The 69,708-nt window shown below is 40.1% G+C and overlaps 6 protein-coding genes, 1 long non-coding RNA gene and 2 pseudogenes across 18 annotated transcripts; 3 read left to right on the forward strand and 6 right to left on the reverse strand.

The window, feature by feature from the left end:
- Positions 1-1,004: 1,004 nt before the first annotated feature.
- On the reverse strand, positions 1,005-4,920 carry LOC109190815 (annotated as a pseudogene). Its single transcript, XR_002055798.1, has 5 exons — positions 4,564-4,920; positions 4,206-4,333; positions 3,863-4,107; positions 1,876-2,128; positions 1,005-1,409 (listed from the first exon to the last, which is right to left on the reverse strand). The product of XR_002055798.1 is annotated as a GDSL esterase/lipase At5g33370-like (transcript).
- A 15,155-nt stretch (positions 4,921-20,075) lies between these two features.
- On the forward strand, positions 20,076-28,104 carry LOC109190517 (dynamin-related protein 3A). Of its 2 annotated transcripts, none has more exons than XM_019341011.1 (20): positions 20,076-20,655; positions 20,867-21,149; positions 21,237-21,265; positions 21,371-21,472; positions 21,717-21,785; positions 21,879-21,938; positions 22,299-22,412; positions 22,595-22,643; positions 23,399-23,508; positions 24,146-24,238; positions 24,382-24,474; positions 24,563-24,700; positions 25,244-25,357; positions 25,432-25,551; positions 25,930-25,969; positions 26,162-26,310; positions 26,428-26,574; positions 26,789-26,841; positions 27,137-27,236; positions 27,472-28,104. In XM_019341011.1, exons 1-20 carry the CDS (start codon positions 20,284-20,286, stop codon positions 27,748-27,750), a joined length of 2,514 nt encoding a protein of 837 aa, XP_019196556.1. In that variant the 5' UTR covers positions 20,076-20,283; the 3' UTR covers positions 27,751-28,104. The 2 variants fall into 2 exon arrangements, with proteins under 2 accessions (XP_019196556.1, XP_019196557.1); XM_019341012.1 differs by having other exon boundaries at positions 25,456-25,551.
- LOC109190523 lies at positions 22,418-39,618 on the reverse strand. The gene is made up of 3 exons (XR_002055732.1): positions 39,592-39,618; positions 23,332-23,337; positions 22,418-22,571 (listed from the first exon to the last, which is right to left on the reverse strand). It is a non-coding gene; the product is annotated as an uncharacterized LOC109190523 (long non-coding RNA).
- Positions 28,270-31,089, reverse strand: LOC109190519 (GATA transcription factor 24-like). The gene is made up of 7 exons (XM_019341014.1): positions 30,636-31,089; positions 30,126-30,209; positions 29,895-30,028; positions 29,121-29,231; positions 28,910-29,015; positions 28,665-28,736; positions 28,270-28,560 (listed from the first exon to the last, which is right to left on the reverse strand). The coding sequence occupies exons 1-7, from the start codon at positions 31,005-31,007 to the stop codon at positions 28,468-28,470; spliced, it is 972 nt and encodes a 323-aa protein (XP_019196559.1). The 5' UTR covers positions 31,008-31,089; the 3' UTR covers positions 28,270-28,467.
- Positions 31,970-37,615, reverse strand: LOC109190518 (protein EXECUTER 1, chloroplastic-like). Of its 7 annotated transcripts, XR_002055727.1 has the most exons (13): positions 37,010-37,615; positions 36,642-36,758; positions 36,363-36,428; positions 35,824-35,930; positions 35,648-35,729; positions 34,450-35,205; positions 34,228-34,351; positions 33,878-34,047; positions 33,652-33,726; positions 33,408-33,500; positions 33,135-33,277; positions 32,356-32,551; positions 31,970-32,245 (listed from the first exon to the last, which is right to left on the reverse strand). XR_002055727.1 is itself a non-coding variant. In XM_019341013.1 (11 exons), exons 1-11 carry the CDS (start codon positions 37,466-37,468, stop codon positions 33,185-33,187), a joined length of 2,142 nt encoding a protein of 713 aa, XP_019196558.1. In that variant the 5' UTR covers positions 37,469-37,615; the 3' UTR covers positions 32,849-33,184. The 7 variants fall into 7 exon arrangements, 1 of the variants encoding a protein (XP_019196558.1); XR_002055731.1 differs by lacking the exon at positions 32,356-32,551 and having other exon boundaries at positions 31,973-32,245; XR_002055728.1 differs by lacking the exon at positions 31,970-32,245 and having other exon boundaries at positions 32,251-32,523.
- LOC109190522 (magnesium-dependent phosphatase 1) lies at positions 39,234-42,196 on the forward strand. The gene is made up of 5 exons (XM_019341015.1): positions 39,234-39,394; positions 40,019-40,176; positions 41,173-41,344; positions 41,565-41,681; positions 41,813-42,196. Exons 2-5 carry the CDS (start codon positions 40,067-40,069, stop codon positions 41,984-41,986), a joined length of 573 nt encoding a protein of 190 aa, XP_019196560.1. The 5' UTR covers positions 39,234-39,394; positions 40,019-40,066; the 3' UTR covers positions 41,987-42,196.
- A 145-nt stretch (positions 42,197-42,341) lies between these two features.
- On the reverse strand, positions 42,342-46,234 carry LOC109190516 (annotated as a pseudogene).
- A 1,149-nt stretch (positions 46,235-47,383) lies between these two features.
- LOC109190793 (probable ubiquitin-like-specific protease 2A) lies at positions 47,384-55,041 on the reverse strand. Of its 4 annotated transcripts, none has more exons than XM_019341400.1 (16): positions 54,680-55,041; positions 54,037-54,329; positions 53,854-53,938; positions 53,717-53,766; positions 53,360-53,536; positions 53,200-53,254; positions 51,996-52,101; positions 51,550-51,621; positions 50,823-50,954; positions 50,481-50,681; positions 50,340-50,395; positions 50,165-50,258; positions 49,755-49,845; positions 49,131-49,250; positions 48,381-48,797; positions 47,384-48,208 (listed from the first exon to the last, which is right to left on the reverse strand). In XM_019341400.1, exons 1-16 carry the CDS (start codon positions 54,858-54,860, stop codon positions 47,567-47,569), a joined length of 2,772 nt encoding a protein of 923 aa, XP_019196945.1. In that variant the 5' UTR covers positions 54,861-55,041; the 3' UTR covers positions 47,384-47,566. The 4 variants fall into 4 exon arrangements, with proteins under 4 accessions (XP_019196945.1, XP_019196948.1, XP_019196944.1 ...); XM_019341403.1 differs by having other exon boundaries at positions 53,360-53,545; positions 54,037-54,251; positions 54,680-55,040; XM_019341399.1 differs by having other exon boundaries at positions 53,360-53,545; positions 54,680-55,040.
- An 11,267-nt stretch (positions 55,042-66,308) lies between these two features.
- LOC109190627 lies at positions 66,309-68,593 on the forward strand. Its single transcript, XM_019341159.1, has one exon. The coding sequence runs from the start codon at positions 66,435-66,437 to the stop codon at positions 68,352-68,354; it is 1,920 nt and encodes a 639-aa protein (XP_019196704.1). The 5' UTR covers positions 66,309-66,434; the 3' UTR covers positions 68,355-68,593.
- Positions 68,594-69,708: the final 1,115 nt, after the last annotated feature.

The raw sequence follows: 69,708 nt of genomic DNA on the forward strand, positions 1-69,708 counted from the left end.
AAGCCTAAATTGATAGTTGATTGCATATTTATATTTATATATATTATATCCTCAACAAAATCAACTTCAATTCCAGAGTTGAATATGATTTAGGTCTGGATGCTATATACTTGTGTTTACTGTATTCGTGTCTTTTCTATAAACTACATATACACTTTTCATGGTGCATGGCTCCTACATCAGTTGTGGTGTTTCGGTAGAGACTTTGCCCGATCCGGTTCGTATATATATGAATATGTTGATAGATTTTGATGCCGGAGACATTTAAGAAAAAAATTCTATTCCTTCCTTTTTTTTCTTACTACTATACATACTCTATATATCGCATTTTACATGTATTTTGTTCACAAGTTAAAATTAACTCTCGTTTGTGCTTGTTTTCTTTAGTATTATTTTTAAATTGAATTTTTTGTATTTAATATACTTTTATGATAATTTTTAAAAATATAAATTTTAAGGAGTAATATATAAATACTAAACTTAATATTATAAAAAGTCTCTACAAGTCCTCCCGAAACAGGGCATTGATGAAGACTTAAAGGACCCTAATGCAAAAGAAGGAAAAGGAGAAGTGTTTTTTTTTTTTTTTTTTTTTTTTTTTTTTTTTTTTAACTATGGTTTAGTGACTTTTGACTCCTCCTTCGTAGATTTTGACATATGAAGAGGAGTCCGCCTCCTCCGTTGATCTGGACAGAAGAGATATCTTTGCATCCTCTGTCCAGATTAATGAAGGAGCTAGAAGGCAACTTTAATTAATTTGTTGTTTACTGGAAATTTATTGTTTACCTATAAATAATATTAATTGTATAAAATATTATTATTAAATAGTCTAATTGCAAATTTTTTTGTTTGATATATATGATGGTCTTGCATAACCTGTAAAACTTGGATGACCTTTTTTTTTTTTTTTTTTTTGAAAGTTACTGGCTCTATTACATTGTAGTAAAACTTGGATGACCTATTTGACACTTTTTATAATAAATATTTATTTATTGCAATCCCAATTAAACGTCAAATAATCGATTAACTTCACGATTTTAAGGAATACAAATTAACCAAAAAGCACCATATGCGGGCATGCCCTCTAGCTATAATGACAATTCCAAGGATACAATAATTGGCAGATAAAAAAAATAACAGTAACGTAACGTTACAATATATTTATTAACCAATTAATTAGGTCCTAGAATCCAATTCCATGATGGTGCTGAGGTTCATTGGGTGCATGTAGTCCGTGGAGCCACTGAAGATCCCCTGCACAATTATCCTGTTTGCCTTCTCCGATGGATGGAATGGATCCCAAAACGCATAGATATCCCTGTTTGGGCATAGGTTTGATGCCTGCGTGCATAGTCCTATTCCATTGTATGGTCCTTGCCCACAACATGCTACTTTTGAAGTCACAAATCCTGTAACATCGCAAATACGTACTTAAAACAAGAAAATTAAAACTTAAAGGCCTTGTTTCGTTAATATCTGTTAGCGGATAGCTGTTAACTGTTAGCTGATTGTGTTAATTAGATGGTATAACTAGTTGATAACATTAACTGTTGTATAAAAGTGTTTGGTAAATTAACTGTTAGCTGATAGTTGTTTGGTATAATTTCTTTTCTGAAAAATCTAATTGAAAAAGTTACTTGGAGTAGCTTTTTGAATTTTAGCATTTTGGAATTGCAAAAAACTAATTAACCAAACACTTATATTGATATTTTAACAAAATCAAATCATTAATAGTTGTTAAATAAGCCAAAATTGGCCTATAGGGCCAAAATATATATCTCAAAATTTTATGAGGAATGGCAATTTTCATCCTTGATGCATGGTAAGTTATAATGTATTAGGAGAAATAGATTAAGATGAATTGAGTGGAAGTACCAAATGCTTGAGGGTTGAAGATGAAGTCCATGTGCATATTGTAAGTGTTAGCGGCTACAAAAACATCGGCCTTGAGCTCACTGTTGAGCTCGGCTAACATTTGGGTGAGCTGGGGGTTGAACAAGGCAGCGGCGCGCTGCAAATCAACAGCACACTCCCCGGCTCGGCTCCTCTGAGCCAGCTCCGCAGGTACACACCCAATTGGTCCGGTTCCTGTAACAATAACCCTTCTAGCTCCCAAATCATATAGTCTCTGCAAAATAAAATAAAATAATAATAATAATGGTGAGTCTATAGTAAATGTTCTTTCAACCAAATTATGAAATATAATCTATTTCCTAAATTGTTAGTGTTAGAGTATGATTGTGTATATATTATTATCTTAGAGTAGTGAACCCATGATTGGACTAGTTCTTGCATTCTGGGTGATTAATAAAATCTGTAGTCACTACTCGATAGTGTAATATGGTAAATTTTACTATTGAAAAAATTGTATGTATTTACAATTTAAAAGTGTGTACGAGATAAATCTTATTTTTATATAATATTCGCGAATCACATAAGAAACGTAAATTGCATTATGAAAATCTTATGCGACTGGTTAGATTAAGTAAACACTACTCCTTTGTAATAGTCTGCAAATCACATAAGAGGGGTAAATTACATTAAGATGTGATTAGTTGGATTAGGTTATAATAGTCCATAAACAATCGGATTAGGAAGATCCTGTATGTGTAACTAATTGGATTAGAGTGTGTTAAAAAGAACCAAACTTATGATCATTCATGTATCAGAATCATGTTCCTCTCACTTGATTACTCATTTTGATTTTCAAGACATACACAATCTAACTAGTTAAAGATAAGAACATTGTAGTTAATAATTAAAGGAACAAAATCAGAGGGTCCTGGACAATTGTATCTAATACTTTTATGTCTCATGATGTTTGTCACGCAAATATTTATTATTAAATTGACAAAATTCAAAATTTAGAATATAAATGTCACAAAACATTAAAAAAAAAATCTTATATATTTGTGTTGGTGTCGTACATATATAGCTGGTGGGACATTAAATTGTGTCTCAGGAACCATTTAAATGCATAGTTAGGGAGCAGTGAGCTTTAATGGTGAAGTGAAATAGGAACCATTTAATTCTCTGCCTACCACACCAACCGACAACGTATACAACCATGCATTTCCTTAATAGTTTCATCATTTTTGTCATGTCTACAATTCATTACATAATAAATAAATAAATAATGCATTCAAATTCTCTAAATCAACTAAAATATTCAATTGAGTTTTAAATTCAAATATTTAGTAACTTAGTGCTTTTTAAGCTGACATGTTAGAGTTTCACCATTTTGTGAGGTAACTCATTATGAGTACGAGACACTAATCCTCTCATCTACTTAATATGTCAATAAGTTAATTACCATCTACATTCTTGTCGAGCCATGATGTGGGGCAGCCTTTGGACCGAGAGATTTTCTCTTTTATGAGCAACAATAATAAAAATAAGGAATAAGGTTCAAATTGGCCACTGAACGTAACATGAAAATGCAATTAGGTCACTAAACGAAAAAAAAAAAAAAAAAAAAAAAAAAAAAAAGGTGCAATTAGCTAGGCCACTGAACACTCCAAATGTATGCAATTTCACCGGATAGCAAGTTACCATCAATTTTAGCAGATTACCTGCTTACGTGGCAGCTGAGTTGGCATTTTTAATAAATTTTTAATTATTATTAAAAAAAAAACGCCGAGGTGGCCAACTCAGCTGCCACGTAAACAAGTAACTTGCTAAAATTGATGGTAACTTGCTATCAGGTAAAATTGCATACATTTAAAGTGTTGCCTAATTGCATTTTTTTTTTTTTTCATTCAGTGGTCTAATTGCATTTTCAGGTTCACTAGTGAATTTGAACCTTATTCCTAAAAATAATAAATAAATGATGTATGTTATAATGTATGGGATGAGAGTTGACCTGAAGAATTTTGCGATACTCGGAAATGAGAAAGGGAACGTAATCGGGAATAGTGAACTGGCGAGGAATCTGGCGGAGAAGGGCACCAAGTAGTAGTTGTTGACGAAATCGTTGCCGCCGAGAGTGATGAGCACCAGGGCCTTGTTAACCAGCTGCTTAGCTTCACCCGCGCCGATCAGATCACTCACGCGCCTCTGATATTCCTCAAAATACTCCAGTTGATTCCCAATTCTGATTATATTCATCTGCAAATTAAATAAAACCACACATATATATATGATGAGATGAGAAATTGCAGATTTATGAGAAATATAATCAACTTGAGCTGGCCGGATGAACATACAAACTGAACGCCGGTGTCATTGAGGATTCCGACGCCGGCGGAAGCGAAATTGGCTCCGACAAGAAGCTTCTCCCCCTTTAGATCTGGGCTCAGACATGGCAACGTTGGCTCCATCCCCAATTTCTCACCTTTTTTGTTTAAAAAAAAAATAAGAAACCGATATGATATATAGATGTTGCATGCATGCAGAGTTAGGATTAAAATATATATGTAATATGTAATAATAATTGAAGCAAATTGAAGGCATGTGTTCCATTTCAACTAAAAGTCTAAGCTGACAGTTGGATTGCACATTAATGGTTATATGCTCAACCATAATGAGAGAACTCAATCAAGCTGATATGATGCAGTAACGTACTAATGATATCTGGTATGTTGAGGCCATTAGAAAAGCGGCCGGTGGCTCGGTGGGTGGGGTAGTCGATGCCGTAAGGCGGGCCGTCGGCGCGGGCGGTGGTGGCCAGGTAGTTATTGTTGCCATTATCGACCAGGGAGTCTCCGAAAACGAAGAACGCCCGACACTCTGCCCGACCAAAAAACACTATTGTCAAAGCCAGCAGGCCGAGGAGGATACCATGATTATTGGGCAACCAAGAACCATAACAACAACGGGATGATGAGGAACTCATCATATATCCTAGCTACTATACAAGTATACAACTAACAAAAATTGTGAAGAACTGAGGATCGATCGGAGCTGGTCTTCTCTTTAATATATAAGCTAAGCACCATAATGATGACGGGGAAGTGACATATATGGCCGGACCACTTTGATCAGACAGACAGATCTGAGCATTCAAAGTTGCAGTAAATCCTGGTTTTCTAAAACTGGATGGGTGGCTGTTATTTTAAGATCCACACAATAGCCGATCAAAGAGACAGAGAAAAAGAAATGGGGCCTGGCAACTCATTCAAGTTGGTCGAATTGTTGATTTAGTAACTACACAGTTTCAAGTTCGTCTTTCAGTAACTACAAAGTCGTCTAGCCTGTTGAATTTCATGATTTGAGCAAATCAGATATGGACAAACTAGACTTGTTTAACTTTATTTGGTTAAGATCACAAGACAGAGGTATACCTAATGCACATTCTCGGATAATGACTTAGTGAATTTTTTTCCTAAACAGAGAAGAAGGGATGAATTGAAGTGCGTGGCAGGCTGGCAGGTTAGTTGCTTCAAGTAAATATTGTATAGTCATATGATCCAGTGGAGTACGTGGACCGGTGGATGCAGCAATAGCTTGTGAGTTTTTAGTGCATGGTAGTTAAATGTCCCATTACACTCCCACAGTCCGATGTTATGAGCTTTAAAAGAAGAGTAAATCACATAAATGTTCTCTCTACTATAGTAAATATTAATACTTCAGTTTAAATTTTAAATTTCGCTCAAATCATTGACTATTAGAATTTATATATTGTTTTGCAAAAAATAAAAATAAAAATAAAAATAAAAATAAAAATAAATAGAAGAAAGAATTGTATAAATTATTAGTTTTCCTAATGATTGAAATAAGTCAGGTAAAAGCTAAGTTTGATGAATAAAATGGTATATTCAGAAAACTAAGTTAATTACTTTATATGTCTGGTCTCATTTTACTTGTTGCATTTTTATTCATTCATCAAAACAATTCTTATTATTTTTAAATTTATTTTTTTTTTTGTTTTTAATAATATAATACTTTTAATTTATAGAGTAGTTTATAAAAATGCGAAATTTATATATTAATATTAAACTTAATATTATGAAAAATTAAATTATAATAAAGTACATCAAGTAGTTAAATCCTCTCATTAATTGAACTAGATACATAAAATAGATGTAGGGAGTATAAATTTGGTAGTTAAGGATATTATTGTATGAAATTAGAAGTCAATGACCAAAAGCGGTGAAATCACAATAATTGATGAACCATTTTGATAATTTTACTCTTTTTAGATCAGAGGCCAGGGTTGCGTTCCATCTGTGATGTATATTGTATAACTAATAACGAAAAATTATACTTGTATAATAATATGCGCCACATTTTAACACCATATATAATGCATACTAGACATTGCTCTTCAAGTTTCTACACAAGTGCCCAACACACATTTTGATTCTTGAATATAATTCAAACAATGTGCAGATTAAATTTCAATTTATTAAATTAATTAAAATTTTCCATTTCTTTTCGATACTAAAGAAAAGAAACCAATACAAACTACACATCACGAGGTCATCACATACCACACCCATATTGTCCACAAGATTAAGACTTCCATGTGTTTTGCTCTATCGATGAATTCCCTTACCATTATATTATCGATCATATAAATTAAAGAGTACATATGACTAGTGTAATTAATTTTTGATGTTGATAACAAAGATACTTTGTCAATTAAATTGTGAAAATGCTATATAGACTATAAATGATTAAATGAAGGTCACATCAAAGAAGTGAATATGCAAGTGGCCTGGCAATTGTACATATATCCCCCTTACTAGCTACCATCCCAAATTGATGATGAATAACACTTTATATGACACCCTAGCCTTTATTATGATATAAAGCATTTTCGCACAATCTCCTTATCTAAAACACACACACACACACACACACACACACACACACACACACACATATATATATATATATATATATATATATATATATATATATATATATATATATATATATATATATTTGAAATTGGTTTATATATACGTACCTAAAAGAAATGACCGAGTAGGTGAAGTATAATTCTCATACTAAAATATTAAGAGGTCGATTATTGTCGAAACTCTCTCGATCTAACCCTTCAGTTATTACACATACAAGAATTTTACCAAGAATTGAATATCCTCTTGATTGAACTCGTCGAACTATTACACATGAGCAGAGTTTATCCAGGGCAATTAGTCTTTAACTGCTTTTATATAGATGCTCGTCCCTAATAAGGAAGGGATTGAACAAAGGCATGTGTAAATCAATGGTGTGGGGCTGCATTTCAGCTACCCCAGATCAGAGACTTATGCTGCTTTCAAGTTAATATAATTCTTCAACCAGTCTCAGTATCATGAACTTTTGCAAATGGGATTTAAAATTTTTCATTTTTGTTTTAAAATTTTGGGGAGATATATAGTCCTCTTAATTTAGAGACTACGATTACTTTAATTGGAATTGTTCTTAAATTTAATATGGATTGTTTTTAATTTAAGGGTTGTTACAAGATTTTTGATACGGACATTATTAGGTCAAATTAAGGAATGACACATAAGTCCTTTTTTTTATTAGTATTGTCGATTATGTATTATCTGTTCAATATACTTGACTTTCATTCCATAAATAAGAGTTACAGAGATTGTCAATTGAACACAATATATTTGGTAACACATAACTATTTTTAATTTAAAAATTGTTATAGAGCTTCTTATGATGACAACAATATTAGATAAAACAAAGTAACAATATACGGAGTACTTAGTTATATACAGTACAATTGTCAATATAATTTTGTTATTTAGGGTTGGTTTGAAAATATGAAAAATGATTTTTAAAAAGTGATTATTTTTAAAAAAATATTTTAATTTTTTTGTGTTTGGTTAAATGTAAAAATAAAATATCATTTTTCCTGTTTAACTGACAAATTAAGAAATTACTTTTTTCTTTGTTTGTTTCTTTTTTCCTTGAAAATAAACATACTATTTGATGCATGGATGATTTGTCAACGTGCCCAGGACAAAATCTGTAGTGCCACCCTGCAAACAGCCTGTAACATTTAATTATATTATGTAGTGGGTCCCTTCAAGTTTTTTATTTTTTTTATTTTTGAAAAGGGTCCTTTTAAGTTAACCCTACACCAGTTACTTTCTTAACTTGTTAAAGTACAAAAAGTTAATATTATCCCTATAGACGGAGCCAGAGGGGAGGCTGGGGGGTCAGCTGCCCTCCCCCCTCACCCCACCCCACCTCTACCCTATATTATATATAATATGTGATACTGCTAATTCTACGTAAGCAATATAAATAACACAAGACCAAGTAAAGCAAGTAATTCTTTATTGATCAAGGTAGAGTTCCTAAGTACAATCTACTTGGTTGCCCTGAGTACCGACTGACTGCGGTCGGGAGTCTCTAGTTACAACCTATCGATCGTCCAAAAGTCCCCTACACTGCAGCTACTGTGGGTACTTATAGCCGCGACGCCGGAGACAAGCTTCCGGCCGTTCGGCATGCTCTCCACGTAGCCTCCACGCGTCCCCCTCCCGGGTGCCCTGCCTGTCGTCGTAGAAAGCCGCCACGTGTCTTTAGCCAGCTCTCTCGCCTAAGGACCACCGCTCGGGGTTCATAGCATCGCTCGGGCAACTCCCGGTCGGACCCCGACCGGGTTCTCCTCAAGGAGCCCGACCTGTTACCTGCAAAGACATAGACAAAAGGACAAAGGCATCTCGGTCGTGGTGAAGCTGTGTCGGTCGGGATATTCCCTACCAAGAGCCCCCCAGCCCGGGCCTTTTTGATCAGTCGGGAAAAAACGGGACGGGATGAAGAAGCCCAACCGTCAGCCACCAAGCCGACCCGCCAGCTGTCATTCCATTCTACGCCACGTGTCGGCCTCTGCCGGCCTTGGCGATCCCATCCGTCGTCTCGGATTCAGCGCGGGTCGTGTCAGGCAAGTTGGCCCATTTCCCGCCTAAATGTCCTCCTATAAATAGGCCCTTGAGGCCCTCATTTGAACTTTCCTCACTCTTTCGCATCGGTCGGTACCCTCAGAGAGTCCCGAGCAGAGCAGCTTAGCAAGGCAGTCGAGCAAGCAAACTTCAACTTTCAAGCTTCAAACTTCAATCTTCCTTCAATCGGTAAGCTCTCACCCTCCTCTTTACTTTAGGCACTCATTCATAGGTAGAACTGCTAGGTCAACTAACTGTCCCGGACGTTTGAAGTCCTTACTAACTCCGACCGACCTTTAGGTAGATCGATATGACAGACTCGGACAGTCAAAACGCCTCGATTGCTGATTACGACGAGGAGGTCGAGCGCATCAGCGACGAGGAGGTGGACATAATGTCCTACACCCCGGACGCTAGTCCCCGAGCGACGCCAGCCCCCGAGCAAGCCGCCGAGCGAGACAATGCATCGAGCTCCTCAGGATCGTCAAGCTCGAGTTCGAGCGGATCGGGGAGCTCCAGCGAGGAAGAAGAAGAGAGAGCCACGTCAAGCGGGCGGGGTTCTCCAACCGAGGGCGTTAGGGAAACGCCTACCCGGGTGGTTGGGGACCACCCGGAAGCTGCTCCTCGAGGGGTGATCGAGAAAATACCCCCGAGCAGACCGAAGAAGACCCGGCCGGGCCGGCCGGACCAACCGTCGAGCTCGAGTTCCTGAACAGCGAGAGCGTCGAGCAAGAAATGAGCCTGCTGTCCAAAGGCGAGGCGGCTCGGATTGCCGAAATACTCAGGGGTCGGGCAGAATTCGACACGAGCCGGCAGCTGGGAAATGTAATTGACAGGCATCGGGGCAAGTGGATCGGGATGCACTATGACTCCCTGACAGCCCCGATCGCCATTCCCTTCACCCCCCTCCTAAATGCCTTCTTGGCCTATTACCGAGTCGTCCCGGCCCAGATCTGCCCGAACGCACATCGGATCTTGGCCTGCTTCCCACAGATATGCGCTCGGCACGGGGCCGAGTGCACGATGGAGTTATTTAACTTCATCTACCAGATCAAGGTTCTCCCGGGCCGCTACGGGGGTGGGTTCCTGATGCTGCAGTCCCGAACGGATATGTGCTCGATCAGAGGCTTGCCCGGGAACAACAAGGGGTGGAAAAACAGGATTTTCTCCCTCAAGTACGAGCCCTGGATCTTCCCGGTCGATCGCGTCTGGAGCACACATTTCCGGAAACAAGTGGTGCCGGCCGAGACGCAGGCGCTGAGGGACGCGGTCAACCGGATCTCGAGCGAGGTGCACGAATACACAATCTACCGGACGGCTGAAAGTCTCGCAGCTGCCATGCTCCCGCCCCCCACGTACGAGCTGCCGGAGAAGTATCTGCCCGTTCCGATGGGCGTGACGGTCGCCAAGCCGTCCAAACGAAAGAAGAAAGGTTTGGCACGAGCTACTTTTCCCGACCGGACCTATTACCTCGATCTAACTAACTTTCTTGTTTTGCAGCTATGGCCGAGTTCGGCGATGAAGACACCGCCCTTCCCCCACCCGTCAAGATCTCGCTCGGCGGGAAGAAGAAGGCCAAGACCAAGGCGGCCGGGGAGAAGGAGATCCCATCTGCCCGACCTCTGAGCGCCTCGACCGTGACGACGGGCGAGGGCTTCATCGTGGAGCAGCCGGACGTCCTGGTCACTCGGGTGGAGGTCGCCCGGGGCAAGGAGAAGGTCGCCGACCAGGGCGCGACCGAGGTGGGCGGCCTAAAGCGCCGCCGTGAGCAGCACAGCCCGACCCCTTCGGCCGGGCGGGAGAGGGAGCCGGCATCCGTGCTGGCACGGATCGGTAATGCCGCGCCAGCCCGAGCGGATTTGGGGAAGATGACCCCGACCCAGGTGGCTGAACGGATTGGCCACGATCTGGCCGAGGTGAGTCCCAGCTTTTAATCTTTCTTTGCCCAAATATCGTTGATCGGGCTAACTTTGATTATCCTCTTTGTGTTGCAGATCTCCCGGGCGACCCAACTTCTTCAGGGTCAAGCTTTGCTGGCCGAGGAGGCCGATCACCACAAGAAGACGGCTGCTCGTCGTCTAAAGGAGATCAAGGAACTCCAGGCTGAGCTGGAGAAAACGCAGAAGGCCCTGAAGAAGGGTGACGAGGAACGGGTGCTGGCCGAGAAGGTCGCCAGCCGGGCGGTTGGGGAGGCCCGGGAGCTGAAGGCGCAGCTCGAGAACCCGAGCGATCTGGTGCGGGCGGCCTTCAAGAACAAGGAGCTGGGCACGGCCTTCCTGACCGCAGCCCGAGGAGACGAGGTCGGGAACGAGTTGATCGTCTCGTTCGGGAAATGGGCCTTCACGGCCGGGAAGCAGAAAATGCTCGAGCGCACCCGCAAGCGGTTGGAGGAGGCCCTCGACGCCGATGATCTCCAACTGGTCTTGTCGGCCTTGCCCCCGGACGTGGCAGATCCCGGTCCTTCACCCTTTACCCCGACCCCGAAAGCCAAGGCAACCGAGCCTGGGGCTTCGTCGGCTGCTGCCTCGAGCGGGAAAGAGGCGACCGCCAGCGCTCAGGAGGCGAAGAAGTAGATTTAGGCTTCTTTTCTTCTTTTTGTAATGCTGACTGATCGGGAGCCCGGTCCCGCATTGTACCGGGCATCTTTTGCCGATTAATAAAATTCATTTTTGCTCCATCTTATGTCGCTCGTTTTTTATTTTCTTGCTTCTCCATTTGCACACATTGATCATAATCACTCGACCACCTGGCCTTTAGACCCGGTCCCGCGATACTCGATCCGCTCAACGCCCGACCTTACGGCCTTATGGCCTGGTCGTGCGTTCGATGTTTCGACTTCAAACTGGCCAACCGATCGGGTTGACCCGACCTCCGGGCCTTTGCCGAAAAAATTTCAAGCCTCTACGGTCGGAGTATAACCGAGCGACGGGCCGAGAACAGGCAAGCCTCTACGGTCGGAGTATAACCGAGCGACGGGCCTTGTATACTTCCTTATCCCAGCCCCCACACTATTGTGCGCTCGAGGCACGAGTGGGTGCGATAGTGGACAGAAGTTGGACGGATCGGGGAACAATGCCGAGAGCTCCTGGCTTCCCCGATCGGTGGCGTGACTTGAGTGTCCGCCTATGTGGAGTGCGTTTTGACCGGTCGACAGACTTCGCCCGATCGATTGAATGTTGAAATGATCTGCTCATGACGAGGGTGAAAGGAAATAACCGATCGTGCCGCCGCATACAAACGGTCGAGCAATCATTGATCGTATATACATTAAACTTTCCCGCTCGCAGGCGGTTGAACTGATTTTACAATCATAAAATTTACATAGAAACGACGACCGGGACTAACTCGCAGGTCCAGCCCCCACTTCGTCTAAAAATACAAAAAATAGGCTAATGCCTAAAAAGAACGAGGTGCTCGGAATTCCAAGTCCCCTCTATTAACCGACCCGTCGTTGTCTCTAGTCGGTATGTCCCCGGCCGGATGACAGCGTTGATGATGTACGGCCCTTCCCAATTCTGAGCTAGCTTTCCCCCTTCTAAAGGTTGACTGGCCTCCCTTCGTCGTAAGACGTAATCTCCGACTTGAAAATAACGAGGGTTGACCCGGACGTCCTTCGAGCTCTTGACGCGCTTCTGGTACTCGGCCATACGCCTAGCGGCTAGCTCTCTTTTTTCTTCGACCGCATCGAGGTCCACAGCCATGGCATGTTCATTGTCCTCCGCGTTGTAGGTTCTCTCTCGATCGGTCGGGATCCACGCCTCGATCGGGAGCCGGGCTTCAGCTCCGTAAACCAGGGCGAAAGGGGTCTCCGAAGTAGCTTCCCTCGGGGTCGTCCGATAAGTCCATAAGACATATGGCAACTCATCGGCCCAACTACGACCGGCCGAGTGTAACTTCTTTTTCAGACCTTCCAAAATCGTCCGGTTAGCATTTCCACTTGCCCATTTCCCTGCGGGTAAGCGACAGATAACCGGACATGAGTTGTCCCAATCGTGGCCAAGAAATTCTGAAAATATTGGCTCACAAATTGGCGACCGTTATCGCTGATGAGATGCACGGGCACGCCAAAACGGGAAACGACATTTCTCCAAAGGAACCGAGCACACTGCTGAGATGTGATCGTGGCTAAGGGCTCGGCTTCTATCCACTTGGAGAAGTAATCCACGGCGACGATCACGAACCTTCTCCGACCGGACAGCTGGGGAAAGGGGCCCAAGATGTCTACCCCCCACCTAGCGAAAGGAATTGCGGTCGTGACCGGCTGGTAGAACGTTGCCGGGCGTCCAGGCATCCGGGCGTATAGTTGGCACGTCTCACATTCCCGAGTTAACTTTTCACAGTCCTAACTGGAGGGACGGCCAATAGTACCCGATCACCATGATACGACGAGCCAAGGATCGACCTCCCTGATGCGAGGAGCAGATCCCCGAGTGAAGTTCCTTCATCACTAAATCCGCTTCAAACGCGGTCAGGCATCGCATGAGAGGACCTCCATACGATCGTCGATATAGACGACCGTTCGAGACCTGGAACCTCGGGGCTCTCAACTTGGCCTTTCGAGCACGCTGCGGGTCGTCTGGGAGTCGACCGTGCTCGAGGTATTCCTTCAGATCAGTGATCCAGCCTATCTTCCACCGGTTGGATTGGATTGATCGGCAGGCGATGGATACTGTGTCTGGGGATCACCAAGATCCGGGCTATCTTCGACATGTGTTCCGGGGCATCTTGGGCCAATTTAGACAAGATATCCGCATCGGCGTTATCCAATCGGGGTATATGTCGGACGGTGTACCCCCGGAACTGTGCAAGCTTCTCCATGGCGAGGTCTCGGTATAGTTGTAGACGTTCTCCGTTGACCTCATAATCTCCGAGAACTTGCCCGACCACGAGCGCAGAATCGGTTTGGGCTCGGATGTATTCAGCCCCCAAGTCCCGAGCGCATTGCAAGCCATTCACAAATGCTTCATACTCGGCTTCGTTGTTGGTCGGGTGGAACTGATACATCAGAGCGAAATACACCTTGAAACCTTCTGGGCTCGTGACCACTACTCCTCCGCCCGCTCCTTTTTTGCTACTTGACCCGTCAGTAGCTAGCGACCACCACTCGGCCTCGGGATCCTCAACCTCGGGGGGTCGGGTATCCCGGGCGGTGCACTCGACCAAGAAATCTGCCAGAGCCTGACCTTTGATTGCTGGTCTCGGTCGGTATTTGATCGCGTACTGGGTCAGCATTAACGCCCATTTGACTAGGCGACCGGATGAAGAGGCGGTGCGAAGGACTGGTCCGATCGGCTGATCGGTCAACACGCGAATCGCTCGACCCTGGAAGTAGGGAGCCAACTTCTTCGCGGCGGTATAGAGGGCGTAGACGACCTTCTCCAACCGGGAGTACCGGAGCTCGGGACCATGTAGCGCGTGGCTTACATAGTACACCGGTCGCTGGACCCCTTCCGGATCGGTTCGGCACAACACTGCGCTTACTGCACGATCAGGAGACGGCGAGGTACACGTCTAGCTCTTCTCCGAGCTCAGGCTTTGAGAGCACAATAGGTGACATGAGGTACTCCTTCAGCTCATCGAAAGCTGCTCGGCACTCTTCGTCCCAGACGAACCCATTAACTTTTCGCAATACCTTGAAGAAAGGTAGAGCGCGCTCGGCTAACTTGGAGAGGAACCGGCTGAGGGCTGCCAACCGACCGGTCAATTGCTGGACCTCCCGAACGGTAGAAGGTGGTTGCATGTCCAGAATCGCTTTAACTTTGGCCGGGTTGGGCTCGATTCCTCTCTTGGTCATCATGTAGCCAAGGAACTGGCCGGTCTGAACCGCGAATGTGCACTTGGTCGGGTTCAGCCGTAACTGGTACTTCCTCATAATCTGGAAGCACTCCCGGAGGTCTCGAGTGTGGTCGGACCGGTCCCGACTCTTGACCAGCATATCATCAATATAAGCCTCCATCGTTCGGCCTAATAGATCGGCGAAGAGCATATTGACCATTCTCTGATAGGTCGCTCCAGCATTCCGGAGACCGAACGGCATCACTCGGTAACAATACAGCTCGTCCGGGGTCACGAAGGCTGTCTTGCTTTCGTCTTCATGGTGCATCATAATCTGGTGATACCCCTTAAAGGCATCCATGAAGCTCATCAACTCGGCCCCGGCCGTCTCGTCGACCATTTGATGAATGCTCGGTAGAGGATAAGGGTCGAGCGGACAGGCCTTGTTGAGGTCCGTGAAGTCTATGCACATCCTCCAAGCTGGGGGCTTTGGAACTAGAACAATGTTTGCCACCCACTCGGGATAGATAACCGGGCGGATGTGCTCGATCGCCGCCATTTTCTTGACCTCCTCTCTAACAAACTCGCGGCGATCGGAAGATAGGTGTCGTGTCTTCTGTACGACCGGCCTCGCTGCGGGATCGACGGCTAGCTTATGGCAAATGACCGATCGATCGATCCCGGGCATGTCTTCGGGTCCCCACGCAAAAATATCAGCATACTCCCTGAGTATGCTCAGAACCTCCGCTCGGAGCTCGGGGGTGAGGGCCCGACCAATCTTAATCTTCCTATCCGGGTGGTCCTCGGACAGGGGAACTTCTTCTATCTCCTCGGAAGGTTCGGGTTGTTCCTTCCGTTCTTTAGCCTCCTCCTTGGCTATAGTGTTCACCCGGGAAGACGGACCGGAATCGCGTCTGTTGACCGCTCGGGTGTAGCACTTCCGGGCGGACTGGACATCGCCACGGACCACACCGACCCCACTTGGGGTGGGGAATTTCATGCAGAGATGGGGCATGGAAATTATCCCACCGATCTTCATGATGGCGGGTCGGCCTAGGATGATGTTGTGGACACAATGGAGGTTGACCACAACGAACTCAAGCTCTGTCTTGATCGACTTCGGGGGGGTGCCGATCTCGACCGGGAGAGTGATTTTGCCTTCGGGGTAAATGAGGGCCCCGGTAAATCCCGACAGTGGTACACCGACCGGAGTCAGCTCCTTCCTGTCAAGGCCAAGCTTTTCGAATACGTCCAAGTATAGGACGTTCACACTGCTACCCGTGTCCACCATAACCCTCTGGACGTCCGTTCCCTTGACGTCGATTGTGACCACGAGCGCCTCTATGCCGTGGTCACTGCTGCTAGGTTGGTCCTCTAAGGTGAAGGTTATGGGCTCCATTTTTTGTCTTTTCCCGGTCTCTCGGGAATCCACGATCGCAACCGGGCAATTCGTCCTCGGCTGGGAAGCGTCTTCTAAGCCACCAAATATGACATGGATGGTAGGCTTGCCGACTGGGCGACTGCTGGTCGGGGGATCAGGGTCCCGTCGGTCTTCATGACGATCGTCCCTTCGATCGTCTCTTCGGTCCTGACCCGACCGATCGGAGCGGTGATGAGATCGCCTGTGATCCCTCCGATCGGTATTCCTCTTGCTTTCTTCTCTCTTCCCCACGCACTTGTCCAATTTTCCCAAATTGAGCAAATCTTCCAACAATTGGCGCAGGTGGGTGCACTCCTCGGTATCATGCCCGGCGCATCGGTGGTAAGCACAGTGCTTACTCTTATCAGGGCCGTCTCGATCGGGATGGGGGAGTTTGATGAGGTTGCAAGATTGAGCATACTGCATGGCCTCCGCTGCAGATCGGTTTAAGGCCGTAAACTCACCAGGCCTGGTGCGGGATCGGGGACGATCGTGTCCCGATTGATGTTCCGCCCGGCCGGCCGGTTTACGGGACGAAGAACCGACCTCTTGTGAACGTTTCACGGCATTCGCCTCACCAGCATTGGCGTAATCCGTGACCCTTCGGAGGGCCTCCTTGTATGTGGTCGGGGGGTGAAGGATGAAATCCTGATATAGATACCCCGCCCGGAGGGAGATGTGAAGCATGTGGGTGGCGGTCGCATCATCCATGGGTTCGACCTCCCCGACCGCTGCTTTCCACTTGATGAGGAAGTCGGTCAAGCTTTCCCCTTCGAGCTGCTTGGCCTTCTCGAGGTACATGTAAGACTTCCTCACCACTTTGGAAGTAATGAACTTCCGTACAAACTTGATCGCCAGGGTCTCAAATTTGTCGATCGACCCCGGGGGCAAGGTGCGGAACCACTCTGCTGCCCGACCGGTGAGGGTTGAGTAGAAGGCCCTGCACATCACGGCGTCTGAAACGCCCTTCAGCATCATATTGCTGAAAAAATCGTTCACGTGAGCCTCAGGATCTGTCCGACCGTCGTAACTCTTCTCTCCCGAGACCTTTAAGTCGAGCGGGTAAGGCTGAGCCATTACCGCTGCTGTGAAAGGCGTCTGGTGGAGGGTCGATCGGTCGGCCGGGGGTGCTGCAGGATATGCATTCCTTAGCTGCGCAACTTCCGCCTGGAGGTTGTAGAGCAACCCTCGGGTTTCGTTGAGCTCGGCGTTCTGGGCGGCTTGGGCTGTATCCCGAGCGCGTCGACGTCGATGTGATCTCGACCCGCTGTACCCGGACGAGGCCTCGTGGCTAGCTTCCCGCATTTGTTCGTCCTCTTGCCTGGGGTTCGGGTCCTGGGGTCCCAGACGCTGGCGCATCTCTGGTCGGAGGCGGTCGAAAGCTACCGCTCGGGCAACCTCTTCTGGGTCCTCCGCTTGAACGGCCTGAACTGGTGCCTCCATCGCGTCAGCACCCCCCGACCCCAACCGCGAATGAGCCGAGCGTCGAGCCCGGGAAGTGGACTGACGCTGCGGCTCTACTTGTGCGGTCGGCTGTACTGGAGGGGCGGCGGCTGGAGCTGTATAGGCAGGCGTATATGGTGGATAGCCAACCGGGGAAGTGTAGCACATCGGTTGGCCTGGCCAAAACCCGTATGGTGGAGGTGGAACCGGATACGGGTACTGGGCGGGATACATCATCGGCTGCTGCTGGTATGGCAGACCGGGTGGTGGGTATCCCGGTTGTATATAATTCACCGGCTGCTGGGCGGCCGGGTATGTATTTGACGGATGTGGCGGTGAGAGATTAAGGTTGAGGTCCATCGTCTGACCCTGCTGTTGGGTAGCATAGTGGTCGGAGGAGCTCGCCGCATCCGCCTGGTCGTCGGCGAAGTTGTTGTGTGCCCACGGATAGATGTTGGAAAAGGGACCGGGTGCTCGTCAAGACGTTGGCTTGTTGCACGGTCCCCACGGACGGCGCCAAAATGATACTGCTAATTCTACGTAAGCAATATAAATAACACAAGACCAAGTAAAGCAAGTAATTCTTTATTGATCAAGGTAGAGTTCCTAAGTACAATCTACTTGGTTGCACTGAGTACCGACTGACTGCGGTCGGGAGTCTCTAGTTACAACCTATCGATCGTCCAAAAGTCCTCTACACTGTAGCTACTGTGGGCATTTATAGCCGCTGTGCCGGAGACAAGATCCCAGCTGCTCGGCATGTCTTCCACGTAGCCACCACGTGTCCCCCTCCCGGGTGCCCTGCCTGTCGTCGTAGAAAGCCGCCACGTGTCTTTAGCCAGCTCTCTCGCCTAAGGACCACCGCTCGGGGTTCATAGCATCGCTCGGGCAACTCCCGGTCGGACCCCGACCGGGTTCTCCTCAAGGAGCCCGACCTGTTACCTGCAAAGACATAGACAAAAGGACAAAGGCATCTCGGTCGTGGTGAAGCTGGGTCGGTCGGGATATTCCCTACCAGACTCGAATTCAAAATGTCTAACTTTAATTTCTTACTCAGATTCTCAAATAAATTAATATAAAATGTTATAAAAACTATATATATAAATTCGAATAATAGTCGAAGCGAAATTGTATCTTGTTGATTGTTATGGTATGAAGATGTGTCAATCTGTCAAACAAGTATAATGGCTTGCTTATAGGCAAGTTATGCTCTGAAACTGTGGACACGGTTCTAAAATTGTCATAATTGTAGATATCGAGTTTAAAAATTATGAATATAAAATTTTATAATTATTAACATATAGTTCTGTAATTGTGAATATATAGTTCAATAATTGTGAATATGAAGTTCAAAAATGATGAACGTATAATTCAATAATTATAGACATAAAATTATGTAATTGTGAATACAAATTTCAATAATTGTGTGATAGGGAATATACTCCAGGTTCAAGCTCCCCGTACGCTCCGTGCTCCTACTTGGGTCGGGTCAAACGATTTAGGTCAGTGTCAACATGTCAATGTCAACCCGCCAACCATTGACCCTATAAATAAGGCCTTAGCCCTCCAAGTTCGGGGTTCCTTTCCCTCTTCCTCTATACACACTCTCTATCTCTAGAAGAGCAAACACTCCCCCCTCTCTCTATTACACACAAGAATTGTATTGAATAAAAAACCCTTTGAGCTATATCTCTCTTCTTCATACCTTCTTAAAACACATTACATATATTCTACGGGTACAACAGGGAATTAGTACTATCATTGTGAATAAGAATTTCAAAACTTATGAGCATAGAGTTCAGTAATTATGAACATAGAACTATGTCCACCTTGCAAGGTGGACACTGTTCCAAGGCATACCAATTGCTTGCTTATACCGTTATATTTGATAGTTTTAAGCTTGATTGCTTATGAGTGATCTATTGACTTTATTGAACACGAAAATTAAATTTTAAAAAGGAATAAAAGGAGTTAAATTGACAAAATAAAGGGAGTAAAAATTGGTCCAAGTATCTATGAAAACCCTATACTATAGTATTTTGTTCAATTGAGTCATTCTACATTAATTTTGTTCAATTCAGCCTTTGTACTTTTAAAAGTGAAACAATGAAGGACAATAGCTGATGTGGCGTAGACATTATATCTATCACATCATCATACTTACATGCCAACTCATATATTACTTTATAAATATTTAAAATTAATTATTTTTACCACCAATATATTACATGAATATGTCCAAAATAAATACATAAATATAAGCTATTGTCCTTAATTGTTTTACTTTTAAAAGTAAAAGGACTAAATTGAACAAAATTAAAATAGAATGACTAAATTGAACAGATATTATAGTACATGAATCTCATAGCCGTAAAAATTAAACATATAACAAAATAAACTTAAACGAATAAAATTAATTATAACAATATCGCAAAAAATCATGATATAAAATCAAATCATCAAATGCTAATAAGGATTAAGGAGTACATTTTATTTTATTTTTTGGTAATTAATGAGTACAGTTTTAGACGGACAACAAATTTAAGTAATTATTAACTAGCATAAGTCTATAACGAAACCAACTATTTTCAGTTGTTTTCTTTTTCTTTTGCTTGGGCGGTAGGACAGAACACACAAACGCGCCCTCCCCTTCTACTCTGGCACACGCTGTCCCCCTCTCCCAAAAACATTACAAATTTCAAAACTTCACTAGGGTTTTCATATCAACGATCTCTCCGGAATTCCTGCGTTGTATTCTCACAGCGATCTCAATCGAAGCTTACACAAATCTCCATGGCGGAAGAAGCCGTCCCTTCTTCTACATCGACGTCCAATTTGAATGCGGCGCCGCTGGGGCACTCGGTCATTCCTATTGTGAACAAGCTGCAAGACATCTTCGCGCAGCTCGGTAGCCAGTCCACGATCGAGCTCCCTCAGGTGGCTGTCGTTGGAAGCCAAAGCAGTGGTAAGTCCAGCGTCCTCGAAGCCCTCGTCGGTCGCGACTTCTTGCCCCGAGGCTCCGACATCTGTACTCGCCGTCCCCTCGTGCTTCAGTTGCTCCAGACCAAGCGGAAGCCCGACAGCACCGATGAGGAGTGGGGAGAGTTCCTCCACCTTCCTGGAAAGAAGTTTTTCGATTTCAATGATATTCGGAAAGAAATTCAGGTAAAATACGGGAGATTTGGTTATTTCAACTCAATTTTTAATCCAAAAAATTAGAATAAGGAATGTTTCAAACTCAAATATATAAAGAGGTTACTAATACTTGAATAAACGCGATTGCACCAGCTAAGTTGGGCGAACTCCTTTCTCCTAATAGTTGCTTCTAAGTGCCAATAATTTAATCTCAATTATTATTCACCTTGGCTGGCTTTAGGCTGAGACAGACAGAGAAGCTGGAGGGAACAAAGGTGTTTCGGACAAACAGATTCGGTTGAAAATATTCTCTCCAAATGTTCTAGATATTACTCTAGTTGATTTGCCTGGCATAACAAAGGTCCCTGTTGGTGATCAGCCTTCTGATATTGAAGCCCGTATTAGGACAATGATAATGTCATATATTAAACTCCCAAGTTGTCTAATACTTGCTGTTACACCGGCCAATGCTGACTTAGCCAATTCAGATGCCCTCCAGATTGCCGGAAATGCCGACCCTGATGGTACAAAATGCACTTAATATTTAGTTGACCAACAAAATTGAATGCAATGTGTTAATGATTCTGATATGTTACTCATTTCTCTGTCAGGTTATCGAACCATTGGTATAATCACAAAGGTGAGATACACTGAAATCAAATTCTCTTTTGTACATGTGATCTAAAACTTGCACGTTTCTAATTTGCTGTACATTGTTCTTTGTCTTTTTCCTCTGATACTTCAGTTGGACATTATGGACCGGGGCACTGATGCTCGCAATTTTTTGCTTGGGAAAGTGATTCCACTTCGACTTGGTTATATTGGGGTTGTAAATCGTAGCCAGGAGGTATTTTTTTTTCATCTTAACTTGTAGGAAACTCTGCATTTTATGTGGCATATATCAATATGCTAAAATGGCTGCCATATTGATGCAAAACATTGAATTATGTATTATGTATATTTAATTTGAAGCAGGATGCTATATGGTAAAAGTATAAGTGTGCTGTTTTTGTGTGAATAAATTTAACAAAAAGTTATATGTGGATTTGTGCATTTGTATCCCACTCAAATTGTCTGTATATGTGAACCAGGATATTCTGATGAATCGGAGCATTAAGGATGCACTCATTGCTGAGGAAAAGTTCTTCCGCAGTCGTCCTGTATGGCAGTAGTCTGTTATTGTGTTGCTTTTTACTATTTGGACCTTCTTTGTGATGAGCCACTCTCATTTTTAATAATTGTCTTGGATGAAGGTTTATAGTGATCTTGCTGATCGTTGTGGTGTTCCTCAGTTGGCCAAAAAGTTGAACCAGGTGAACAGTTCAATACTAAGTTGTCTTCATGTTTGTGCATTTATAAGATATTATTGAAAAGAAACAAAGTTCTGCCATCAATTTTTTTATTTTTATTTTTTATACAGTGTGAATACACCTAGAAATTAGCATCTATTAATTTTGTAAATACTTGTTGTCTTTTGGATGCTAATATCTTTTTTATTTTGATTATCTAATATTCTTTTAGTGTGCTCCCTTGTATAAGGTTTATTTTTGGCATTTGGATGCTAATATCTTGTTTTTTTTTTCCCCCCATATCTAATATTCTTTAACTGTGCTCCCTTTTTATAAGTACCTATATGAACAACAATATTAGTCATCCTCTACCCTTCTTTGCAGATTCTGGTGCAACACATCAAAACTGTTCTTCCAGGCTTGAAGTCACGCATTAGTGCTGCACTTGTTTCTGTTGCAAAGGAGCATGCTAGCTTTGGGGAGATTACTGAGTCAAAGGTAGCTTTTGTGTTAACTTGCATAAAATTATGCATTGTTCATTCATGATTCTGGATCTTGTTGGCTGACTTTTCCCATCTTTGAGTTATCTAATATTTTATTTAGACAACTTGATTGTTTTCAAGCTTCCAGCTGGTTCTTATTACACATGTATAATTTCTTTGCTATGTCTATACATATAGGCTGGTCAAGGAGCACTGCTTTTGAACATTCTTTCGAAGTATTCTGAAGGTATTTTAACCATTTTATTTTATTTTATTTTTAGGGGTCAAATAAGTCCTTGAATTTTTCTAGAAAATGCAATTAGAGCCTTGAACTGAAAAAAAAGCTTTAAATAGATGCCTGTAAGCCTAAACTTGAAAAAGAGCAACTCACCCCTCTTGCCTATAAACATCTCGTTAAATGCCACATAGGATGCCAACTCATATATTTATCATGTTTGTTCTACACAGGACACTGACTCATCTTCAAAAGAATTAAAAAGTTCACCTCCCCTTTTTAATTAATTAATTAATTATTTATAAAGAAAAATTGTCATGCCTGCCATGGCAGTTGAAGTTTTAAAAAATTATTATTGTTTTTGTTATTATTTTAATGTTGGATGCCATGTCTATAAATACCAGCACATCATCTACTTTTTAAGGGCTGCTGGTTGTTTTAGGGTAAATTAGTAAATATGGTCCAATTGATCTTCTTTTCCAAGTTCAAATGTCTATTTGTAGCTTTTTTCATTCTGAGGGTCCAACTGCATTTTTCAGTAATGTTTGAGGGCTTACTTGATCCTTATCTGTTTTTTTTTTTTTTTAGTAGTGAAGATATTTGCCTTAGATTTTAAACATATTCTGAAGACTGCTGGACCCTATGATAGTATTTAATTTTTGGTTTATCTCTTGAGCCATATTCAATGTTCATTTCTAACTTGAATCTAGAATGGACTCATAAGCTCTCTCACTATCATAAACTTGTTGGCATCTTTGTTTTGGCAGCTTTCTCTTCAATGATAGAAGGGAAAAATGAAGAGATGTCAACATCTGAGCTGTCTGGTGGTGCAAGGATTCATTACATTTTTCAGAACATATATGTGAAGAGTCTTGAGGTACCTAAAGTGGATTTTTAGAATTATCTTTGCTACTTTTTGGATTTTCAAATCTGCATGAGCAGAGCACATCAAATTCTAACAGCGGTATATACTCATCTCCATCTATACCTTAATGGGACTCAAATGGAAGGTTATGTAATAGGAATTAGAAACTATTAGGAGTCTATGCCCATCTTCACACTTTGAAAGAAGATGCAGTTTTTGGATCATGTATTTGTGTTGTCTTTTATATAAATTCTAGCTCAGTCTTCTTTTTTATGATCAAATCTTTACAGCTCTAATGGAGTGTGAACTAGATCATTACTTCTAGCAAGTACATTGTGGATCTTAGAAGGGGCTGTATTTTAAGATTAAGAATCGCGTGGCCTTATAATGTCTTATACTCTTTTATATAACTTCCAGTTCTCAAAGTATTCTTTCATGTTCTCTTTATTTATATAATAAATTACAGTTTGTTAAAGTATTCTTTAGCCTGAAAGATTCAATTGGGTGTGAACCATATCATAACATTGAGCACTTCATTTTGGATCTTATATTGTTAGATTAGATGCACTATCAATTTTTCGTTCTGAACTTTTCTATATGAGTAATTGTTTACTGGCTGATTCTGGATCAAATTTGGAATCATTTGCAGGATGTGGATCCTTGTGAAGATTTAACTGATGAAGATATTCGAACTGCCATACAAAATGCAACTGGTCCTAAATCTGCATTGTTTGTACCTGAAGTAATCTCAAGTGTCCACTTGCTTAAAAATTTGTATTTTATATCTATTAATAAAGAGCAGAGTATCTCTTCTTATATGTTCATGATTTTTATTTAATTGACTTCAGTTGGCATTAAATTTCATATTAACCTTTTAATACAAAGGTACCATTTGAAGTTCTTGTTCGAAGGCAAATAGCACGATTATTGGATCCTAGTCTTCAATGTGCAAGGTTTATTTATGATGAGTTAATAAAGGTAGGTGTGGCAAAGTTTTTGTACTTTACTGTTGCATGAGGATTCAATTTATAAGTACTTTGTACTTATTCCAGAGTTCACCTTACAGATGAGCCACCGTTGTATGGCGAATGAATTGCAACGATTTCCGGTTTTAAGAAAGCGAATGGATGAGGTCATAGGAAACTTTTTACGAGAAGGCCTGCAGCCATCAGAAACTATGATTGGACACATTATTGAAATGGAGGTATGTCCTATTTCTGTTCCTGCCATTCTTGTGTACATGATATTATACTCATGGAAGATTAGGCTTGATGTAGTAGCAAAGTTCACACTTTTGTACCATTAGTTCATGGCTCAAGCCTGGGAAATACTACATTCTAAGCCTTCCATCTCCAAACCCCTATATGATGTGAATTCTAAGATCACTAATTCCAACTTTTTTTCATTTTTCATGGGGTGACCAAATTGGTACATTGGCCTCCCTTGAATGGTGTTGAATTTTGCTAATTCTTGAACAAAAAATTATAGTGGCTTCTGTTAGTGGTTGGATTAATGTGAAAAGCTTGATGTCTATGGCTTTGTAAGTTAGACTCACTATCCTCAGTTTCTTTTGTCAACAAACAGTAGATTTCACAAATAACTATATTGCATCTCCGGATCTTTGTTTCTTTATTCCAACAGTGTATATAATACTGCAAAACATTGTTTTTATGTTTTTAAAAAATCTTTTGTTTATTTATTTATTTATCGAGAATGTGTAGCTAAATTTGATGGTTTTGTTTTCTAGATGGATTACATTAACACTTCCCATCACAATTTTATTGGTGGGAGCAAAGCTGTGGAGATGGCACTGCAGCAGGTTAAGTCCTCCAGGATTGCTGCCCCCGTTTCAAGGCAAAAAGTAAATTTATGACTTGCTTTTATCATTTTGTGTCATTACTTTCAATTCCATGGTCTTCTAAGCCCAGTCACAAGTATGGTTTGCATATTGCTTATCAGGATGGAGTGGATGCAGATAAAGCACCAGCATCAGAAAAAAGTTTCAAGCCTCGTGCAATTCTTGCTAGACCTGTAAATGGAATTGTTCCAGAGCAGGCAGGTTTTTATTTATTTTTAATAATTTATAAGCTTGGTATAGGATATACAGGGTGAGTGGCTGGAGAAGGGTGTTGGGGGCAAGAGAGAGAGGGAGAGAAGAGGTGGGTGAGGGTTTTTTTTTTGGGGGGGGGGGGGGTGGGGGCAGAGTAATATTTTAATGCTAATTTGTTTTGTGGATTCTTTTACACTTGCCCACCAAACTCAGAATCCTGTGTCTGCAACTGCTTAGTTTCCGTGATAGCCTGCCATGAACTGTCCAAACTAGTCACAGTTTTACGTTGACTTCTAATATAGAATATATCTTGTTCAGCTGCTAGCATGGGTATAATTCAGCGCACTAATTTTGGTGTTCCTACTTGTTTGCATTGTAAACAGGGTGTTCGGTCTGCTCAAGAAGTTGAAAAGCCCACATCTGGTAAAAGTTGTTTTCTTGAAATACTCTGCTAATATTGTATTCTTATCCTTGCCAAGTATTTTTTGCATTAACTTGCAATAAGTGCTTCTACTTCATCATTTTAGCTTATAAACAATAAGATGCACTTTGACATATCAATTAGATTGCTGGTTCTTTGTTCTAAATGCCTTAATTGACATGGTTCTCAATTAGGAGCTACTGTTGGTTCAAGTTGGGGAATATCATCAATATTTGGTGGGTCTGATCATCGTACATCTGTTAAAGAAAACTCAACTAGCAAGCCTTTCAGTGATCCTGTCCAGAGCATGGAACATTCTATTTCTATGATTCATTTGAGAGAGGTAGGCTTGCAAAGTATCTACCTAATATATACTCCGTATCTATTTATCCTTTTGGTTGTTTACTTGATTGCCTTAAACTAATATATGTGTATATATATCTGATTCTTTTCCTTGAAGCCACCAAGTGTCTTGAGGCCCACAGAAACCCACACAGATCAGGAGACCATCGAAATAACTGTCACAAAACTGTTGCTGAGATCATATTATGACATTGTTAGAAAGAATATTGAAGATTCTGTACCTAAAGCAATCATGCACTTCCTGGTAATTATGACGTTTATGTTTTGCAATTTTCCTTGAATGTTTCTTCAGTTCCCACGAGTAAGGTAAATGAGCATTTTCAATGCATGCCCTGTTTGAGTTGGATAGCAATAGCTTGACTTTTCTAGTATCCCAATAGAATTTTCCGGTTTATTCAAGTTAGTGATTGGAGAATTTGTACTTCTTCTGGCACTAATGTTTCTTATTCTTTTATCAGGTAAATCACACCAAACGAGAACTGCACAACGTATTTATCAAAAAGCTTTACAGGTATTTATAGGTTAATATTCATTAAAATGTGACTAATGTGTAAGAGTGAGGGTCAGTGATCACAATCTACCAGAATTTTGGCTTACTGAAATTGTTCACATGCTCATTGTTTCCTGATTAAAGTTCCCTCAATGGTTGAGCTTTATACCATGCAAATGCCCCTTTGCTCTTTCATGTGTGTTACAGTTGATCTCCTAAAAAAGTTGCATGCTATTGCATGATAATTTATTATTATTATTGCAAGTTTTTTGTATGGTTATTTCAACTCACCTGTCTCTCCATATGGCTTGAATAGAGATAACCTCTTTGAAGAGATGCTGCAAGAACCTGATGAGGTAGCTACAAAGAGAAAGCGCACTCGTGATACACTCCGTGTACTTCAGCAAGCATTCAAGGTCACTTGTTAATCCATTATGCTTTTAGATTTATAAAATATCAAGTATAGATTCTTACATTTCTATGAATTAACAAGAAGATAACATTGTAGTTTTGCAGTTCAAGGTCACTTTTTTTTTCGCTTGGAGGTGGGGTGGGTGGGGGGTGGGGGGGAGGTTGACACTTGTGACTTTTACTTATCTACATGTCATGATGTCAAAAGTCATTGTAGAAGATTTTTTCTTTTGCGTGCAGACGTTGGATGAATTGCCACTTGAAGCTGAGTCAGTTGAAAGAGGCTATAGTTTGAGTCCTGATCCAACAGGATTGCCAAAGATCCATGGGCTCCCCACATCCTCTATGTATACTACTAGTAGTTCAGTGGATTCATACACTGCTTCCCCCAAGAACCCAAGATCACGCAAATCTTCACATTCAGGGGAGCTTCAGTCACCCATGTATTATGTTGGTGGAGATTCTAATGGCAATGGACGCAATTCTCTTCTGGGACTTTACCCAACAATTGATGCATAAGAATGCAGAAACGAACAACATTGATAATTTGGATTTATTTTATTTCCCTCTCCAACATTATTGCAGAGGCATGCAGGATCTAAAGCTCTGGATCTGGTATGATAGGAGAGTTGCTATTCTTTTATGGAAAGATGATGCTTAGATGTATAATATTATGCCTACGGCCTACACATGTTAGATATTTTTTGGTCCCTATAGCACATCATATATGCATTAGTATAGGCTCTGGAATGAATGAATAATTGGTAGCTGTGTGAACAGAAGCTGCAATCAGTTTTGTTTTTATTTTTTGTTATGGGTTGTGGCCAACTGCTGCCTGGTATTTGAATGCTTACACGTTTAAGAATTCCTAAATGTAACTCTTATCTTGTTGGGGATGTGTGACATCTATATATTGCATTTTACAGTCAATAAGCAAGATGTACAAATGTGAAAATGCACTATAAAAACTGTTTTAAAATCCAAATATTTGTTGGTGGAAATCCTAATGTAAAAAAAAAAAACATTTCGCACGAATTCTAAAATCATGCACTGGTAAATAAGTGTAGCTCTCATTAAGTAACCACATACTCCGTATTTACTAAGATACATAATTCTATGTACATTGAGAAAGTTGTTGATGTGTTCAGATTTGAATGATGCATCATCCTCTGACTGGACAATTGGTGCGATGAAGAATAGATGATCAGTAAAAAGAGTATAAGTATGAAAATAACTTCACTGTTCAGCAATAGGTGCTGAATTGCCACCGTTAGTCATAATGACATTGGCGCCAGTCAAGGCATCAGGACCAATAGCTTCACCATTGAGCTAACACACAAATATAGAAGAAGATAGGGAGTAATTAGCATTCTCAACAAAAGTGCTACAAAATGATTAAATGAAGAAACATTATCTTAGATTAAGGAATGTACCTGTCCACCAGCCTTCACATTATGATCCTGAACTCCAGTAGTTGGAACTTTTGAAAGATCTCTTAAAATCCCCTGTCAAATTTAAGAGTCAGAAAATTTTGGTATGCAGCATGTGTTTATTCAGTCAATAGTAGCAGAAATTAAATGTTTTTTAATTTCAATTTTTTTCTCTTGACTCGAAATCCTGAGAACATACAAATGCAAAGATTTTTCATGATGAGTAAGTTCACCAAACACAAACTAACCTTGTTGGCCCACTTAAGTCCACATGCATTGCAAAGAGACCTTGGTCCAGCTGGTCCACGACGCATCATAGGCGTAGATTTTGAACTATTTCCACAATGAGTACAGCTATGGAAAAAAAACACAACAAAAATCTCGACTTCAAATTGAGTTTAAGATTGATTAGCTCCAACAACCCAAGAAATTGAAAATATTCAACAAGTTAGAACTCACAATATTTCCTGCTCTTCCTGTCCCGAACTGGAGTTCCTATCAGCAGAAGATGAACCTGCTTCATCACAAACCCATTTAGAAGATGTAAATTGGCCCTTCTTGCGTTGCATCCTGTAACAGACAGACTACATAAGATTATGGAGACAATGATTTTCATTCATAATCATAAAAAAGTTGAGAAAGGCATATGCTCATTATTGTCATTATTCAAGAATTTTGAATAGGCATGTATTGAATCCCAATAATTCAAAAGTGAAATTATATAGCCATTGATGGCAATCATACACCCAAGTAAACTAAACACAATGCCACCACATGGGTCATTAAGATTGAACTTCATGCCCATTAAGATTTTTCATTTGTATTTAGCTTGAATGTTCATTTGGTACACCTACATTGACATTAGTGCATGGTACCAAGATCTGTAAACCCAGGTACAGGATATAGTGCACACCAGCATCTCCCCAAGCAAAAAAAAGAGGCTTAAAGAAATGCTTCCACTTCTAAATGTTCTCTTCAATTCCCAATGGCCAGTTAGCAAAATACTTCTTTAATCAGAACCAGGACATGACATCTCCTTACTAGGTCTGAAAGTGTCATATTATAACAGCAGCAACAACAAAACATACGGTGGAAGGCAAAAACATGAGGAAACACATTAGGCAGGAATTTACATACATGGAATAATAACACCGATTTTCTCTTCCTAAAATAGTTTTCATGACAAGGAAAGTCAAAATCAAATAGCAAAGAGAGAAAGGGCCGTTGCATTACCTAAGTGCAACTTCCTTCCGTACAGTATAACGGATCTTCTTGTCAAAACACCGTTCTTTCCTTTTTTCCCTAAAACGATTCAAAGAAGCTATTCTTTGAGGCTGACTAAATCTTCCTGGGTACTCTCCCATGCCCTAAGGACATGGCAGTAGAGATGCTTAGAATTTAGAAAATTGCAAAACAATCAAATGGTTACTTAATTATACAGAGTTTTAATTACAGATGAAATACCCTATGAGTTTGGGGAGCGACTGCTGCAGCGGGAATGCCTGAAGGCACTTCATATCCACCCAGCAGCAACAACACTGCCTGAACCTGAAAATAAATCAGTCAAGAAGACTAGCTTAGTTATCAAAAAAAGCACACATACATACCAACTATGCAAACTCTTAGACAAATGCATGTTCACAAAAATAATTGAAGCTAATGATCTCTCCTGCTTGGATTACAACACACAAGTGTTCTGCAGCTGAAAAATCAATCAAAACCTGTGTCCTGTAACTCAATCCATTTGATACAAACCTACTTCAAGAAGGGACCAATTTTTTACTCACAATTCAGATGAACGCTAAAGAGCCATAGTTTTCCCGGGAAAACACTAGGAGAACCTCAACTGGAAAGAGGAAATGCAAAATTTGAATTACTTAGATTAAAACGAAAAAATGATAGGGCAAATACACAACTATGAGCCATATTCATTTTAATCTAAAAAGATAGATACCTAAAAAAACGAATAAATACCTTTTCCGGAGAAACAGCATCGAAAACATAGACTTCACCCTGAAAGGAGAGTGTAAGCTGATCGGCCGCATCTCCGGCGGCAGGAGCAGGAACGACATCCGAGCCTCCGGGAGCGTAGACTCCGTGAGGCGAAACGCCCTCCGCGCCGTTCATCGCAGCGTCCATGGAGCCGTGGAGTACGAGGGCGTGAGATCGGGGTTCGAATTGGATGTGAGGAGAGGTGCCGTCTACGGAGTCTTCACCTCCTCCGCCGACGTCGGTGACTGAAACGCCATCGTCATCTTCTTCTTCGCCGTCATCAATCGGAGGCGCATGGTGCTCCGGCTCCGCACCGTACATGGACATGGTAACTCTACTAATCGCCTCAGCCATTTCCCTCTCGTATCAATTTCACTTTTTCTCTCTCTTTACTCTTTAGCACGTACGGAAAGTGCCACCTCGGACACACCGCACGGAACTATCAAAGTTCCCACCGTGAAAAAGTAAAATGGGCCCCTGGCTTGGAAGAAATTTACCATAATTGCCACCGGGCGGGCGTACTGTAACATACTAACATGACCTTACAACTATGATCTAACTACTCCATATTAAATAGATTACCATACTATATAATATTATATACGTGCCATTTAACATATATCCAGATTGATTATACTATACTAATTTTAATAAATGCTGATATCATACTATTTCAACTGAAATTTGGTCTAAGTCTTACCAAAATCTTGTCACCTTATAAAGTCATTTTAGATTTTGGGTATCCAATTGATTTCTCTTTTTTTTTTTTTTGCCTAAAAAATCCCTTCACTCAATAGCCAGAAGACTAATCCCCCGTCCCGCACACTAAGTGGTAAGAGATTGACCAAATGGTTTACTCCATTCACATGGGTAGAGATCGAACCCCCAACCTCATGCTTAAGGGACGAGGTGCTGAATCACAACACCAGCCATGTTGGTTATCGAATTAATTTTTGCATCTTCATAACATCATCTAAATACAATTAATGCTTGTTTGTGTATCATAACAACATTCTCCCAAAAGGTTAAATTCCCAACCCCAAAGGCCCTCACTGAACATTTGAGAAGATATAAATCACAATGACTCAATGACTCAGCAGACATGACCAAATGTCAATGCACACAAGGGATCTACCCACTTGAGCATAACCCACACTGTGACCGCCGAGGTTCAAATTTTGGTCTCTTTTTTCAAATACTGCCTACTGAACCATGAACCATTAAGCTAAGCCGGCACCGTAACAACCTGGGAGTATCTAATGATGAGTCATGAGTGGATGGAACATGTGCTAACATCTTTGAGGCTCTGGTTGGGATATTAAGTGCAGCCCAGTCGTCATAGTGTTCATTGTTCAAATTGCTCATTTGCACTCATACCCACAGGCCATAGCACCGCAACCGCGCCTGAAGACTTCTCATGTAGACTTTGGAGTTTAGTAAACATATATTTAAGACTCCATATGAGAAGTCTTAAATCTAATTCTCATTTTCCTCAGTTGTATCAATATACACACACATTTAGGTCAAATAAGTGCAAACCAACATATTTAACAGCATTTATATACCCCTCTTCAGATTTCAAACCATGAAGCCTGTGGACCAGGTGAAAAATACCTTCATCACTTCAAGAGAGGAAAAGAAACAAAAGCATAGTTCTTGCAAGAAATAAGTCCGCTATAGACTAAAAATAAAAATAAACTACCAATAGGTCTCAAGAGTCGAGATTTGTGCAGATGACAATGATGCTAGCAGACAATGTGATTCACAGACAAAGGGGCAGAAACGTAACACTCTCCTCTACTCAACCAAGCATTATCAAATCCATCTTCACTTTGAATGGTATTCTCAGCCAGAACGATCCACAGAATCCCTACAATACCTCATCCAAAGTCCCAGGACTATAGTAAAGAATTTGAATTACTTGCCAATTTAGTGATAAAAGAAACAGTATATTTACGGTGAGGAAAGTGCACCGAGAAATAAAGATGATCTATGTGAATCATCTAAAAGAGAGAGTTATGTAGAACTTTGCAGGAATTTCATCCTTGACAGGACCACAATCATTTGGGTCAGCCATGTGAAACACTTGTACTTTAACCAGAAACCTTCATGCTTTCTATCCACCACCAAACTCAAAAGGCTTTGTGGTGATATATTCAATTATTCATCTAGATAGGAAAGAACAGTGGATAATCTTTAAAAAGTTTCAAAAAACCATAACTATAAATAGAAATGAGTCAATTAGTTGGTATGTTATAATTTAGATATGAACGGCAAATGTTGCACATAGATATACACTAATGAATGGAAATTACACAGTACACTTGCTATGTAGCCACCAAAATAGATTATAGCACAACTATATCTATATGACCTTTTTTTTTTTTTTTTGCAATCATTCTTGTCATTTGGTGTATGAGTTCTCTTGTGAAATAAAAACTACCATTGACAATTGACACTTATTAGTGAGAGAAAGCATACCTAAAAAATAGGAAAGAATAAACAGCCTCAACTTTATGTACAACAAGAATCTAATCCTGCAGCCTCAGGCGATGGAAGAACATCAAGAAGTGATACTCTGGGGCCCAGTACACAAACCCAACAACAGGTCCTCCTTTGATGTACTGCAAAAATTAAGTCACAGTGAACTAATGTAGGAAAAATGAAATCTAGGGGGTCAAGAGACTGGCACACGAGAGAAAGTAAGCCACAATGGCATGGAACAGCAAGAGGATGAACAACAGATCTGCAAACCTTTCCATCCAGGATAACAAGTTCTCCATCAACCCAACGGGGATTTTGAAACCCTGGCTCAGCCAGCCTTCCTTGTCCCCTATATCGAGCAATCTGGATTGTCACAGAGAGACACTTTATATGAATGCAACAGAGTTCTTTATTCTTATATTTATTATATTAAAAAAAAAAAAAAAAAAAGACTGGAAGAAACAAGAATTGAGTAGAACTGCATGGAAAAACATATCACAGGTTAACCACATACCACACCAAATTCTTCAGGAATAATCCCTTTATGAGGAAGTTGGTTCTGTTTTCCAACTTTTGCACGGAAGGCTATCTGCAATGGCAAAACAACATCGGTATAATTTGACAAGATATTAATGTTGAAATCATAAGCAAGTGTTTTTAAGTGGCAAAAGAATATCTAGAAATATTACAGGTAAATAGAACTAAACGGTTTAGTTAATTAAAATAATAATTAAAAAAACCTGGCCAGCAGGGACATAAGGATCTCCAGTTAATTTTACAGCTTCAACATATTCATAAAATTCAATATTAGATGAATTCTTTGTGATCTTGTCCTCTTTCCATTGACCAAATCTGCGCCGTAGGTGGATGACTTCAGATCCATAGAGACCTTGGGTACCAATATATAGTCCTAAAAGAATCAGACTATCCTTGATTAATAAAGAGTAAAGATGATAGAGAATAACAAAAATAAGACAGACAATTAGTGCATTAAAGACTTAAAGAGCATAAATGAACAGTAAATAGTCAAGAATCCAAGCAGGAAGGACTTAAAAAAAAACAACAAAAAACAAAAAAAAAAAACTATCACCATTTAGTGGGTCTGTCGACAGTGGAATCTCAATGCGATTGAAAGTAGTTGATTTGGACAGTAGTTGATGATTTCGAGCCTGATTTAGAGTAAGATTAATCAACTTGCCAACATCCTTCAGCATCTGCGTGTTTAATGCACAAATGACAAATCAATAGTAATCATGAATAGTAGGTAATGAGATTATGAGAAGTAGAGTAATTGTAAATCAACAAATCTAACCTTCTCAGGTATTTTTCCCTTGCCAATAAATTTTGCAAGATCAAGCATAAGATGGTCCATACTCCGTTGACTATGGAGTTTAGGCTTTCTATTTGATGAGGACTCTCCATCACCACTGGATGTTTGTTCAGTGTCCTCTACAGAAAAAGTAAATGACAAACGACTCTTCCTCTCCAGCGTAGCTGGTATTCGAAGTAAATCTTTACGACGAGCACTGCTAGACATATTCTGTACAAGGCGACCAACAACCACCTTAATAGCAACTTGACTCTGTTCTTCATTGTCTCTAGTCCCAGTATCTGTATCCAATTCAATGACATTCTGCTCTTCATTGTTTTCAACTTTAATATCTACTTCAGCATCTACTACTTCTAATTCAATGTCCTCTTCAAAGTCATCTTCATCTACCTCACTATCCACTGTTTCTAAATCAATGTCCTCTTCATCTTCATCTTCATCATCGTCATCATCAAGTACTTGTTCAATGACTTTTGATATTAAATCCCTATCCACCTTGGCTGGAGCTGTTACTTTTAGAACTTTGACCTTCACACCAGGAACCATATCTCGTAATTTATTCTCAAAACCAGAATCATCATCCCTATTTTCATCATCTTCTGAAACTTCTTTACCTTTTCCAAATAGATCATCTTTGTATTCAGTTGGAGATAGAGAGTCCAAGTTACGGGTACCAGAAAACATAGGGGTAGGAATTGTTGAATCCTGAGGAGCTGTCCTCTGCTTTAAGTAGACAGCCTGAAATCATGTTTCATGTGACCTTTTTGATACTAGTTAAGGGGTATAGTACACCACTAAAAACAGTGCAGCTCAAAGGAAGAATAAGGCATGTTTACTTCAAAAAATCAAAATGGTCCTAACATATCGATCTGTGCAACAAAGGGGAAAAAGGATAGGGATAATAAGAACAAAAGGAAGCACTACATATTCTATCAAGTATCAACAATGAACCTATTCAAGATTGGCACCACATCAGTAAAGTTTTTCCCAAAAGAACAAATATTAAGTATCTTGACATTTTTCTTTAATAAAACGTGAAATTTTACTAATGCTGCATTAATATAATTATCATGAATAGTAAATTAAAAAATAACAAAAGTTTATTCCCTTCACTTGTCATTTTTTACTTTCAAATAATCATATTAGAAATAATTAGTAACTATACTTTCAAGTAATATACCTGCTGCTTATAATTGCCATGCTTATTCATTCTCAGAAATATCTCAAAGATGGGTGCACCATCTACAGCTGAAGCAAGCTGTCTGCAAGTGAATGTATTTCAATAAGATACATACTCCTCTTTAAGAAAGAACATTTTATATTGAGTACAAAGGAAGAATTAATCAATAAATTTACCTTGGACTATATGTTTTGGCAACATATCTTCCATGCTCAGCGCTAATATGAATAATACGACCATATGGGTCATCACAATCATCTGAAATTCCAGACCACCATCCCACCTATGTTCAGATAAATTCTGTTTTATTCCATAATTACAGCATCCCCAGAAAATAAATACAATGAGTATACACATCAACCATCACCCAGCATACCATAACCCACTCCTCTTTGGGTGTTAGTCTGCTGTCTACACAGCTACACAACAAAGGTAGAAGACTAGAAACTGTGGTAGTGGGTGGATGGATGGAACAAGTGATGGCAAGAAAAGCATACTCACAGATTGGTAACAGGCCATGAATACATTTATTAATAAGGCTGAAAAGTGTACCTCATATTTAAGAGCTAGTGAATTAGATAAATAATATTTCCAATAGGCAACTAGCATATTTATCACTTTATGCATGATTAGTTGATTACTAAACAAAATCAAATTACCAATATCTAGCAATAGGTATTATAGTTACCATATCATATCGTATAAACTAACTTACCAACCCAGCACCAGCATGATCACGTATGAAAGCTGCATCTGCATACAGCTCTTCCTTCACAGCATTCTGTATTTAAACTCCAAAAAGTTATAGTGAAGTCAGAAATAGGAAAAGAATTAATTAATTTATTATTTAATTACTCAGTATTTTATTTAATTTTTATGAGGAGTGGTTTGATATTAATGAGTTATGACAGTAAATTGGCAACAAGAAGAAAAACATTAAGAATTTAGTGGAAGACAATGGATGATTTGAAGAGAACTGTGATGGAATTCATACATTTAGATGAGATATCACTTTTCCCACAGTGTCATTTGTAGCTGCAGCAGCAATCCCCACCTTAAGCTTTGCAGCCTCTTCATAATCCTCTCGACCAATAGCACCTGCTAACTGCGACTGAAGACATAATCCACTTGAGACTAGTCATAATTCACATTAACAGATACATAGTATTATATGCTCCGTATATGTTTCTAATTGAAAAATACTGATAAATAGCTTTGAAACATTAAGTGCGAACAGCAGGGAACAGATTCTGCCATGAGGTTTGCAACTAGTAAAACTCCCACTTCCAACCAGCAAAATATTCAACAAGGGATCGATATATGCAACAATTTATAATATAACGAAAAAAACACTAATCCAACCTTCAAAATGGAAACCATTTGCTCTTGCTCCTCAACTTCTGTAAAATGCTTTTTCCACCGCTCCCAATCCCAATCCCCATCCTCGCTCTTCCTCTCCGTAACACCACCACTCTCGGACTCGCTCCAATTCGAGTTCACAAAACTATCGAACCTCTTCAGCACATTTTTAACCGCCTCTTGAATCGCGGAGTCCCACTTCCACGACGGAGAAACGTTTTCAGACGCCGACGGCGAGGAATCCGCGCCATCTCTGTCGCTGCTTCGGCAGCGGCAGCAGAGAGAATGCTCCGAAACCTTAAATGCAGAAAGAGGGCTCGCGAGGGAGTGAGAGCTGAAGAAAAGCGGTGAAGGCCGCTTCAATCGGGATGTGAACTTTCCGACGGAGAAGTTGAAATTGGAAAAGTTTGGATCAATGCAAGTGGAAGGAGATCGAAATGTTGGCGGAGCAATCGACGCCATGTGAGAAGTATCGAACAATACTCGATAGGAAGCAGTTTTATGTGTATGTGTAAATGTTGCATATAGAGAGAACCTGAAGCTGAAAGAGGGAGCGTAAAGCCAAGGAAGATAGAGAGTGGCTAAGGTGGAGAAAAGCCAATGTATTTAGCGAACATTAAAAAATAAAAAGAAACAAGAATATAAGGAGAAAACAAAAAAAAGTGGATTTATGCAGAAAACAAATAGATAATGTTTTTTTTTTTTTTTTTCAATTTCGTCCTAAACACTTAGGTGATATTCTCAAATTTTTTGTGTTTATTTAATTTAGTGATCTGTTTGTTATTTTGGCCCTGTTTGATAAAAAAATTAGCCTATAGGTCAATTTTGGCTTATTTGACCACTATTAATTGTTTGATTTAGTTAAAATATCAATATAAATGTTTGGTTAATTAGCTTTTTGCAACTCCAAAAGGCTAAAATTCAAAATGCTACTTCAAGCAACTTTTTCAATTAGCTTTTTAAGAAAAGAAATTACACCAAACAGCTATCAGCTAACAGCTAATTTACCAAACACTTTTCTACAATCAGCTAATGTTGTCAACTATTTATACCCTCTAATTAACACAATCAGCTAACAACTAACCGCTATCAGCTAACAGCCATCTTACCAAACAGGGCCTTTGTCAAATTGGTGTTAAATAAATTGACAATTAGTAATCTTAATATTGATCTCTCTTTACTTTCAGTCATGTGAAGTGCGTAATTCATTTTTCTTTTACGAATTACTCTGCGAATCAAATTTTATGAAAGATTTCACACTTTGCAAGACTACATTAAGTCACCAAAGTCGTTTAAAACGAAAGTGAAAAAAATCATTATAGTCAATGACCATTTTGAATATTAATTCATTTAGTTTGTTTGATAACCCAAATTTTCGAACTTTATAGTATATTCTGTCAACATCAAAGTATACACTTCTGCTTACAAATAGTATAATCTAACCTAAACACTCAATTTGTGAGAAGAGTCGAAATCATGCCATGTTGTTGGATTTATTTATTTATTTTAATACAATAGGTTTCACGCTTATGTTAGCTGGATTTATTTATTTAGCATGCTACATATGGTATATTAACGTACCACTGATCTAATTTGTTCGAATTGTATGGCCCGCAATGTTTGACTTTCACTTATGTATAATAGTTCAAATCGAACTATAAAAACTTGTGTGACAAACTCGATCAAAAGAGTGTTGAAAATAATCAAACAAATAATCCATTAGTATAAGAAATGCTCTCATACTTGCTCGTTCTTTTCGGGATCATATGTTATATACAGATTTTTTGAGTGATGAGAAAATTCTTAACCACTATCCAAAGGTGTGCATTGAATAAACTCATATTGTGATCCTAGTCAGCAAATGACCATAATAAGGTAAACTAACTAACATTTCTTGTGACTATAGCTGGTAAAGGACCACAATAAAGTAAACCAACATGTCACAGTCGGCTAAAATTTAAAAAAAAAATCAATAAACTGCTCTCATTAAAAATTAAATTCAAAATTTTGTAATTACCAAATCGGACCAACTTAACTAGGATTACTACACATTTTTTCATTATTATTATTATTTTTAAATCTGTGGTGGTTTTGTATAGTTCTCCATAGTATATTCTGTATTCTTTGGTGGTGGTCTATTTAGTTGTGGATGTACCCCGACTGGATTCTGTGGCGAGCAATTTTCATTTTTGGTGGCGGCTGTTCTATCGCCTACACCTAGTCCGGACAAAACAAACATGGTCAAATGTTAATTATTAAGGAGACGACCGGACAATTATTCAAAATCCAATAATTATTTCTCAAACCCATTATTCAGCCCACAACCCGGACCAAATTTTCTTCTCCACCCACTCGTCAGGGCTCACGGATGAGACCCATTAGCTATTGGTTGGCAAATTATGCTATGCGCACGGCGCTAAAACGGCGTCATTTTCACTGTTTTAACTAAAAAAAAAAAATTTGTTCGAAACGTCGTTAACGGCGTTAACGGCATATTCGTTATGAAATTATGAATATACAGTTATGACATTATGAATGTACAGTTATAGAATTATGAATGTATAGTTATGGAATTATGAACTTACAATTATGAATATAGAGCTTCGAAAATTATGAATGTTCGGTATGGAATTATGAATATACAGTATGGAATTATGAATGTACAGTTATGGAATTATGAATGTACAGTTATGAAATTATGAACATAGAACTCTGACATTATGAACTTACAATTATGAACATAGAGCTTCGAAAATTATGAATTTATAGTTATTGAATTATGAATGTACAGTTACGGAATTATGAATGTACAGTTATAGAATTATGAATGTACAATTATGGAATTATGAATGTACAGTTATGAAATTATGAACACAAAGCTGTGAATATATGCTCCTATAACGAAACGGTCTGAAATTAAATTTAAAAAAGAAAAAAAAAAAAAAAGGAACACCGTTATCCGTGCCCATGAAGCACGCTGGGCACGAGCCCACAGCATAACTATCCCTATTGGTTGGTTGAAGCACAAACGTGAGGAGGGGAGGGGTGATTGGATTGGAGATGGGAGACGAAAGGGTGAAGACCGAGGCGATGCAGATACTGGGAATGTTTCAGGTTTTGCCTCGTTTGGTCGTCTTTGATCTCGACTACACTATCTGGCCATTCTACTGGTAAACACCCTTGACACCTGCATCTATATATCATGTATGTATGTATAATGTATAGCCTTGGTGTGCTGCTTATGCTCCTGTTTTGGACTCTGGATATGACTGCAAAAACACAAGAGAAACACTTCATCGTATCTGTTTGTTCATCCATTGTAGTTTTTTTTTTCCTTGATTTTCTGAAATTGGGAGAATTGAAGCCCTTTTTCCTCAAAAGTAGAACAGGGAGCTAGTCTCAAGAAGAAAAAGGTGGGAGCTTTGATGTTGGGCCCGCTTGGTAAACCAATCAACTATCAGCAAAGTGTCAAACACCATATAAGATAAACCAATCAGCTATGAGCAAATTGTCAAAAACCATGCTTTGAAGTTACATAGATTACTGTATTTGGGGGTGTTTGGTAAATAGCTGGTAGTTGTTAGCTGATTGGGTTAGTGGGTTTAAGTAGTTGATAGCATTAGCTGATTGTAGAAAGATGTTTGAATTTGATTAAATGCAAAATGACTTTCTCAAAAAGCTTATCGAAAAAGTTGCATTGAGCAGTTTTTTAATTTTAGCATTTTGGAGCAATAAACTGTTACAAAAAAACTAATTAATCAAACACTTATATTGAATGTCAAACGGCTAATAGTGGTCAAATAAGTCGAACAGCTAATAGTGGTCAAATAAGTCAGAATTGGCTGATAAGCTAACTATGTTACCAAACAAGGCCTTTGTCTCCCTTTCTTTTTATTTTATTTTTCTGAATGTGATTTTGTAGGTTTAGTATGAACTATGAAGTATGAGATAAGTTTGCCTGTATTGACTTTGTTTTTGCTTTCAAGAGACTCTTGTGCCTTTGATCCGCTAGTGCTGTGCTTTTCTTGCAAGGATGCATGATGCATCAACTAGTTCAATGTGCTGTTATTGGAAACTGCGGGCAATGCTATGAAATGATAAATATTGCGAACATGGGATAGCATTTAATATCATTTTGAACTGTTATCTCTGTGCTTATCTTTCAGTGAATGTCGTTCCAAACGTGAAATGCCCAAATTGTATCCTCAAGCAAAAGGTATTTTATATGCCCTCAAGGACAAGGGAGTTAATGTTGCTATTGCCTCAAGATCTCCCACTCCAGACATAGCCAACGCTTTCCTTGAAAAGCTGGAGATAAAATCAATGTTTGCAGCACAGGTGAGATATTTTGGGATTTATTCTTAACTCATGGCGTCCAAACCTTTTTATAGATAACCTTAACTTAGGGCTACTGGTATTTTCTATTTAACCGTATATCAATGAGCATAACATCCATGTGCCTTATGATCGTTATTTTCCCTATTCCTCTGTAAATTTTGAATGGTTGGTTATTAGCCTTGCAAGGCAATCATGTTTAACAACTTTATATTGCTCTCAGGAGGTGTTTTCCAGTTGGTCACACAAGACGGAACATTTTCAAAAAATCCACAGAAGAACTGGGGTGCCTTATAAAGAAATGCTGTTTTTCGATGATGAAAATAGGAACATAGATGCAGTAAGACTGTCCCTTGCTATTCACATCACTCGTGGTTTTTTTGCTAATACCCGGTTCTGAAGAGCATCTTTAGAACAGAAACTGCCAGAAATTTAAGAACACTTTTACTTAACTAGTGTTTGCTTCTCTAGGTCTCTAAAATGGGTGTGACAAGCATATTGGTGGGCAAAGGGGTGAATATTGGAGCTTTGAGGCAAGGGCTCTTGGAGTTCACTCAGAATTTCACATCATCGGAAAAGAACAAAGAAAGATGGCGTAAATTTTCACAGAAACCTGGTTCATCGCAAAGAGATGAACAACAATGAAGTTCTACTCACATCACAGAGATTTGCTGTGAAAAATATGGCTTGGGTCTTGATCCCATTAATTTCTGTCAACTTATTATACTGCAAACATGGTCACATGGATATAACCATTTTTGTGTCTAAATGTGTTGTAAGGAGTCTGTATTGAGAAACAGTAATTGGTTACTTTAGCATGTGGTCTTCTGAGATGGTTGTTCTTTTGTTGTATAGCAATGAACTGTCATATGTCCATGGTATCTCCTCAGAGAATGAATGACATGGCAAGAAGTCATAAGAAATGGGAAAACCTGCTTGTGTTTAGTAGGAAAATGAAATTTAAGAAGGATATATAATGTTTTCTCATGTAAAGAGTAACAAAAAAAAATTGACACAAACACTTCTTTGATAAACAACAAAGAAATCAGTCTCAAGTCATTACAATGGAAAGCAAATGCTCATTGCTCAAAACAATGACATACAAGAAGCTGTCCACATTTTGGAAGAATGTTTGATGTCCACAAAAGAAGCTTTGTGGAATTTCTAGCTTGACTTGGTGGAGTAACCAGCTATTACCTGCCCGCAAGAAGTCCTAATAGTTCAGCTCCTTCAAAGGAACTCTTTCATCCATTTGTTGGTCAAGTCCTTTCCTAGACAGTAAGAGGGTTGTTTTTACAGTTCCGCAAGTATAATCATCATCCCTCATAATATGATTGATATCAAGATCACTTTTGCCTTCAGAATGCTTCAACATTTTCCCCAAAATTTTAGCAAGTTCATCATCCTCATCCAGAGACTTGTCAAATCTTGTGCACATTCCATCCAATTGCAGTAATAAACTATCCCTGTCATGTGATAGTTTCTGGGTTTCATGGAGCAGATCATTTTTCTGGGACTCAAGCTCCTCATTTCTACCCTCAAGTCTCATCTGCTCCATACCAAATTGAGTTTTCAGTTCTTCTAATTCCACTTTGCTTGCTTCCAACATAGTGTCGAGCTCCTCCACCTTCTTGTTTGAATTCAACAAGGATTTTTCATGGAATTCCAGTTTCTGAAGCAAATCACTAACCTTCATGTCCAATTCAGCAATCACCTTGTTTTTTGATTCAACCTCAAGAATTTTTGAACTCTCAGCCTTCTGCAGAGTTTCATTAAGCAAGTTCTCTTTTTCTTTGACAACAGTTTCTAGATTTTTCTCTAAAACTTTTGCCTGCTCCATAAGATCATGAATTCTTTCATCTCTCACTTTCAGAATCATCAAAAGATTCTGCTTCTCTTTCTCAAACATCAGAAGGGCATCTGATTTTGCATGCTCATTTTTCAGTTCACTGTTAGCCAATTCTTGCTTCAACTGAGTGATTTAGAAAGATCTGAAGATCTTTGATGTTGCCATCCTTATCTTCCATAACTTCAAAGTACTGAATATTTTCTTTCTTTAAAGCTTCCACAGCCTCTGCTCTTGCAATTGCCACCAACTCCAGTTCTGATATCTTTAGTTGCAAATCAGTTATCTTGGAATCTTGCTCTTTTACAATGCCACAAAGACTCTCATTCTCCTTTTCATAGGCTAGCTGGTTCTTTTTAAGGTCTGCTTCCAGATGCTCTGTCACAGATTTCCACTTCTCCGCTTCAAGTTTACTATCCATGAGTTCACTTGTTCTTTCAGCCAAATCAAGGTTAGCTTTTTCTAAAGCCTCAGAAGCACCTTTGCTTTCTAGGAGAGCATTTTCCATTTGCAGCATTTGTTTATTGGTGCGAAGTTTGTACTCAGCTAATTCTTCCACCATTTCTTTATACCTTCTGATTTCTGCCTCTATGGCCATTGTTTCTTCACATTTTACTTTTAGATCAGCACAAACTTTATTGTGTGCAATATCAATCGATTCCAACTGCTCTTTAAGAAGAACAATTTTGTTGTCCTTCTCCTTATTGTGCAACTCCAATTCTGCAATTCCAGTTGAGAGCTGCTTTCTGGCCACAGGGAATTCAGACTGCAACACAAGCATTAATATGGAAGTTTCTTCATTTTGAACATACATTGAATAATGGCAGCCCTCTAGCTCCTTCTCTAATTTTTCAATTCTTTTACTTTTAACCTTTAGCTCAGACATGCATTCTTTCACATCTTCTGTCAACTTTTCAATTTCAGAACTCAATTTAGCTTCCTTTTCTTTGTATTGAAGCGAGTACTTACTGTGCAACTGCTCCAGTGAGTTAAATCTGGTTTGCAGTTTTTTCAGAGAAGAGCTGGCAGCAGCATCATTGAGTTTTGTATCTTGAAGCTCCTTAAGGGATGCACATAAATCCAACTTCTCTTGCTCTAGCTGTGAAACTCTGAATTTCATTTCCTTGAACAGAGTTTCTTTTGTTCTTAATAAGTTTCGAAGTTCTCCAATTTCTTCATCTCTCTTGAAGGTCAAATGCTCAAGCTTTGATTTAGTTTCTTGGCATTCTAGCAAGATGTCATCACATCGAGATTTGAAGTCAGACACTTCCACTTCGAGAACCTTTCTTCTGCTTTCCTCATGAGCTAAAGCTTGGTTACAGAGCCTCAACTGAGTCTCAAGATCTTGTGAGATTCTAATCTGGGAATCTAAGCTTGTCTGCAAGGAAGAAATCTCTTCAAGCAGTTCTGATTTTTCCTTTCCCCATTCAGCCTTACTTGTCTGGAAATTATCATGAAGCCTTCTGTGAGCTTCTTCAAGGTGTGTGAAGTGCTCATTCTTCCATTTCAGCTGATCTTGTGCAATCCTATTATCTTCCTCAAGCTTTTGGATAACCTCATTCGCTTCTTTCAGCTCTCTAGATGCCTGGACATTCAGCTGGGCTTCGACACCCTTCTCCTTTCTGACAGATAAAGTTTCCTTGAGAGCATTGATATCTTTGTCACTGGCAGAAACCTTTCTCTCCAGTTCTTGAATCTTAGTTGTTGCTTCATCTAAAGCCAACACTAGTTCTTTATTTTCCCCCTCCAATTTTCCAATTTTCTCACAGTAATCCACTCTCAGCTTTTGATTAGCAGAACTAAGACTCTGGAGAAACGATTCCTTTTCATGTAAAATGGACTTGATTTCCTCATAAAACTGCCTCACCTCAAAGATCTCCTTGGACTTGACGCACAGTTCCTTGGTTTGTGTTTCAATCTCCAACCTAGCTTCTTGAAGTTTTGCTGCTAGCTCAACATGAGCCTTCTTCAGACTCCCACATAGCTCAGTTTTGGCTCGACATTCTTCTCTGAGCTTCTCTATCTCTGCTTTGACCTCATCCAGCTCTTCATAAACTCTGTCCATTTCCTCCACTGTTGTACAAAACACAAAATGCTCTGATTCACGAAGATAGCACACAAAAGTTAATGGCCCTGTTTGGTAAAATGGCTGTTAGCTGATAGCTGTTTGCTGTTAGCTGATTGTGTTAATTAAAGGGTATAAATAGTTGATAACATTAGATGATTGTAGAAAAGTGTTTGGTACTGTTTGGTATAATTTCTTTTCTCAAAAAGCTAATTGAAAAAGTTACTTGGAGTAGCTTTTTGAATTTCAGCCTTTTGGAGTTGCAAAAAGCTAATTAACCAAACATTTCTGTTGATATTTTAACTAAATCAAACAATTAATAGTGGTCAAATAAGCCAAAATTGGTCTATAGGTCAATTTTTTTACCAAACAAGGCCAATAACTACAATGGAATCAATAAACTTCCATGACTGTTAGAACTATTCTCTTAGTCTAAACAATGACCAAAAAAAAAAAAATCTCCAATCATCCCTATCACTCTATCAGCATCATATCAGTTGATGCCTCAATTCTAGCTTCTCATTAGAGCTAACACAATCAGCTACTCCATACTAAGTTTGTAACAGAACCAGCACGTGTAAAGAGAAATACGATTAGAATGACCGCCGTTACTACTGGAAATCATTAAGAACCTTATTTCACCACTCGAGTAACCATTTCACGGAGATCGATGACTCCTAGGGCTCCACCAATTGACAATTCGCAAAAGCAAAAAGAGCAATGAATTCAAACGAAAATGGGAGTAAAGCATTTCAGAAATTCACAGAGAAACAAACATCAAAATCGCAGAATATATGTAATTAGTATATCTAAAACATGCATAGAGAGAGAGAGAGAGAGAGAGAGAGAGAGAGAGAGATTACTGAGCTTACATTTGGTGGAAAGGATTGGCGAATCAGAATTAGAAAATGAAAGGAATGCAGCGGTTCGATGAGAAAGCCCTTTTCTAGCAGGGAGAGAATTTGAATTATTGAATCTGAGCGCGTGCGAGGGAAATTGCTTTCCTTGCTAATTTTGTGTATTTGAAAATTTGCTACAAATTTCCTATTACTCCGTATTTATTTGTTTGTTTATTTTTGAATGCTATTACTCCGTATTTATTTGTTTGTTTATTTTTGAATGCTACTAACTCTATTACATTGTAGTATCTGAGGCTCGAACTCACAACCTTCCAAATAGAAGTCCAATCTGGGTACCATTAGACCACAAAGAGCCAATTTGTTTGTTTATTTATTTACTCTAATTTTTTTAATTGGCAAGAAAACATTTAAAATCACTACTTGATATGTACAATTGTGCACTGAATAAATTTACTCCTACGTAATAACTCGTAAACTATAGAATATTGTGCAACGAATTCAAATGAAAAAGTGAATTAATTATGATAACATTTTTATTTATAATCTTTAACTTTATTTTTTAAATTATAATCCTCAACTGCCAAAAAATAACTTTTCGCAATGAAAATGAACATTTTTAAAAAAAAATTATGACTAGTATAAAATATTGAAATTATCCGGACAAATTTGTCACTAATGACAAAAATTTGAATAAATTATTTTTTTTTTTAAAGAAAACCTTCATTAATTATCAAGAAAATAAGTGTTCAATACAGGAAGGAACATATAAGACAACCAAATAGAAGGACGAAATTGAGAATTTACAAAGTCGGTAGTACTAAAAAAAAATGAAAGCTCACAGCTCTAGCTAAAGTATGAGCAAGCCTGTTGAAACTGAAAAGACATGCTTCAAGGTGTACAAGAGGTCAGACAACATGTCATTAAGCAACCTACAAATTTTCTGACAAATTGACAATCAAAATAGATCAATACTTTTGTAACACCTCTTTCCTTAAGGCTTCCGCAAGATGGGGATCATTCAAGTAACAAATCAAGCCATTTTTTATAGCTACAAAATCATCATTCCTCTATTGAATAAACTCTTTATTTTTAGTACAACTGAATTAACATGAGTCATACAAGTTTCAATTAAAAATATTATTTGCACCAAAATTTACAATGTTTGGTATTTTAAACGATTTTTTTTACATTAACTACTTGTGAATTGATGGACTCTAGTAACAATTAATTTAGATGTGCCAATTTCTATTTCAACTTATTTAAACGCTTAATTTTCAACTTGCCTAACTTGTCCATTATATATTACAAGTCAATTTCGTGGAGAAAGCAGAATGAACAAGTGAATGAGCATAGTCCATAGAAGCTGGCCACCTTTCCAGTATGTGGTACTCTATAGTCTATATATTCACAAAAAAATAAGTAACATGAATTACTCATAGACATATATAGATCTATTATGATTCATTCATCTTCAACTTAGCTATCAATCCACATTCATCATCAATCTCAGTTTTCCACCCAGGTTTGCTTCGCAGTAGTGGCTGCATGCGGTGGTTCATGCTTCTTTCAACATTATCTTCATCCTCGTCGGAGTCTTCCACGATATAGGCAGCAGATTCTGCAGTAGATGTCACGAGACACTCACCCTTGTCTTCTGTGTCAGAGCCGGAAACCTCAATTATTTCAGGCAAATGCTTCGGCCTGGCTTGCTCTTCTTCTTGCATATATGATTGAATATGATTTGCTTCATGCTCAGGGGAGTCAGCCTCTAGGCTGAGGTGGAAACAAGTATTTGTCTTTTGGCGGAAAGAGCACTCTGACGTATGATGGATATCATCACAGGTGTCAATCTCGCCCTGAGAATCTACAACAATGCAGTCCTCAGATTCCTCATCTGAACTTGATGATGTCTCGACATTAACTTCTTCTCCAGGGCAAACCTGTGATGACATTGACAGACCACCAGTTTTCATTCCAAAGGACGGTTTGATGTCCTCATTTACAGGGCATAATTCAAAATGCTCAATCTGCTGTCTTCTTCCCCTTTTTAGAGCTGGTGAGAAGTCCATAAACTCTTCCCCCGTCTCCTCTTCTTCCTGTTTCACAACAAGGAGAGACAGATAATAGCACAAAGTTTTAACCTTTTTTTTTTTTGAAAAGGGAACATATTTGAAATTACTAGCAAGTGTCCAAATCAGCTCAAACTTCAGCATACTTGAAGGGATTTAAAAGAAGGTAAGGGTAAAGATAAGTGAATAGATCAATTACCTCTATAGGTGACATAGTTATACTACCACGACTAGTCAACTTCTGTCCAGAATGCATGTAATTGTTAATGGGGGCAGGCTTTGGAGTATCACCTTGCGGTGACAGATCTCCAGGAACCAAATCTGTTCCTCCTGCAAATTTCAAGCTTTTAACATGGGTTCGTGGTGGAGACAAAATTTGAACATCAGCATCAGCAGGAGAGTGAAAGTCATTGATTTGGCTTGTTTCCCTAGAACTGCACAATTCATTGACGAATTCCACACCTGCATGTTCCTTATTTTTACTATTCGAGGAATGCTCGTAATCAGAATCTGTTGAACAATCATCCCGACTATGTTTGAGAATTTCATATATCAACTTCCTGATATGATCACGCTTATAAGATACATCTTTAGGCTGGAACCAGTCCTTGCTTAGCTGAAAAGATAAATGCTTCAGTGACTATACAATTGCCAAGAAAACTGAAGATGCAAGTAAAAGCATTAAGAGTTCATAAATAGAAGGAATGAGAAAATAATCTGCATATAATTCTTGGTCTCTTTAGATTAAGTGGTTTGATAGTCAAGCCTCAGGTACAAGCATAAGACACCCACTGATATAAAATGCTGCTATAAAATCTATCCCTGTGCTTCATATAAATGAGCAGCCATGTAATCAATATTAAAGGATTACTCCAGATGCATAAGCGCATGGATGATGAAATCTCCTCCAGAAAAAGTTCAAATCTAAAGGTTCCAAATGGTAACTCACAAATTTGGATGATTCTGTTATTCCGGCAGGGCTGAAGTTGACTGGAGCCTGCTCCAGAAAAAGTTCAACATAGTGGAGTAAAAAAAGGCCACAATCAAACAAATTCTCCTGCTGTGGTAGCTGAAACCAGATCAAAAGAAAGTCAGCAGCTGCAATAAAAAAAAAGGGAAAAAAAATGCTAAACACCAAGGAAAGAGTGCATATTTCAATTTTGTGGCATATTCAAAGAGTTGGTTCACTTTATGATGTGTAATCAGATCTTTTTATTGGTTCACACCAAACGGAGGTAGATTACTCATTAAATATAAGTGTAGAATATCACACATTGACAACAATTACTCTTCAATATTTCAAAAACAATGTGATTCTACACACAGAAAAGAACTACATTTAGATGCAGAATTACACCTCTAAAAATGTGAGACATACGGATGTGGTCTACCGTCTACATGTAATAATTTCATAAGTTAAAGGGAAAAACTTGTTAAAACAAAGTCATCGTCTTCTTGAATGAAGGTGTAATTCATCTTAAAGGGTACCTTAACATCCTCAAGAGGAACCTTTTTCCATAAACAAAATGTTTTCATTTGTCAATCATGAAGAAAACTGGAGAAGTCTTTATACCTTGAGATGAACAAACTGCAGATTGAAGAACTTCCTACGCATGTCTTCAGCCAGCTCACCATGTCTCTCTTTCCACTCTTCCCACAAGTAACTGATCAAATGGTAGGGATGTCAGTATTCTCTATCTTCACTTTCCCCGATATACAGGATTCTGTTAGTTTCTTTGCTTCACTTTTCTTTTTCCCCGAAAATTTCTGAACTTGCATCTAATATCCTTATTCCCCCATTACTTTTTATATAGTAAATAATTACAAACATTCCTCAAGATAAACAAACTAAATAAATAAATTTCAAAATAATGTATATGCCAAGTCTTGAGGCTTTTCCCTTATCCTTAGCAGTTGCTTCAAGAGCATTGTTGGGAAGTTCATCACAACCATGTGAATGCTAATGAAATCAAAGACACCCACCTTTGAAAGAGATTCTTGAGACCCTTGTGGCTTCCTCTAAGAGAATCCATATGCAAGATGCATGGGACCCTGGATGACTTCTCCATTTCATTATCTGCTTAAGAGTTTCCATCATTGGAGACATTAATACTGAGTAAAATTGATAAAACTGCAGAAAATAAGTTACCAACCACACCTCTATAGCCAGCCACTTCCCCAGGGTGACAGATGACAATCAAACTCCAGTGATAACTGCAAAAGAGAAGACATTTCATTATAGAGAGTTACGACCCCGAATGCTAAAATAATTAATAGGATGTAGTAACCACTCTCTGACCTAAAGTTTATTGGAACAAAAATGTAATCTTTTTTAAAAATATCAACTTTCATTGTCCATCTGCGAACGCGCTGAAAAGCTGCCCTCCCTTCACAAGCTTGAGATGGATCTTTATCTAGGTCAGTCAGCTTCCGAAAGAAAAAACAATTGAAGAAATGAAACCTGTGCTTCTCCTCTGAAGGGATTTTATTTTTAAGATATCTGCCAATTTTGTTTTGTTTATTGAATTATAAATATTTGGCAATGACAAAGAAAATCAAGAAAATAGCAGGAACTGAGAATTATAAAAGTCCTGCAGCTAGCAATATTGTTGATGATAGGTCCATGCAAGCACACACTCACGTTATGTAAAAATCAACAATAGTATCATTGATGAATGTCTCTGGCTGAAGTCGATCCACATCTCTCTTACTGATGGAAATAGCATCAGGATCCCCTTTAGGATATATAACTTCATTAAAGGATTCTTCAAAACTGCATGTAAATACATGCAAGCAACATGTGAAATTACTAATGAATGATAAAACAATGTAGAGAACATTGCTTGATGTTCTTTACTCTTTTTCATGTAGCTTGATTTCAAGAACATTGGAGGAGCAGATAGAATGGGTTCTAGTGATTATTAGAGTTCAGAGTAAATGAAGGCAATAATGATTTGCAATTCCCACAGAGTTCATGACAACTTTCAAGCACCATGTTTCTCTTATTAGGCATTTGAACTTGTAATTTGTAAGACACTGTTTTTCAACTACATCCACCCTACTCGGGCTGCTTCTATCATGTTTTATACTACATTCAAAAACACCCAACAATTTTTTAAAATAACTTTGCCAAGAGCTACAAGAAAACATCATGACTGCTTGTTGGCCCTAAGAAATAGACCAAACTCACAAATTCTCAGTCTTCTGGTATGTTGCATATTACCAGTGACCAATAATCACCCTTAACAGCTATAATGTCAAATCATAGCTGAATTCAATTTAATTCTCAAATCACCAAGCAGATATACTTTTCCTTTGTAAGCATGACAAGAGAGGTACACAAACTAGGTAATTGGCCTTTTACTTACATGGGAAAAGAAGTGCTTGAAGGAGAAAACCTTTCCTGCCCCAAAAATAGTTCACTCCCCACGGTCTCTCCCCTGAAAAAAAAAAAAAAAAAAAAAAAAAAAAAAAAGAAACAGAGATACTTCCATTGTTCATAGAAGTTCTATATAGTGAAAGAAAAGCAATATATGCTATAAAATGATAAAGATGCTCGAAGCAGTACATGTTGATTGACAAACACTTAAAGTAAAGCTAAATGCATAGTGGTTAAGTTGCAAAAAAAGATATGATTCACCAAAACGACTGAAAAAAAAAAGGTAATATTTTCATCTGATATCAGTTGTTTTGGAGCACTGCCTGTTAAATTAAGAAAATGCTATTAACTTTTAAAAGATGAAATATTAGGAAAAAAGGAAAATAAACTCACCCAACAATAAAATATTTTGTAAAGCATTTAAAAGTAACTCACCCAGTAGTTCTCCATCTGTCCTTATATCTGAAGTCTAGTGATTGAATTGCTTCTTGTCTGTCAGGCCAATCAGGATCACAAACAGCAAAGCTCAAGATCCTAACAGCTAGAAACACCAAGGTTTCAGATCAACAAGTATGAAACTTATCGCAATAACATTCTCTTTTTCTTTTTCCTTTTAAATAGCATTATTGTAATTACTTTTTGGCATTAAAATAATTTCTTCTCAAGCTGTTGGCATTACTAGTAAGCATCATTATGATAACCTAGTTGATCCATACACCTCCCATCCAATTAACTGCAGGAAAGACTTAACTGAAAATTATTGTTCACATTTATAAATGGAAACTTGATACCAAGATATTGAAGGGTACACAAGCTACCAAAATAAAAACAACATGGTAGCACCTCAAGTAGAAAACATTTGCTTCACTGCCAGAAAATGTCAGAAAGTTAAATAAATGGTAGAAAAGAAGCATTGCTCCACTTTTTCTCAACTAAAACCAAGACCTACCAATTTATAGTTTAAGTAACTACAAAATTTTCAACCCCCCACCCAAGAATATGTGACATAACAGCAAGTTTACTGCCAAAGTGATGGTGATATCATCAATTTAGACATTTAGGGTACGTTTGGAAACCTGGAAAATGTTTTCTGAAAAATGATTAATATTTTAATTTTCTAGTGTTTGGTTGAATGTCGTAAAACTATCTTTTTCTGTTTGGCTAAAAGTTAAGAAATTGCATTTTTTCTGTTTGGTTCAATTTCCTGAAAATGAAAATAATAATAATAATAATAATATGTGGTGATTGTGGAGATGGTGGTGGTGTTGGTGTTGGTGGTAGTGCTAGTGCTAGTGCTAGTGGTGGTGGTGGTGATAATAATAATAATTTGGAAACTAACTTTAAAAAGAAGAGAGGGAAGAGAGATAGAAAATAAAGAATCCGGAAAATGCCTTCCGACTAAAAAACTAGGAAGACATTTTCCGCCAAATTGGGCATCTTTCCGTTGACCATAATGAATATTTTCCTTTGAGTTCATTTTCCCTGAGTACCCTCCGGGTTTCCAAATGGACCCTTAGTTAAAAATGATTCAAATAAAGCAACAAAAATTCTTTTTGCCAAGCAGGCAAAAAATCATCTTTTTTGAATCCTCACATGTTTGAGCATGACAAAGGAAAGGGATTGTTTTGACATTACTGACCTCTACTTTTCTGTGTCTTTGATATCAGGCGAACTGTCACAGCAGCTGTTTTTACCTAGCATTGTCAAGGAAACTTGAACTGATTAAAAATCAAACACACATTCTCTACTGGAATCAAGAATGGGAACATGTGAACGAAGGGAAGGCCACTGAAACTCACGCTATCAATCCACACAGACTGAATGTCAACAACAGCAGAAACCTTCCACTTAAATGTCAAAGGCATTGTCTCAGAAATGGGAATAGCCTCAAGTGTAATGCATTTGGGAGAAAATGACAAACAGGAACTTGTGGAGCATAAATGTCTGTATATGATATGATCAGTGATAACAACCACCAAAGCTTCCTGTAAATCATAGCAAAATGTTCATGAAAAAGGACCTTGCCTAACAAGAGAAAGATGTAATAAATAAATAAAATATAGAAAGCCCAAACCTGAATAGAAAATAGTAATCCACCTAGTATCTATAGTATTTGTATGTTACCAAGAAGTTAAGAGGTACAGTACAAAGCTTACAGTATCATGTACATTGGAGCTGTACTTCAATGCATGTTCATCTGGTAAACCTGCAGCAGCACAAACTATGGATTTAAAAGGGGTCACTTGAATAAGCAAGTAAACCTTACATGAATGATTGTATGAGGAAAACCAACCCTGAAGCTGAGCAATGGAAGGAGATTTTGGCGATCTCAGTTCAATCACAGGGTCATCATCTGAATCTACAACAACTGGCTCATTCTACAAAATATTAAAACAAGAGCAATTATAAGTACACATAGACACACGGCAATAATATGTAAATCAATGCAGATGACAGGAATGAAAAATCCACTTGCATCAGCTGGGATTAGAGGAGGACTTGAGCACACATGTTTGTCATCAGTCACAATGCCTGAAAGTCTTGCTGAACTGGTTGTAGTTGCAAGAGAGGAAAACTCTGAACCATGATATTCGGTGCGATTTTGCTCTGAAGGCTTACAGCCAGAAGAACCAGATGAAGCAACGGTATCGGACTTGATGATCTCCACATCCATAGGCCCATCACTAGAACCAGTATTAACAAGTTCATCCACAAACTCATTTAGTATATTTTTGACTCCTCTGAGTCCTCCTCTCAGTCCTCTGGCAACTAAGAACAAAATAATCAAACTAAAAAGCAGCACCAATGAACGTACATATCTATGAAACAAAATTATCCAAAACAGCAAGCTAAACATTCAAACAACAAAAACTCCATTCAGACTACAGCATATAGCTGCCATGATCGAGACCCACCAATCCATCTAAAACTTAGAAAAGTGATCCATATAATGCAATCAGGAATAGAAATCCGCATACCGTGAACCTCATCAACTTCATCGCAACCAATAAACATAATATTGACGAAATTTCTCGGAATTAATCAAATTTCAGGAAGGCCGCATGTCATATTAAGGGAATTTTTTACCAAAACAAAATGTAAAAACAAATGAAACGTACATGAGTTCAGGAAAGTGTATTTGCTGATAGGGGAATGTTTTTGTGGGCTTTTCGTTTTCTTAAATTTGCGGAGTTTGATCCTCGAATCCTTTTCGACTCGTTCATCTTCTGCTGTGAATTCGAAGGCAGCAAACTTTGATTTCCTGGGACTAGGGCTACTCCGACCCTTCGTCTTGGTCATTGTCGTGCGTTCTGCCGATCGGTTCCAAATTTCCGGTGACTGACTAGAACAGAGGCCTTTCAACTTTTTAAAACTACCGTTCCGTATATGAATATGATATGCAATTCGAACCGGTATTACCCGCCCGCCCACGTCACCTGCGTTTTACGGCGACTTGCTGCTTATTTTCATCATCACATTGAGCACAAGCAAGTAAGCAACTGGTAACACATTCATTTAAAATATATAAAAAAAAAAAAAATTAAAAAATCAATATTTTAGTCACTTAATTATTTTCTAATTGTTAATGTAGTTTCTGTTTTTCAATTTCAATCAATTTAACACATCAAATTGTTTAAAATTTTGTCAAATTAAACCCTTTCTGAGTTTTAGGGACCAAATTGATGAAATTTTAAAAATGTTAAAATTACCATTTGGATCCTTGAACGGGGTCTAATTGACAAAATTTTAAACAACTTGATAATCAAATTTATTGAAATTGAAAATTAAGTAACAACATTAACAATAATGAAATAATTGAAGGATCAAAATGTTGATTAACTCTGAAAATTAATATTTGTTGCGTTACTAGAAACCTAAGTGCATACAATTAGGGAAGTATTATTGTGATATTTCTCACTTAACTACTTTTTTAAAGGTAAAGAAAAAGAGTGTTCGGTTGCAAAAGTGGCACATTTGATACAAATTATTGAATATTTCGGATTTAGGCCTATATGAGATTTAGTTAAAACTAATTGTAGTGGTAAAAGGTAGCTGAAAGATGAGCAGTAGCTAAAAATTGAAGAGCGGTTAAGCTAGTTGATTATGCTTAGGTGTGTTTGGGAACCCGAAAAATGATTTTTCGGGTGTTTGGTAAGTGATGGAAAATCAAAGTCAACTGAAAATAACCTTTTGGTCAATGGGAAATACACCCCTTTTATTGAAAAATGACTCCTTTTTTTTTTTTTTTTGAGGAAGTCATTTTCCACTCTTCTTCCATTCACATCTCTCGTTTCCTGTCGACGCTCCACTGTTTTTCAGCCCTCTCTCACTGGTTTTCGCACGGATGCAGAAACCATAACTGGTTTCCGATGCAGAAACCAGAACTGGTTTTCGCACGGGCGAAACCCAGTTCCGCACCGATGCGGAAATCAGTTATTGTTTCCACATCCAGATAGGTGATATTGAGTTTGTTATCTTGTTGAGGTGATCTTGATTGCACATCTTGTTTACAATTGTTGATTGAGAATATTGAATTGTGCTTTCAAAAATCTACTCATTTTCTGAAAAATAAACCAAACACATGATGACAGTTGTCTGTTGTGCAGCCAAACACTGGAAAATAAATCTTTTTTTTCTGGAAAATGACTCATTTTTAGAAAATATTTTTCAAAAGTCATTTTCATATTTTCCAAATGGACCTTAACAGGGCGTTTGGTTGGAGGGATTTTAAATTCCCTTTCCCACTTACAGGGCGTTTGGTTGGAGGGGGGGAATTATGTGAGAAAAGAATTGTAATTCCATGGGAGTTGAATTACTGGGAATAAAGTGGGAATTTAAATTCCAGTGTTTTGTTGACAAGAATAGAATTACTGGGAGTTTCAATTCCAATGTTTGGTATACATAGGAATTGAAAGGTGATGGGGAATATACCCCGGGTTCGGGCTCCCCGTACGCTCCGTGCTCCTATTTGAGTTGGGTCAAACGGTTCGGGTCAAGGTGGTTCGGGTCAAACGGTTCGGGTCAAGGTGGTTCGGGTCAAGATCAAACCCGAATTGGGTTGACCTATATAAGGGCTTTTAACCCTTTATTTTAGGGGTTTTTCCTCCTCCTCTTTACACTCTACTCTCTCTCTAGCTAGATGCTCTCCCTTCTCTCCACAAATACACCAATGATAATAAAAAAGATTCATTTGAGCTACTTCTTGCCTACCCTCTACATTGTTTATACACATACATACATACATCCTACGTACTTGTTCATACACTTACATACATGTACATAAATCCTACTACGGGAATTAGTAGTATCATTTTGGCGCCGTCTGTGGGGATCGTGACGAAGAGTTACGTTTCTACCATTAAAAAATTAACAAAATGCAAAAGGAATCGAACCTAAGTTCGCAGCCTCCCAGTCTAGTGCCCTAACCGTTAAACTACACTACATATTGGTTTTCCTTTTGTGTTCGTTGAAACATATTGGATCCGGGGATTTGCCAGTAGCATCCACAGCTTCCATCTCCGGCGTTGCAGCGCTGATTTTCCAGTTTCAGCCGCCGATGCCCTAGCAGCCAGCGACGATCGCGGCCTCCGCCCCGAATGCTGCCTCCTCCCCTCCGGTCGTGGCCCTGTTGCTCCGCCTACGTCGGAGACACCGGTTGCCGGTTTTGAGCGAGAGTCGAGGTCCAGCGTTCTTCCCTGTGGTTAGGTTCGGTGATGCACAGAGAAACACCTCCGTCTCCCGCCACGTCAAAGAGCGTTGCCGGTCAGTTCGCAGCCGAGCAAGTTCATCATGCCATCAAGCTTTTTCCGTAACTGCCTCCTAATCCCAAGTGTTCACTTTTCGTGTGTTTTCTTCCTGCGTTCGATGAAGCAAACCCAAGCTTAAGGTGGGGATAAAGGGGAGTAATGGTGACAAAAATGGAAAAGCTTATGCATGCACTCTTATTGGAAGACAGTGGCGATGATACAGAGGAGGGAGAAAAATAAAAAATAAAAAATTAATGTTGCATGCATTTTTATTGGAGGCTGATGGCGGTGGAGCGTAAAAAGCAGAGAAAGTAGAGGAAGAGAGATAAAAGGCAGATCAGATAAAATAATGTGGAGATTTTGCATGCACTCGATCTGATTGGTGGCGTATGGCGGTGATACAAAGGCAAATGAGGAAAAATGGCAAAGCTATGGGCATATTGTTCGAATTTTGAGCCATAGATTATGAATGTAAATTTAAAAATATAAATTGTATTAGTTATTTAGCTATAAGCTTTGATTTTAAAACAGGGGTGGTAAAGGTGCAAGTATATGAACATCGGGCTCGGTTCAGGTCGATCGTAGCGAAGTCAACCACTAGTGTTACATTATTTCCCGAGCAGAAAGTTAGAGCGTATTTCCCGACCTCACCATGAGTCACCATGCCGCAAGTTATAAATCTACCGTTTTCGAGCACAGCCAAAAGGCGTTTGACGCATAATTTACCCGGAGATAGACCTGCAGACCATCACAAAACTACCGAGCGCAGTAGAGGAACCATTAACCGTGAGCACAGAGTTTCCGGTCGTTAATCAAACACGAACAGGCATCACCGGGTCGGGTAGTCAAGAATTAATTATTCAAGCTTCACCAAGCACTCCCCCGACCTCCTCGAGCATCGCAAACTTTCCCGATCACCGGTGTCTCATCGACCAGAGTTTCCCGACCTCGCCTTCCTTCGTTGATGTACAAGTGTATACGGAGCTCCGTGGACTTTCTAGCTTTGTTGATCAGGAAGTTGACACCTGCCCGCCGGCCGTCTCTGAACAAGAGACCGGATCGGAGTTGGCTCTCCCCGACCTTTATTGATCGCTGTTCTCAAACACGTGCATCCCCGGCCGCCATGCATTCTTATTGGTGGAAAATTGCAGTGGAGTGTAGAAATCGAGTTGGTGGAAAGAAAGAGAAAAGATAGTTCGTATGACTTCTCGATCGGCTCCAACACCTCCAAACTTTTCCAGCATCTCCTTGATCACTCCAAGCTGACTGTTCAGAACTGGCCTTTATCTTCTCTTGGAGCATGCAGATCCTCCGCGTCACCGATCGATGCCACCGATCTCACTACTCTTAATTTCCCGACCCAGTGCAACCCAGCTATTTGGCCGGAACTTTAGTCCCTGTCGATCGCCGTCCCAACCCATGCGCCCGTCTCTCCAACCATGCAGTGACAATTGAAATGTGTCGATCATGTACTATCTCTCCCGATCAAGATGACCCGAGCAGCCGACTGCAATTCTAGAACAAGTTGTAAGGATGATCGGATTCCACCTCTTTCTCAAAATTATGATCAGAATTCAGCTTGCGGCAGTCGGTTTTTTCGTTCTGCATATTTGCCGGCGTACACACTCGTTCTGCATATTTTCCGGCGTACATGTGTATTAAATTACACCGTCACCCCCGACCGAGCCTTGCTTCTTCGAGCGAGTAACCAAATATTGGGGGTTTGGGTCGGTTTCCCGAGCTGATAATAGACACGCGAGAATCACCAAGCCCTTCGGTCACCGTTTTTCGGGCGTTCTTTCACAGCAGAAGAGCGGATCCTTGGGATTTAGATGGATTTTCCGAACCAATGCGCGGAAGCTTCCCGAGCGGCCACAATGTTTGTAAGAAACGAGTGAGTGTTCGGCTTGACATCCATGGTCGCCTGATCACCACCCTTATCTGATTAGGATTCGCTAAGCAGAGGACCAAAACGATCGTTCCTTGCCCCGAGCTGACTTCCCCAGCACGATTCCGATTGCACCGATCGTAGCAGAAAGGCCCCATCACCCTTGTTAGCCTGGAATCGTCAGTCCCTGTCCGAGCTATAAGTCGAATGTAAAGGTTTGGTTTGATTTCCCGAGCCAATAAGCGCGCGGTTCCCAGCCGCAAACAACAAGAAATCGACCAGAAGTTTGATACTAAAAGCTTGGCTTCAGCTGACTCAAAGTAGACTGGAACACTCTCATTGCTGATTTGCAGAAATCCCACATCAACCAAAACTGCAAAAGGTGGATTAGTGGCAGGTTGCATGGGAAAAGAGTCCACCCGTGTAGCATTGTGGTCTAATCCTAAGTTTGTAAACCACAATTGTAAATTACAGTTGGCCGTAGATCAACTTATAGAATTTGTATAGGTTAAGTCATAATTCGTACAAGTTATAGGCCCGTCCTTAGAAAGTTGTATTAGATTATGAGTTGTATGGGCCATAGCTTTGTATTTAGAAATTTGTAATAGGAAAATAAATGTATTAAGTCCGGTCAGGTCGGTATTTCCACCACCGGCACCTCAAGCCCGGTCGGGTCGGCCATGCCACCACCGACACTGGTGAGCCCGGGAAAAGTCCCGGCACAAAGCCCTACTAAGTAGGCCATTACGGTCTCTTGACCTGAAAGGATAAAAGGCCGACCGCAAAGTCGCTTAAACTTGTACCGACCGCAAAGTCGCTTAAACTTGTAACGATCGCAAAGTCGATTAAACTTCCGGCATTGTTGCCCAAACGACCACAATGTCGCTTAAACTTCCGGCCTTTGTTGCCCAAACGACCACAATGTCGCTTAAACTTCCGGCCTTTGTTGCCCAAACGACCACAATGTCGCTTAAACTTCCGGCCTTTGTTGCCCAAACGACCACAATGTCGCTTAAACTTACGGCCTTTGTTGCCCGAACGACCACAATGTCGCTTAAACTTACGGCCTTGCTGCCTGAACGACCACAATGTCGTCTTCTTCTTGTAGTCCGACCGGCAATTGACCGACCGTCATTGCCGCTCGGACTCGGGGGGCTATACGCGCGTCTTTTCGCTTTCCCCTCTTCTTCTTGTGGTCCGACCGGCAATTGACCGACCGTCATAGCCGCTTGGACTCGGGGGGCTATACACGCGTTTTTTTCGCTTCCCCTTCCACATAGTCCGACCGGCAATTGACCGACCGTCATAGCCGCTCGGACTCGGGGGGCTATATGCACGTTTCTTTCCACTAAGTCCGACCGGCAATTGACCGACCGTCATAGCCGCTCGGACTCGGGGGGCTGTACACGCGTTTCTTTCGCGTTTCCTTCCATTCAGTCCGACCGGCAATTGACCGACCGTCATAGCCGCTCGGACTCGGGGGGCTATACGCGCGCTTCTTTGGCGTCTCCTTCCATTCAATCCGACCGGCAATTGACCGACCGTCATAGCCGCTCGGACTCGGGGGCTATATGCGCGTTTCTTTCCACTAAGTCTGACCGACAATTGACCGACCGTCATAGCCGCTCGGACTCGGGGGGTTGTACGCGCGTTTCTTTCGCGTTTCCTTCCATTCAGTCCGACCGGCAATTGACCGACCGTCATAGCCGCTCGGACTCGGGGGGCTATACGCGCGCTTCTTTGGCGTCTCCTTCCATTCAATCCGACCGGCAATTGACCGACCGTCATAGTCGCTCGGACTCGGGGGGCTAGGCATAGCCACCACCGGCGCTCCACACCCTATCGGCATCATTGCCACCGTTGGCGCTCTACGCCCAGTTAGGTTGGCATAGCCACCACTGGCGCTTTACACCCGGTCGGCATCATTGCCACCGCCAGCGCTCTACGCCCGGTTAGGTCGGCATAGCCACCACCGGCGCTCCACGCCCTATCGGCATCATTGCCACCGTTGGCGCTCTACGCCCAGTTAGGTTGGCATAGCCACCACTGGCGCTTTACGCCCGGTCGGCATCATTGCCACCGCCAGCGCTCTACGCCCGGTTAGGTCGGCATAGCCACCACCGGCGCTCTACGCCCGGTCGGCATCATTGCCACCGCCGGCGCTCTACGCCCGGTCGGCATCATTGCCACCGCCGGCGCTCTACGCCCGGTTAGGTCGGCATAGCCACCACCGGCGCTCTACGCCCGGTCGGCATCATTGCCACCGCCGGCGCTCTACACCCGGTTAGGTCGGCATAGCCACCACCGGCGCTCTACGCCCGGTTAGGTCGGCATAGTCACCACTGGCGCTCTACGCCCGGTTGACATCATTGCCACCGCCGGCGCTCTACGCCCGGTCGGCATCATTGCCACCGTCGGCGCTCTACGCCCGGTTAGGTTGGCATAGCCACCACCGTGCTCCACGCCCGGTTAGGTTGGCATAGCCACCACCGGCTCTCTACGCCCGGTCGGCATCATTGCCACCGTCGGCGCTCTACGCCCGGTTAGGTCGGCCTAGCCGCCACCGGCGCTTTATGTCCGGTCAGGTCGGCATCATAACCACCACCGGCGCTCTACGCCCGGTTGGAATCATTGCCACCGCCGGCGCTCTACGCCAGGTTAGGTTGGCACAGCCACCAACGGCGCTCTACGCCCGGTTAGGTTGGCATAGCCACCACCGGCGCTCTACGCCCGGTCGGCATCATTGCCACCATCGGCGCTCTATGCCCGGTTAGGTCGGCATAGTCGCCACCGACGCTTTAAGTCCGGTCCGGTCGACATCATAGCCACCACTGGCGCTCTACGTCCGGTCGGCATCATTGCCACCGCCGGCACTCTACGCCCGGTTAGGTTGGCATAACCACCACCGTCGCTCTACGCCCGGTCGGCATCATTGCCACCGCCGGTGCTCTACGCCCGGTCAGGTTGGCATAGCCACCACCGGTGCTCCACGCCCGATTAGGTTGGCATAGCCACCACCGGCGCTCTACGCCCGGTCGGCCGAAGTATAGTTTGATGCATCGGCATCGTGAGTTCAATCGATTCATTTACAGATCGCAATTAAAGTTGCAAAGCAAACTCGGAAAGCTATCATATCTACTATCTTATGTTGACGATTCTCGCAACTAAGGGAGTGAAGGGCTACATCGGTAGTAGCTCGTCGCGCTCCCGCGTAGATCGACCTTCCCGGTCTCCTAGTGTTAAGTCATAGAAAGTTTGATCCCCAAATCGTAAATAAATCCGACCTCCCGGTCGTACCTAGAAACCCGGTCGGCAGACCGGTAAAGTAGACCTCTAGATCGCAGCTAACCCGATCTCCAGATCTTAGCTAGCTTCCCGGTCGGTCGTCCCGTAAAGGTTCGACCTCTCGAATCATGTTGCAAGACCGACCCCTAGGTCGGGCAACTCCCTTTTTTAGTCCACCAGACTGCGTTTAGCGTTGTGCTCTTTTTTCCTTAGCTAAAGTTTTTCCCATTGGGTTTTTTATTAGCCTAAGACTTTTAACGAGGCAACCGTCGCAAGTCACGCACCGTGTGATCAGTTTTCCAGCCCGAATCCTTCCTCGCTAACTCATCGTCAGGGCACGGACTGGGGGGCTTCATGATGGGGAATATACCCCGGGTTCGGGCTCCCCGTACGCTCCGTGCTCCTATTTGGGTTGGGTCAAACGGTTCGGGTCAAGGTGGTTCGGGTCAAGGTGGTTCGGGTCAAGATCAAACCCGACTTGGGTTGACCTATATAAGGGCTTTTAACCCTTTATTTTAGGGGCTTTTCCTCCTCCTCTTTACACTCTACTCTCTCTCTAGCTAGATGTTCTCCCTTCTCTCCACAAATACATCAATGATAATAAAAAAGATTCATTTGAGCTACTTCTTGCCTACCCTCTACATTGTTTATACACATACATACATACATCCTACGTACTTGTTCATACACTTACATACATGTACATAAATCCTACTACGGGAATTAGTAGTATCAAAAGGGAATAAGTAGTATAAAGTCAAAAATGTCCATTATTGTCGTTAGACATTAATTTTAGGTTAAAAAAGGAAGGGGTAATTTTGGCTCATTACTATCTTTTTTTCCCATGAATTAAAATACCAGGGGACATGGGATTTTAATTCCATGAAAATGGGGGAATTGCAATTCCATGCAACCAAACTACGGAATTTAATGACCTTTGGAATTAGGTGGGAATTAAGTGGGAAGAAAATTTAAAATCCCTCCAACCAAACGCCCTGTTAATTCCCACTTAATTCCAAAGGCCATTAAATTCCGTAGTTGGGTTGGAGGGGATTGCAATTCCATGAAGTTGCAATTCCCGATTTTCATGGAATTAAAATCCCATGTCCCCCCCCCCCCCCCCCCCCCCCGGTATTTTAATTCCTGAGATTTTAGGAAGAAAAAAAAAATACTGATGAGACAAAATTACCCTTCTCTTTTTTAACTTAAAATGAATGTCTGATCTTCCTTTTAACAACAACAATGAGCATTTTGAACTTTATACTACTTATTCCCTTTCAATTCCCATGTACATCAAACATTGGAATTGAAATTCCCAGTAATTATATTCCTGTCAACCAAACACTGGAATTTCAATTCCCACTTTATTCCCAGTAATTCAACTCCCATAGAATTGCAATTCTTTTCCCACAGACTCCTCCCCCCCCCCCCCCCCTTTCTCCCCCTCCAACCAAACGCCATGTAAAAGTATTTGGTAAAATTAACTTTTTGATAACCTGATAATGTAAAAAGATTAAAAAATGATATCTTCATAAAATTTAAATAGTTTAAAATTTAAATAGATTTGTTTACATATTTGATACAAATCTCACAAAAAAAAAAAAAAAAAAAAAACACCACGTATTCGTTAGTCCATTTTAAATTCTCTTTATCCATATTATCATTTGTTGAAGTCATATTGTTAAATTAGAAATAATGATGACGACAATAACAACAACAATAATAATAAACTATAGTTGTAGTTTAAGAAAATATTGAAGTCAGATTTTACAAGCATTTCTTATTATTAAAGAGGATTTTAAAATATCACATAAGAAACTAAATAGGAATAACACTATACTTGAGGTGAAGGGAGGAGAATATTTATAAAATAAAAAAGAAAACAGTATCTAGACCAATTTCTTTTACAGGTTTAATGCAGATGATACACATCAAATATTTGTTTTTAATCATACAATATACCACATGCAGTCCAGCCGTAAAATATAGGATAAGAGAAAATGTGAAAGTAAAGTATGTCATTTATTTATTTTAAATAATAAGGATAAAGATGGAAAAAGTTAAGAAATTACTAGCTTATTTTTGAAACGCTGTTATTATTTTAAGCTATTAGCTTATTTTGAAAACATTATCAAACATAACTTATAGCTTATTAGTACCTTAAAATAATCTACAATCTCATATTCTCATAAATAAGTTTTGCCAAACAGAGCTATAATCTTTTGTTTGTCCCATTGTAAATTGTAGAGGCATGAACAAGAAACATGGAATGTAGTTTTGGTTCCGATAGATGGTTAAGAATTTAGAGTTACTTTAATGTGGATCGTTTCATAAATTTTTATTCGTAAGGCAGATTGATTCAAGATAAAAATGTAATTTTTATACTGAAAAATGTAATACTAATCATATATAAAGTGTTTGTTATTTATACGAGATGATGTAAATTTGAGTCTTATGAGTAATTTTTCAGTTAGTTCCTCACTGTACTGTGCACATAAAGAACTCAATCAATAATTCCATACTCTAATCTAACATGGAAAGTCCAAGTCCCATAATATTTTTATCGGACTGAAACCAAGAGTTACTTGTAATTTGTTCACTGATCTTTTTCATTGTAGAATATTCCATTGTAATGCAATTTCATACTAAAATGAGATTAGCTATCTTATTACGTTTCCATCTTAATATCAATTATACAATTCCTTAATTGTAATCATTATCCAGTTCGTCTTAAGTGTTAGACTTTGGACAAAAAAAAGCACATTATTTGTTATTAAACTATTTATAGAAAAAACTATTTGTTAAACTATTTATCATTATTATTTTTTTTCAAAACAAAAAACTATTTATAGATTTGTATTCTTTTTTTTAATATATTTAATATCGATAAAATAATTATCAAATCATTCCAAAATAATAATTAAGCGTTCAAATCAAAGCAAGTTTTGATTGATAATTCAATGTCGTAAACCAAAAGAGTAACATGGAACAAGTTATCATTTGGCAATACACTACAAATCGTTTGACACTTTTTTTTAGTACTACTTACATTAATTTATTGAAGGAAAAGTAAAAATAAAAGCATAACAATATAAATAAATAAAAAAACAAAAGAAGAGAAAAGGGTCTAATATTCAAAATATCATATCAATTCAAAAAAAAAAAAAGTGTGTTATGATAGTTAAATTAGAGCAACCTCAATAATGGAAGATTTTTGTGGTTTGTGCCGTGACAAGTAGAAAAGAGAAAGAAGAGAGAAGATAAAAAAAATTATGAGAACAATTTTTTTAAAAAAATAAGAATATTTACACATTCAATGCACACCTATAAGTTACTCTTACCAGTTTATTTCCATGAGACACAAAAAAAAAAAAAAATTGTTTTTGCAAAAAAAAAAAAAAAAAAAAAACTCAACCCTCAATTATTTATTCTAATCCAAAAAATGTTTTTTTTTTTTTGTTTTTTTTTTTGTTTTTGAACACAATCCAAAAAATGCTTTTAAGGATGCCCTTATACGTTTTAAGTAATTTAAATGTGCATTTAAGTTAAGAATATGAGCACTATTTTTAGAATATACTCCGTATTAATTATCTATTTTACCTTTATCTTTTCAAAATGGTGCCGTTAGATAAAGTTTATTACTGGGTAAAAAAAGTAAAAACGGTTTTTCACAATTTAACTTGCTCGCTCGCTGGCTCACTCTTTCATTCACTCTATCGACTCGCATAAACAAATCCAGTGTGAGCTGAATGCAATTACCTTAGTACCCCTACTATGCCGAAACACCAATGCACGCGTGGCCGTCTTTTTGGCAAAACCCGGTGCCCTCTTTGGTCATCTCAAAAATATACACTGCTCTCCTCTTCGTCTTACCATTTCATTTCGCATTTGGAATCAAATCAAAGGAGAAAGCAGAGTTACTTTTCCGATTAAATCAAAAAATTCCGGCGGAAAATGGAGCACCCGTTCTTCATCAACCCTAACTCCAATCGGGCGGAGGCAATCCGATGGCTGTCAATCGCGGAGAAGCTATTGAACAATCGTGATCTAGTAGGGTGCAAATCGTTTGCGACCCGGGCCCGAGATTCGGACCCTAGTCTCGTACAGGCGGAGCAAATCCTAGCCATCGCCGACACTCTACTCGCCGGCGAGAAGCGGATCAACAACCAGCACTTGGACTGGTACGGCATCCTCCAAGTGGCTCCCAACCAGAGCCATGATTCCGAGTTCATAGCCAATCAGTACCGCCGCCTCGCTCTACTGCTCAACCCCCAGAAGAACACGCTCTCCTTCGCCGATCAAGCCTTCCGCCTCGTCGTCGATGCATGGTCGTTGCTCTCAAACCCTTTCAGGAAGAGCTTGTATGATAAAGAGCTCGGGTTCTTTTTAAACCTCAACCCGGACCCGGTTCCTTCTGCCCCGAACACGGTATCTTCTGTGCAGCAGCCCAGTGCGTTTAATGTCTTCCCCAACTCCAGCAGAGAGCAACAGCAAATATTCTTTGGTAGTCGAGAACAGCAGCCAATTAGCTCTGGGCAGTCAGTGACGTTTCTTTCTCGAGACCCGGTTCAACCTGTGACCTCCATGCAGCAGCCAAGCTCGAGCAGAGAGCAGCAACCGCAACCGCAGCCTGTAATGTTTCTAAATCGAGACCAACAGCCGCCGGTTACTCCTGTCCCTGCCGCGAACAGAGACCCACAGCCGCCGGCGACCTATATGCCGAGCTCGAGCAGGGAACCAGTGCAAATTTCCTTTGGGGCAAGCCAACGTCATTCCGAACAGCCACCGGTAGTTGCTCCCTTGCAAAGCCCCGCCACTGACCATCAAAGGAACAAGCAGCCACAGCAGCAAACTGAGGGCTCTGTAGGAAACACCAATCACAATCTCTCTGGTAGTTCTATTGGTAATGCAAATAAAGAAATTGGAGTGGAAGAGCCTAAGAGTGACATTCCTAGTTTCTGGACTGCATGCCCATATTGTTATCATATGTTTGAGTACCCTGATGCTTATGTCGACTGTACGTTGCGGTGTCGCAATTGCAAGATGGCATTTCAGGCTATAGCAATCTCATCACCTCCTCCAATTATTGATGGGAAAGAAGCCTACTTTTGTTGTTGGGGCTTTCTTCCCTTGGGGTTTTCTGTGTCAAATTGGGAGAGAAATAGGGATCGAGCAACAAGCTGGAGTCCATTTTCACCTATGTTTACTTGTCCTCGAGATGGAGGGGGGAATGACGCCAGTAGGGTAAGTGCAAATTATGCTGCTATGGGGCAGAAGAGTGGAAACACTTCTGGTGGTTTTAATAGTGTAGGGGCATCAAAGGGTGGGGCTAGTCATAAGAGTGTGACTCCAAGGATTTATGTTGATGATAACGATGATGATGATGATGTGCTTGTAGGACTATCAGACTCAGGTGAGGAATCAGATGAGGATTGGCGAGGTGAGAAGAGGAAGAAATCAAAAAGCTTGAAGGGAAAAGGGATGAAGACATTGACTCCTAATAGAAGCACTCCGAAACAGCAGGCTGATAAGGGAAAGAATGCCAAAGGCAACACAGGTGAAAATTCACAAGATGGTTTGCGAATTCAAAATGGTGCTCGTCTCGCAGCTGAGTCAAGTAAGAAAGGTGTTGTGAGTAACACAAGGAGACAATCTGGGAGGATTGCCAAAGACTATGGGAAGTTGGATCTGAATGTGGAGTTTAGTAATGAGGTTGAAGAACATCCACCTGGGATGGATGGGCAAGGAAACGGAGCAGGAAGGGGAGAGGATGATAACATTGAAGGCATTGGATTTTTTGAGGGTCTTGATGAATTCCTAAGCAGTCTTCCTATACTCAATGTTGTTGGTGAGGATAAGGTTAAGGCTGCTTAGTGAACTATTGGCATTTCTATTGTTGTAGTTGTAACTCTAGCCTTGATTTTACATCTTTATGTTTGTAGTATGGAACCAGGTAGAGTTTCCTTGACACTGGACTTGATGTATCTTCCTGTAGCTTTTCTGCTGCACAGTTTGCAGCAATTGTGTCTTTTTCATTCTATCTTTGTAGTTGCAATAATTAATCTTTTATTTCGGTCTCCATAATCATGCTACAATGGTTATTTGATGGTTTTAGTTTTGGCTACATACTCCATTATTTTTTGCTTCCTAGAAGATTAAATGGATCCTATCACTAAGGGCACTTCTTTGCCTGCTTACCATTCTGTTTTGCAGGAAATTGAGTAGACCCATTTCAGATTATTGAACTTTTTCAGGTAAGCCTCGTAATTTTTAAGCTCCTGTCTTGGTTTTTGACTTTCATAGACAAATTTTTGAACCTTTTTTTTTTTTTTTTTTTTCCCTTTTAAGTTGACAATGTCTCTGCTCTATGCTTCTTTTGGCAAATTTGAAGTTTAAGGTTATCAATTATTGCTAAACTTAGGTTTCTGTTATAGTTTTCTGATTTGGCCATTTGAATATAGCATTATAGTGCCATTCATTTTAGTATGCTTGTTAAAATTTCAGCAAACCAAGAAGAGAAAAGAAACTCTATGTTTTGGGGTGGCATTCAGTTTGTGTTAGTATGGAGTATACACTTAGCAAGTTGGAGATCAATAATCCTGTTGGTAGTTAACATTATTTCTCATCTGAAACACATCCTGATGACCCATTAGTAGTTAATATTTTTTCTATTAGCTTCCCTATGCAATAATGAATTGCTGTCAATTCTTTGTTCACAAACTTATTAGGATAGAAGTAGTGAAGAAATAAACCTTAAAAGTTGGCTTCATGCATCAAATCCTTGCTTTCTAATGAAGGTGATAAGCATATCAGCATATGGCATGCCATACTCAAATTTGAAACTGACACTTTGCTCAGAGAAGTAGGAACAAATCCTACAATAAGAATTAATGCCTTGAGGAATCCTGTGAGCTTCACTCGGAAATTGTTGATGGAAAACAGAAAATTTCTGGTTTAGTTAATGGTGCCTCCAAATTATTCACTGATATTTTTTAGCATGAAAATGGATATATCTGTAAGCAGAATGAGTTGTCTATCCTTGCTAATCATTTTTAGTTGTAATGGTATCACCTCTCGATTTCTTCTGTTCTTTTATTGGGTTACCCCATAAAATATTTTCAGGGCCTTGCCAAAGCTCTCAAGTACTGAAGCCATTAGTATGGTAATGCAGTTTTTTATATTCTCTCTTAGATGTTGCCTAATTCTTCCAAGTGATGATTGATCAAGT

This window comes from Ipomoea nil, unplaced genomic scaffold, assembly GCF_001879475.1.
Source record: "Ipomoea nil cultivar Tokyo-kokei standard unplaced genomic scaffold, Asagao_1.1 scaffold1576, whole genome shotgun sequence".
In the NCBI taxonomy this organism is placed as follows: Eukaryota; Viridiplantae; Streptophyta; class Magnoliopsida; order Solanales; family Convolvulaceae; genus Ipomoea; species Ipomoea nil.

Coding starts and splice junctions, on each gene's coding strand:
- LOC109190517 (XM_019341011.1), top strand. CDS start 20,284: ATGGCGGAAGAAGCCGTCCCTTCTTCTACATCGACGTCCAATTTGAAT. Junction 21,939..22,298: donor TGGCCAAAAAGTTGAACCAG/GTGAACAGTTCA, acceptor CCTTCTTTGCAG/ATTCTGGTGCAACACATCAA. Junction 24,701..25,243: donor GACACATTATTGAAATGGAG/GTATGTCCTATT, acceptor TTTGTTTTCTAG/ATGGATTACATTAACACTTC.
- LOC109190519 (XM_019341014.1), bottom strand. CDS start 31,007: ATGGCTGAGGCGATTAGTAGAGTTACCATGTCCATGTACGGTGCGGAG. Junction 29,016..29,120: donor CAGGAAGAGCAGGAAATATT/GTGAGTTCTAAC, acceptor TTTTTTCCATAG/CTGTACTCATTGTGGAAATA. Junction 28,737..28,909: donor GACTTAAGTGGGCCAACAAG/GTTAGTTTGTGT, acceptor TAAATTTGACAG/GGGATTTTAAGAGATCTTTC.
- LOC109190518 (XM_019341013.1), bottom strand. CDS start 37,468: ATGGCGTCGATTGCTCCGCCAACATTTCGATCTCCTTCCACTTGCATT. Junction 35,931..36,362: donor ATCATGCTGGTGCTGGGTTG/GTAAGTTAGTTT, acceptor ATCTGAACATAG/GTGGGATGGTGGTCTGGAAT. Junction 33,501..33,651: donor TTCCTGAAGAATTTGGTGTG/GTATGTGGTTAA, acceptor GTGACAATCCAG/ATTGCTCGATATAGGGGACA.
- LOC109190522 (XM_019341015.1), top strand. CDS start 40,067: ATGGGAGACGAAAGGGTGAAGACCGAGGCGATGCAGATACTGGGAATG. Junction 40,177..41,172: donor ACTATCTGGCCATTCTACTG/GTAAACACCCTT, acceptor CTTATCTTTCAG/TGAATGTCGTTCCAAACGTG. Junction 41,682..41,812: donor AAAATAGGAACATAGATGCA/GTAAGACTGTCC, acceptor TTGCTTCTCTAG/GTCTCTAAAATGGGTGTGAC.
- LOC109190793 (XM_019341399.1), bottom strand. CDS start 54,860: ATGACCAAGACGAAGGGTCGGAGTAGCCCTAGTCCCAGGAAATCAAAG. Junction 53,255..53,359: donor AGTCTGTGTGGATTGATAGC/GTGAGTTTCAGT, acceptor TGACAATGCTAG/GTAAAAACAGCTGCTGTGAC. Junction 50,396..50,480: donor TTTGTTCCAATAAACTTTAG/GTCAGAGAGTGG, acceptor TCTCTTTTGCAG/TTATCACTGGAGTTTGATTG.
- LOC109190627 (XM_019341159.1), top strand. CDS start 66,435: ATGGAGCACCCGTTCTTCATCAACCCTAACTCCAATCGGGCGGAGGCA.